Source organism: Saccopteryx leptura, chromosome 3, assembly GCF_036850995.1.
Source record: "Saccopteryx leptura isolate mSacLep1 chromosome 3, mSacLep1_pri_phased_curated, whole genome shotgun sequence".
Lineage (NCBI taxonomy): Eukaryota > Metazoa > Chordata > Mammalia > Chiroptera > Emballonuridae > Saccopteryx > Saccopteryx leptura.
The window spans coordinates 345,088,283-345,160,371 of record NC_089505.1 but is presented as its reverse complement, the minus strand read 5'-3'; the positions used below and the strand labels follow the sequence as shown (position 1 = coordinate 345,160,371).

At 36.6% G+C, this 72,089-nt stretch overlaps 1 protein-coding gene, 1 non-coding gene and 1 pseudogene across 2 annotated transcripts; 1 reads left to right on the top strand and 2 right to left on the bottom strand.

Annotated features, from left to right (window-relative positions):
• Positions 1-4,083: 4,083 nt before the first annotated feature.
• Positions 4,084-4,271, bottom strand: LOC136401756 (U2 spliceosomal RNA). Its single transcript, XR_010750752.1, has one exon. It is a non-coding gene; the product is annotated as a U2 spliceosomal RNA (small nuclear RNA).
• Positions 4,272-15,480: 11,209 nt separating this feature from the next.
• EIF3E (eukaryotic translation initiation factor 3 subunit E) lies at positions 15,481-67,935 on the top strand. The gene is made up of 13 exons (XM_066379353.1): positions 15,481-15,600; positions 23,754-23,868; positions 25,293-25,410; positions 28,577-28,619; positions 29,695-29,799; positions 34,876-35,001; positions 35,923-36,047; positions 45,783-45,909; positions 46,714-46,815; positions 48,018-48,127; positions 65,947-66,049; positions 66,532-66,666; positions 67,714-67,935. Exons 1-13 carry the CDS (start codon positions 15,511-15,513, stop codon positions 67,750-67,752), a joined length of 1,338 nt encoding a protein of 445 aa, XP_066235450.1. The 5' UTR covers positions 15,481-15,510; the 3' UTR covers positions 67,753-67,935.
• LOC136398099 (proteasome subunit alpha type-6 pseudogene) lies at positions 19,855-22,898 on the bottom strand (annotated as a pseudogene).
• Positions 67,936-72,089: the final 4,154 nt, after the last annotated feature.

Below are 72,089 nucleotides of genomic sequence, written 5' to 3'. Positions count from 1 at the left end.
CCAAAATGTATGAGGGTATAGAAAGAAATATACCCCATTCCTGACCTTGTAGAAGTCATAGTTTAGTGGGAGAGACAGACATATAAACAGATAACTATACACAGTGTGACAAAGGGTATTGCATAGGTGTGAACACTGTTCCTCTTCTTCCTAATTAACTCTTCTGCATTGGGCCTCTGCAGTCCCTGGAAAATCCTGTTTTCCTGTTTAGGTTCCAGACTTAAATTCTGCCTGGCTCCCTACACCATCTCAATATTTATTTTCTAATTTTTGGCGAGACTAGAAGAAACTTGACTTGCATAGATCTTAGCATTGGCTTGAGATACTAACTTAAAGTAACATGGAAAATTTATTTTAAAATGCCTTTCTTAAAAAGCCCATATTTTTTTCACATCAAAATTTTTAAGTAAGTGCTAAATAAGATTTTTAGCCAGATAATTGAAGCTGGTTGTCAACACACAAGAGAATGTGTTCAAATAATAACTGTTATTGTTAGAAATCTGGACTGCATTTCAGTATCACTGTATTTCTACTAGTATATTAACCAACCACGTTGGTCTGGTAATCAGGCAGTGAGTGTTTGCTTGGACTGCAGGAATTTTAAAGACGGATAACACAGACACAGAATATTATATAAAAGACACAGAGAATTAGAAGTATTTGAACAGATACCTAGATATTTTATGTTCTGAAATGGCTAGTTGTTTATATTAGCTTGTCCACTCTTGGACTCACCACAATTCTTTCAGATTCCTCTCAGATACTCCCAACTATTGGGAATTGCTGCCCTCCCCCAAAGAGAGGAGTAACCACATGCCAGGTCCTAGCATTGGGGACAGATGAGAAAGAGCAGTGATGATTCCCTCTGTCCACTATGCTTCACTTCACATATTACAAGGTCCCAGAATGAATAGAGTAGAATTAGCTGTCAATCCTAGCTGTATATGAGGTGATAAGTGAAGGAAGAAGGGGATTTAAGTCTTCTGAAGGCGCCTTCTCTCTGTGCGATTCTTTCATGAGGATGACAGCAGGACTGAGGCTTCTGGAAATTCTCACACAAGTGTGAGGTGGAGTTCCAATAACGTCCATCCAGAGCAAGACCATAAGGTCAGGAAAAAGTCACTTACTAAAGATATACACTCCAAGAAGCAATAATTATTTTGAAAAAAAAGAAAAAAACTTAGCAAACACTTCGATGTAAGGAGTGTCTGTGCTTTCTGTGTAATTAAAGCACTCCATTCATACCTCCTGCATATCTCTGTCATTGCACTTACTACACTGCAGTATAATTGGTTTGCATCTGTCCCTTCTGCCTCACTGGGAGTTTTCTTATGTGGGAACAGCATCTTAGTTATTTTCTTAACCTCAGAATATAACAGTGTCTGGCACAGAATAGGGAGGGAATAAATATGTGTTGAATAAAAAAAACTGGAAATATAACTAAAGAAGGCAGACATCCTAAAATGCAATAAACAGTTGGGGTGTGACACACAATATAGAGTACAGAGATGTGCTGTGGATTTGGGCACCTGAAACCTATATAATTATGCTAACCAGTGTCATCACAATAAATTATATTTAAAAATAAACAATAAACCTGACAGGTGGTGGTACAGTGGATAGAGCATTGACCTGGGACGCTGAGGACCCAGGTTCAAAACCCTGAGGTCACTTGGCTTGAGTGCTGGCTCATATGGCTTGAGCACAAGTCTCATCAGCTTGAGGGCAGGTTCACCAGCTTGAGCCCAAAGATTGATGGCTTGAGCCCAAAGTTGCTGGTTTGAGCCCAAAGTTGCTGGCTTGAGCAAGGAAGGGGTCACTGGTTCAGTTGGAGTCCCCTGGTCAAGGCACATATGAGAAGCAATCAATGAATAAGCAAAGTGACGCAACTAAGAGTTGATGCTTCTCATCTCTTTCTTCCCATATATCTGTCTGTCTCTCTCTTTCTCACTAAAAAAAAAAAAAAGAAAGAAAGATAAAGAAAAACAATAAAAAATGCAATAGGCATCTCCATGCAGAAATGTATATAAAAAGGACGATGGATTAAAAATAATGTTATTTAGTGTTATTTAGAAATACCTAAGTAATCTAATCAGACATGAGCAGTCTAAAAATCTATCTACTACAGTAGATTATTGCAAAATATGGATTAATTTCTTTCAAGAATGTGTAAGTCTGAATATGCGGGCTCTAGGAACATTTATTCATTTCTAGAGCATTTCTTGAGTTCTTGTTATATGCCAGGAACTAAGATAGGAATGATAGGAATTGGGTCTATAAACACAGATATTCATCGTCCTACTCAATATGTTTAGTCTAGTAGGAGGAAACATGTTTTCAAAAAATGGGTTCAAATATTACAGGCCCTGAGATAAGTGTGTTACCAGCAGAGAGAGGCCAGAGGGAGTGATTACTTCAGATATGCTCTGCTAATGGGAAACAAAGAATAGGGAAGATGATGTTTCATCTTGGTCTTAGAAGTGAAAAGGTGGTCAATGGGGTGGGAGGGGGCAGGGGGCATTTTAGACTGAAGAGCTGTTGGAGAACAAGTGAACAAGTGAGTTGGGTGACCTGTATGAGCAGCGCTTAGTGTGGAAGGGGCATAGGGTTCTGGAGAGAGAATGCTCTAAAGTACTTTACATAGTGTGTTAAGAACTTTTTGCTTTACACCATATGAAACAGGAAGTGCCAAGTACATTAGTTTGCAAGGGCAGCCATAATGAAGTATAACAAATCTGGTGGATTAAACAATAGAAATTTATTTTCTCATGATTCTGGAGGCTACAACTCCAAGATCAAGGTGTTTACAGAGCTGTTCCTTCCAAGGCCTCTCTTTTTGACTTATAGATGGCCATCTTCTTCTTGCGTCTTCACATGGCATTTCCTCTGTATGTGTTTGTGCCCTAATCGTCTCTTACTATTAGGACACCAATCATATTGAATTACAGCCCACGTGATGACCTCAGTCTAACTTAAATACCTCTTAAAAGACCCTATCTCCAAATATACTGCTCACAAAAATTAAGTGATATTTCAAAATGAATATGAAGTGATAAAATATTCTCTAATGTTTGGGAGCAGTATAGTTGCATTCTAAGTAAGGTACTAGGGTTTAAGAACTGCAACATATGAATTCTGCGGGTGGGGCACAATTCAACTCATAACAGGCTTAGATGTGCATTTAGATCACCCAGGCAGCAGGGTGGGGGACAGGGAGGCAGGAGCAGAACCTGGGACAGGGAGACCCTTTGGCAGACTACTACCGTTGTCTATGTGAGAAATGATGATCAGAGTATGAACCAGAAAGATGGAGGAGTGTACTGAAAGATGATGTTAAAACAGCTGCCATTACAGCTGGCCTGCAGGATAGAATTCAACCTCTTCAGCAGAGCCCACAGCACCCTTTACAATGAACCCTAATGCAGATTCATGTCTTGCTATTTGACATTACACATGCTACTGTCTAGGCACAGAAGCCTTCTCAGTCTCCTATGATACCACCCTTTTCTCAGGGCTGGGCTTGCTCTTCTCTCTGTGTGAAAGATTCTTTCCCCTTTTCTTAGGCAGCTGAACATCTATTCAGGTAAAGGTAGTTAGGTGTTGTTGCCTTCCCTGTGAAGCTCAAAATTTTTCCCATAGCAAGTCACTTGCTCCCTTAAACTCCTTAGAAGCACTATGTGCACAGACTCTCTTAGATTGGCTTATGATAATTTAACCCCCTCCCCCCACTCCTCGCTTTTTTTTTTTTTTAACTATCTGCTTGGGTCAACCTCAAGGGGAGAGCAAAGTAAAGAAGACTGGCATCACCTGGGATAGGGTGTGATGAGATTGGTCCCAGTGGCTGCACACAGGTCAGCGGACTCATGGCGGCAGTGCAGAAGGGATGCCTCATCTGCTCACTCATCCCAGGGACTCTTGAGTCTGGCTACTTCACTTCCAGCCCTGGCCCTGCTGTTGGAACCACTGCAAACTGCTTGACCTTCAGCGTGCATCGCTCACTCCATGAGGTGAGATGGTTTCAAAGGACTGGACACAAGTTATCTAGCTCGCGGGATCCTCTTTGTACTACTGGTTTTGTCCCCAAGGCGGTGAACCATTTCTGGAGGTACCACAATACTGGGTTGATGCCGCATGGACGGAACAAGCTCCTAATCCATCTCCCTGCTCCAAAAATCCTTTTACTACATGGTTCTCAGGTAGAGGATGTATCAGGTGTTAAACTGATAAGAACAGATGACTACTCAATCTTCGCCAAAAAGGTGAGAGGCACTGATTATTTTACTTTTTACATGCTTGCCACCCCCCACTGAACTGTATACTCCCTGTGGGCTGCAATTAATTTCCTTATTTATTTCTCCAGAACCTGAGATAGTGGTCAGCAAATGGACAGCATATAATAATACTCAATGAATGTATGAGAATCAAAGTCCTCACCTGATACCACAGTGATACTACCAGGTGAACCCTTGCCTGTCCTTCCAATGTAATCTCTCTTTTAAACTAAAACACTAGGAAGAGACTAAAGCAAAGAGTCAAATTTTCCACATGCAGGCTAAATCTCTCTTATAAAAAGAAACAAGATATTTTCACAAACCAGCAAGGAAAATTCCAGAGGAAAAGCCAGGCAAATCAGCAGAGTTTCCAATCTGTCACCACTTTAAACCATCTTGTAAATCACTTCTAGTTTAATTTTAAAAGACAAAACACCACTGTCTTCATGTCTTTTTCTTTTAAGAATTTAATGCGAGGCTTCCATTGCCTATCTGATCAAATCCAAGTTTTCCAGTCTGGTTTTGAAGACCTTCCACAGCCTGGCTTCATTTCATCTATACAATACACTGTCCAGGCAAGTATTGGACCTACCTTCCTGAAACGCAGATTGAATTATTTGATTTCATATTCACAGACACTTTAAGGCTCCTCACGATCTCAGATAAGTGTCAGATTCTTCGCATAGGCATTCTATTATTTGACACTGGTCTTTCTTTCCTGGTATATCCTCCTTGGTAGTCTTCAATCTTCAGCTAACTTCCCATGTTGACTTTCTCAAAAATTTCTTAAATTTTCCTAGTTTTGCATCTCTATAGTGTTCAAATTGTTCCTGAACCACCTGACCTATCCTCTTCCATATCTGTTGTAAGAGTCAGCAGTCCCAGTACAAAAAACATCCCCTCTACAAAGATTCCTCCATTTTTTTCTGCCTCCATTGAAAATCAACCTCTGTTTGAGGCCAGTCTGATTAGAACTCCATGTTCTTTTCATATCCCTTATCTATCTAATATTCTATCTTTTTATTACAGTTATTTTAACAACTTTTTTTATCATGTCTATTACCATACATACAATAGAGATGAGACCCCATATCTATGATTACATTTCACTGCCTCCCTTTCTTGTAAAATTCCTCAAAAGATCTGTTTATATATGTTGTTTCACTTCCTTTCCTCCCCTCTTTTAAGCTCACTCCAGACTTTCATCTACCACTCATTCAAACTGTTCTTAACAAAATCATCAGTAACCTGCATCTTTTCAAAGTCGAGAGGCAACAGTACTGTCATCACCTTGAACTACCCCATCTGACATAGTTCATTGCTTTTTGATGTTTGGACCACACTTCTCCTTTGGAATCCAGGATACCACTTTCTCTTGCCCCTCCTCTCCTCCATCAACTGGCCAGTCCTTCTCTAGCTTCCTTCCTTGGTCTGAACTATCCCAACCTCTACAAATTGAAGTGCCTAAAATTTAGCCCTGCTCCTCTCTTTTCCCAACACATTCACACTCTAAACTTGTCTAGTCCTATGGGCCTAAATTTCATTAATACATTGACATGATCTAGTTTCCTATCTCCAGTTCTTACCTTTATCTTGAATTCCAGATTCATATGCAACCAATATCTCCACTTAGATTTCCCATAGGCATCCTAAATACATGTCCAAAACGAAACTCTTGATTTCTCTCCTCTCTAACACATGCATCTACCCCCCTCTTCATCTTATCAAATGGCCTCTCAATTCTTCTACACCTTAGAATCATCTTTGACTCTTCTTTTTCTCATCTAATCCATTAGCAAATTTTTCTAGCTCTGAATTCAAAATATATTCAGAATTTCACTGCTGTCCAAAACTCTTTCACTACTACTGCTCTGGTCTGAGTCACTATCACCCTTGCCTGAATTAGCTCAATAGTCTATTAACTGATCTCTCTGGTAATGCTTGTCCCTCACCCCTTAATCACTCAAAGTGGTCTTTTTAAAACATAACTTTGATTATGTGACTTCTCTGCTCAAAACTGTCCAATAGGTTCCCACTTCATTCAGAATATAACCCAAAGTCCTTACCGTGGCCTACAAAACATCCTTTGACTTGGAATTATTAAGAACTAAAACATTTTTGAACTTTGCAATTGTAAATTGCAGCTGAAGAACATAATATAAACTTCAGAAAAATCACAACAGCTCATACTCAAACCATCTCGGTGACTGATGCAGTGTTAAGCCATGCAGAATTCACTGGAGCACCCAATGACATCATAAGAGACATTCAAACAGCAAACAGGAAAGGACCTGTCAGATAGTCACCGACTGCCTTCGTTCCAGCAAAAGAAACTTTTCTGGAGTCTTATATCCAGAAATCTTCTCAACTGACAGACTTACAGAATCAGAAACTGGCTTATAATTTGCTCTGATCATTCACTCTTTTTCCTTCTCTTTTCCTAGACATACCCCTTATTAACAACCTGATTGCCGTATAGTCCTCACTAGGGGGGCCATGTAGGAAACCCATGCGCAGCACTGCCTCCTCAAATGAGACTCAACACACTGAACTGATTATTCTCAGAACTGACTGATTGAATCAATGAAACCAGGAGCAATCTATCACCTTCTGGAATGTGAAACTTGGAAGGATCAAAATTATCTGACCCTGAATCTGGGCCATGATTCCCTCTCTGAACTCATCTTCTACCCTACTTCCCTTTGCTCACTGGGTTCTTGAATTTGTAGACTCCTTGCTATTCCTCAAGGATACCAAACACACTTTGCTTTGGCACCTTCATACTTAATGTTCCTTCACCTGGAATATTCCTCCTCTAGAAAGCAACAAGCTACCTCATTTTCTTTAGGTCTCTTTTCAAATTCTACCTTATCAGAGTGGCCTTCCCTGACCAGTTTATATAAAGTAATAATCTTTCCCCATCATTCTAACTTTTACTTTGCATATTGTTCTTCATAGCAGTTATCACCACATAACAAAGTATATATTTGTTGTTGTATTTTTATCTGTCTCCTTCCACTTGAATATAAGCTTCTGTAGAGATGATTTGCCTTCTTCACTGGTGAATTCCCCAGACCTAGACCACTGCCTAGCACATGATGAAGAATTCAATTTACATTGAATGAATAATTGTCATAGAAAGGTTCTGTGGCCAGGGACAAGCTCTGACTGATTATATATTCCCATTAATACCTATATTAGTATTTTTCATATGATAAAAGTTTAAAATAGTTGTCAAATTAAAATACATCTTATTTCCCTCTGCTTTTCAAAGATGTTCTCTGTTTCCTTTTTGGCAAGTTTCCATACTGCCACCTGCTCCTTTCCTTCCTCGGTCATAGCTCACTTTTATGGGAAACCTAAGTTCTTGCTACTTCTTTAGCTGCCTCTTTTCCTGTCTATATTTGATTACAACTTCAGTCTCTGGAATTCCAGGAAAATTCAGATTAAACTGTCGTTTCTCAGTCCTTAGAGGCTACAAAGACTACCCCACCACCACCACAGTTTAGCAGCCTACACGATCATGTATTCCTTGCTTCATGGGAACTCTGCCTTGCTTTCCCAACAGTAGTGTAAATGGTACAATGGCAGGGATCATATCATACTTCCAAGTCCTTGAAAACATCTAGTTTAAGGTTACGTGCACGGTGGGTAAAAACTACATCAGCTGATCTAGACTAGCATTTCCACTTGCATACTAAACATTACTGCCTCTTATATATCTAACAGGGATCTAACTCTGTCTCAAATAGAATTCCCCATATTGGCATCCATACATATTCCTTTGCCATTCTATCCCCATAGTGTAGTCACCAGTAGGTATACATTTTTTCTTCTTTTAAGATTTTATTTATTGATTTTGCGAGAGAGAGATAAAGTGGGGAGAGGAGGAGCAGGAAGCATCAAGTCATAGTAGTTGTTTCTCCTGTGTGCCTTGATTGGGCAAGCCCAGGATTTTGAATTGGCGACCTCAGCATTTCAGGTTGATGCTTTACCCACTGTGCCAACACAGGTCAGGCAGTAGGTATCCACTTTCTTAAGTCCAAATTCTAGGAATCATTTTTAAAATTAAAAATGTATTCTGAGGCCCTGGCTGGTTGGCTCAGTGGTAGAGCGTCGGCCTGGCGTGCAGAAGTCCCAGGTTCCATTCCCGGCCAGGGCACACAGGAGAAGCGCCCATTTGCTTCTCCACCCCTCCCCCTCTCCTTCCTCTCTGTCTCTCTCTTCTCCTCCCGCAGCGAGGCTCCAATGGAGCAAAGATGGCCCAGGCGCTGGGGATGGCTCCTTGTCCTCTGCCCCAGGCGCTAGAGTGGCCCTGGTCGCGGCAGAGTGACGCCCGGAGGGGCAGAGCATCGCCCCCTGGTGGGCGTGCCAGGTGGACCCAGGTCGGGCGCATGCGGGAGTCTGTCTGACTGTCTCTCCCCATTTCCAGCTTCAGAAAAATACAAAAAAAAAATGTATTCTGAGATAGTATATTCACATACAATGGTAAGAAACAATACCAGGAGATCCTTTTCCCCAGTGGTAACATCTTGCAAACTTACAGTCTGGCAGTTCCTCTAGCAATTAAACAGAGTTACTATATAACCCAGCAATTTCATGTCTGGGTATGTACCCAAGAGAATTAAAAACATATGTCTACATGAAAATGTGTACTTGAATGTTTACAGCAGTATTATTCAGAATAGCCAAAAGGTAGAAACAACCCAAATGTTTATCAGCAGATAAATGGGTAAACAATGGGGAGAGCGAGCAAAAGGAAGAGATGGAGAAAATGAAGTTATAGAGGTAATGAGTCCAGGTGTACTAGGGCTTTTTAGTCCATCTTGGGTGACCAATCATCCTCCTTTAGTGAAGACAGTCCTTCCCTTTATACGTTCTGTCCTTCCTTGAAAAGTGTCCTCCTACATGTCCTCCTTTTTGATATTGGAAGACTAATCTGTAAATGTCCATATTTGATGGATGCAGAGTTGATCCATTGCATGTGATGTGACGTATTTGTATTTGACATGATGATTCATCAAGGGTCAGTACAGTGTGGCTCTGAGACGCAGTTATGAGACACGTGCACTCTGCATGGGAACCCTTGAGAGAGTGTGTGATATACCGAGTGCACAAATGGCTTTGCGTACTTCTTACTGAAACAACACGGCACATACGACATTGTAGACTCACGATTCTTTCTTTCTCAGTGAATATTCAATCATAGACAGGTAAGCATAATTCACGTTTTATTAATTCATTATCTAATAATTTCCAAATACATATAAATTCTGAAAAATTAATATGACAGGAAAATGAACACATCAAAATTGATAAAAGATGAATGGAAATATTCAGCCATTTCAAAAATGAACATATTCTATGTGAAGAGTTCTTTATTCTTGTTCAATTTACATTGTGCTGCTCTTTCAACTAATGCAGTAGTTGAAAGAGTTTTTTCAATTGCTAATAATTTTTGGACAAGTGAGAAATCGAGACTGAATGTCGATATTCTAGCTGCAGCACTTGCCGTAAAACTCAATATGAAGGATATTTCTTGTTCAGATATGTCTAATATATTGTTACAAGATGATATTTGACAAAAAATATTCATTCAATGAATTTCTTATAATTATTAAAAAATAATAGGCATGAAAGCATAATTACAATATAAAATATTATAATGTTTTTATTATGCATTTATCATATTATAGTGTATTATTGTTGCAATGAATAAAATGTTTCTTGTATTTACGATATTGTTTTCTTCAATTTATTTGTGTCCTCCTTTTCATTGTAAAAAAGTCGGTCACCTTACCATCATTAGATATCTTTTTTACTCTGAGTGAGATAACAAGGCTTAGAGGATTTTGAGCATAACCTTTAAAAGTCACTCTGGCTGCTGTATGGAGAAGAAGCCGCAGGAGGGAAAAAGGGGAAGCAAGGTGATTAGTGAATAGACCATTCCAAAAATCAAAGCAAAAGATAATGATGGTGAATGTTGTAGTAATATAAGGTTATAGTAATTAAATATATAGAAATATAAAAATATAGAAGATATATAAAAGTAATTAAAATGATATTAAAATAATTATTAAAATTAAATAAAGTTAGGCCATTTGGATAGGAATTAATATAGTGGCTTGGGGCCATAACTCTGTACTGTGATAAACAGACTCTTACTTTCAAGCAGGGCCCAGTTAGTATGTGTGTGAAGTTATACATAGATAAGAAGTGACTTGGTGCCATAACTCTGTAATGTGATAAACAGACTCTGACTTTTAAGCAGGGCCCAGTTAGTATGTGTGTGAAGTCATACCTAGATAAGAAGTGGCTTGGTGTTAATGCAGACTGGTGCAGCCACTGTGGAAAACAATATGGAGATTCCTCAAAAAATTGAAAATCAAACTGCATTTTGACCCAGCTATCCCACTTTTAGGAATATACCCCAAGAACACCATAGAACGGCTCCAAAAGGAGAAATGCACCCCCATGTTTGTGGCAACATTGTTCAAAATAGCGAAGATCTGGAAACAGCCCAAGTGTCCGTCAGAGGACAAGTGGATTAAAAAGCTTTGGTATATCCAGCGAATTTTATCAAACATTCAAAGAAGACTTGGTTCCTATTCTACTCAAAGTCTTCCAAAAAATTGAAGAAGAAGCAATACTTCCAAACACATTTTATGAGGCCAACATAACCCTCATACCAAAACCAGGCAAGGATGGCACAAAAAAAGAAAACTACAGACCAATATCTCTAATGAATACAGATGCTAAAATACTAAACAAAATACTAGCAAATCGAATACAACAACATATTAAAAAATAATACATCATGATCAAGTGGGATTCATCCCAGAATCTCAAGGATGGTTCAACATACGTAAAACAGTTAACGTAATACACCATATCAACAAAACAAAGAACAAAAACCACATGATCTTATCAATAGATGCAGAAAAGGTTTTTGATAAAATACAACACAATTTTATGTTTAAGACTCTCAACAAAATGGGTATAGAAGGAAAATATCTCAACATGATAAAGGCTATATATGATAAACCATCAGCTAACATCCTATTAAATGGCACTAAACTGAAGTCTTTCCCCCTTAAATCAGGAACAAGACAGGGTTGTCCACTCTCTCCACTCTTATTTAATGTGGTACTAGAGGTTCTAGCCAGAGCAATCAGACAAGACAAAGAAATAAAAGGCATCCATATCGGAAAAGAAGAAGTAAAGGTATCACTTTTTGCAGATGATATGATCCTATACATCGAAAACCCCAAAGAATCCACAAAAAGACTACTAGAAACAATAAGCCAATACAGTAAGGTCGCAGGATACAAAATTAACATACAGAAGTCAATAGCCTTTCTATATGCCAACAATGAAACAATTGAGAACGAACTCAAAAGAATAATCCCCTTCACGATTGCAACAACAACAAAAAAATACTTAGGAATAAACATAACAAAGAATGTAAAGGACTTATATAATGAAAACTATAAACCATTGTTAAGGGAAATCGAAAAAGATATGAGATGGAAGAATATACCTTGTTCTTGGCTAGGAAGAATAAATATAATCAAGATGGCTATATTACCCAAAGCAATATACAAATTTAATGCAATTCCCATCAAACTTCCAATGACGTTTTTTAAAGAAATAGAGCAAAAAATCATCAGATTTATATGGAACTATAAAAAACCCCGAATAGCCAAAGCAATCCTAAAGAAAAAGAATGAAGCTGGAGGCATTACAATACCTGACTTCAAACTATATTATAGGGCCACGACAATCAAAACAGCATGGTATTGGCAGAAAAATAGACACTCAGACCAATGGAACAGAATAGAAAGTCCAGAAATAAAACCACATATATATAGTCAAATAATTTTTGATAAAGGGGCCAACAACACACAATGGAGAAAAGAAAGCCTCTTCAATAAATGGTGCTGGGAAAACTGGAAAGCCACATGCAAAAGAATGAAACTGGACTACAGTTTGTCCCCCTGTACTAAAATTAACTCAAAATGGATCAAAGATCTAAACATAAGACCTGAAACAATTAAGTACATAGAAGAAGACATAGGTACTCAACTCATGGACCTGGGTTTTAAAGAGCATTTTATGAATTTGACTCCACAGGCAAGAGAAGTGAAGGCAAAAATTAATGAATGGGACTACATCAGACTAAGAAGTTTTTGCTCAGCAAGAGAAACTGATAACAAAATAAACAAAAAGCCAACTAAATGGGAAATGATATTTTCAAACAATAGCTCAGATAAGGGCCTAATATCCAAAATATACAAAGAACTCATAAAACTCAACAACAAACAAACAATCCAATAAAAAAAATGGGAAGAGGATATGAACAGACACTTCTCCCAGGAAGAAATACAAATGGCCAACAGATATATGAAAAGATGCTCATCTTCTTTAGCTATTAGAGAAATGCAAATCAAAACGTCAATGAGATACCACCTCACACCTGTTCGATTAGCTGTTATTAGCAAGTCAGGTAATAGCAAATGTTGGAGAGGCTGTGGAGAAAAAGGAACCCTCATCCACTGTTGGTGGGAATGTAAAGTAGTACAACCATTATGGAAGAAAGTATGGTGGTTCCTCAAAAAACTGAAAATAGAACTACCTTATCACCCAGCAATCCCTCTACTGGGTATATACCCCCAAAACTCAGAAACATTGATACATAAAGACACATGCAGCCCCATGTTTATTGCAGCATTGTTCACAGTGGCCAGGACATGGAAACAACCAAAAAGCCCGTCAATAGATGACTGGATAAAGAAGATGTGGCACATATACACTATGGAATACTACTCAGCCATAAGAAATGATGACATCGGAACATTTACATTATTCCATATGTAGGTGGGACATAAAAGTGAAACTAAGAGACATTGATAAGAGTGTGGTGGTTGGGGGGGGGAGGGGGGAATGGGAGAGGGAAAGGGGAGGGGGAGGGGCACAAAGAAAAAAAAAAGCTTTGGTATATATATATATATATATATATATATATATATACACTATGGAATACTACTCAGCCATAAGAAATGATGACATTGGATCATTTACAGTAACATGGATGGATCTTGATAACATTATATGGAATGAAATAAGTAAATCAGAAAAAACTAAGAACTATATGAATCCATACATAGATGGGACATAAAAATGAGACTCAGAGACATGAACAAGAATGTGATGGTAATGGGGGTGTAGGGGTGGGAGGAGGGGGGGATGGGGTGAGGAAGGAGAGAGGGGTGGGGGAGGGGAGGGGCACAAAGAAATCCAGATAGAAGGTGACGGAGACAATTTGACTTTGGGTGAGGGGTATACAGCATAATCAAATGTCAAAATAATATGGAGATGTTTTCTCTCAACATATGTACCCTGATTTATCATTGTCACTGCATTAAATTTAATTTAAAAAAATAAACAAAAAAAAGAATATCTTAAAAAGCAGTTTGATGTAAACATTTCAATAGATTGACATAAAGGGAATTCCCTGCAAGGAAATCCCAAAAAGGTGGTTTAAGGTGATAATCCTGTAGATTGACACCTGTTAGAAGGCATTGGCCAGAAACGGTACTAAAGCTGAGGAGCCCCCTTAAGCTGTACCCAGGCACACCAGAAGGATTTGTGAGTCATAAATTGCCTGTATGATTATTGCAACTAATTTGAGTGTCAGTTGTGTCTTTCCTCTGGTGGACTTAACAGTAGCATCCTCATAGCCACCTCAAGAGTAGTCTCAAAGAGCCTGCCAGCTCTGCTAATAAGCAAGAGTGTCCCACTGCATGGGGAAGTCGAATCAGGGATGCCTGATTGACGTAGAGCTTGGGCTCTACTGGGACAGTTTGGACTAGGGATTAACTTTGGAGGTGGTTGGAACTGATTGGATCTGGATATACTTTAAAGGTTATAACCAAAGGATTTGTTCAATTCAATGAGGGTATAAGAGAAAAAGTCAAGAACAACTCCAAGGTTTTTGGATCTGAGCACCTGGACAGGTAGAATTGGTATTTGCTGGGCTGGAGGAGTGCAAAAGGAACAGGGTTTTTTTTTTTTGTTTTTTGTTTGTTTGTTTGTTTTTTGTTTTTTTTAGGGACAGGTTTTGATGAGCTAACTGGGAGAGCTTGTTTTTGGACATATTAATGTTGAGATGTTAAGTAGGCAGTTGAATACATGTGAGTCTATGGTTAATAATCTGTGTTGGGCTATAATTTGAGAGGCGTCAATGTGCAGATTTTATTTAAAGCCATTAGGTTGAACAATTTCACTTATGACCCTGGCCTAGATAGAGAAGAGGTAGGACCCCAAGGCACTTCAAAATGAAGAGGCCTTAAAGAGGAGAAGGAACTAGTCAAGGAGACTCTAGAGCACTTAGAATAAAAGCCACATTCCTTACCTTAATCATTACCTGACCCACTCTTACCTTCTTTAACCTCAGTTTTCAATCACACAGGATATTGTTTTTGAAACACACCAAGTCCTTTCCTGTTTCAGGGAGTTTGCTTTTACTGTGCTCTCACCATGTTTTCACCCAGGCTCTCCTTTCCGCCACCTCCTTCTCTTACCACAACTCTCAGGTAAACTGTTTCCCTATCTGAGATTTCTCTAACCACCTTAATTCCTGAGTTTTCTCTAACTACCCTAATTAAAAAGGCCCAACCCGGCATTCCCTCTAAGTTATGGCTCTTCTTATAATCTGAAATTATTTTATTTGTTCTCTATCTAGAAACAACTTAAACGCTTATAAAACGATTACTATATGCCGAAGAAAAGCTCATATTCCTCCTGCGTGTAACTTTCTGGAGAGCAGGAGCCTTATTATTTTCTCCTCTGCTGCATCACAATGCAATTTACATTGCCTCAGTACTCAAGTCTGAGTCTTCAATATTTAAATGGATCGCGGGACACAGACAGACTACGGAGCAGAAAAAACACGCCCACGGTTCCGTCTTATCACAAGAGTAGCCCAGAGTAAGAAATAGACCCGCGCATGCGTCGTTGTTCTTCGAGCGCTGTGGACTGAATCTCATCCCTTTCTCGGGGGTTAACCCCGTAAACTACGCACGCGCATTACGGGGCGGAGAGGTGGGAGGGGTAAAGCTGTGTGTTCGTTTGTCAGATCTACCAATAAAGTTTGAGGTGGGAGGGGCAAAGCTTGTGTTCGTTTGTCCGATCTACCAATAAAGTTTTAGTGAGCAAAGACTCTCCTTTTCTTGGCAAGATGGCGGAGTACGACTTGACTACTCGCATCGCGCACTTTTTGGATCGGCATCTTGTCTTTCCGTTGCTTGAGTTTCTCTCCGTAAAGGAGGTGAGCGGGCGTCTCCGTGCGGGCAGGTGGTAGGAGCGTGTGAGATGCGGGGTGAGGCCGCAGGGCGGCGGCCCAAGGCCTGTCTGGCTGACACACGTGCGGGGCGGCCGCGAGCTGGGTTCGGCCGGCAGTAGGGACCTGCTGCTAGTTGGGCGTCTCGGAGTTGGTCGGTCCCGCGGCACGGGCCCTGCGGAGGGGCGAGGCGACCAGGGGAAGTGCAGGGCAGAAGGCGGCCGGCGGGGCCGGGGCCGGGGCCGGGGTGGTCGCGACAGTTCCCGGCGGAAGTGGGAGTCGCTGCCGCCTCCGCTTCCCCTCCGACCGATTCTGAAAGCGAATGCGAGCGTTAGAGGCTTTTACATTGATTTCGGGAACCGTGGGAAGGGGGTGCTTGCCTTGCCGGGTCCTTACACTTAACGAACTCTCCAGCACTTAAATTGCCGTGAAGTTGTGAATCCTTTGCATTGAGTTTCTCTAGTCTCGACGAAGGTCGCCGCCTCTACAAGCGGAGCATGTTCTGTCGGATGGGGTCGGGCACCGCACCCACCGGACACAGCCGGACCCACACCCCGTTAACTTAAGCGTTGTTTCCAGTTACACATCCTTAGACTACTAGTGATTTGAATGGGCGGTTGACGTTGATTTTGCTGCTCAAGATACATTGAATAAGTATTACGCGCTTCTGGTACCATGGTTTTGAAAAAGTCTTGGTCCTAAACGTTTTGAAATACTGAGCTCAGGTAATTCTTCGAGTTTATTGGGAAGTCGATGCATCTGAATAATTGTAAGGTATATTGCTGTGACGAGGGGATTAGAATCTAGGCCAGAAAGAGAAACGAATTCTGTTTCCGGAAGCAGATCACAACATATGTCTACTTAGGGAGCTCGAGATTTATAAATACATGTGTGTTTCAACAGCAATAAGACAGAAGAGCCCTACAAATATTACTTTGTTCTGATAACTTTTCAAGGCTTCCAGTATATGGTTTATTAGACAGGTACAATCCTCAAATGTGTAGGCTCCTATTTTCCAACACATAGACAACTCTAAAGTTATTGATGTTAGGGAATACCAAGCTTATTTTCAAAACGTTCAAGAATGTCTGTTTCTAACTCCTTATTTTGAAAGGATATATTTTGCCTTGGTTTTTCTTCATATAGGATGTACTCACACTTATATTTTAGAGCTGAACCGGCCCTCTATTTTCTTTTCTGCATAAGTAAGGTTAATTCACTGCTAAAGGAATAAAGAGATAACCATATTTTGATATTCTTTGCCAGCCACTTGTAGAAATGCTGGTAACCTTCATACTTTTTATAATGTGTTCTTTATACCTTAGTTTTTCAAGACAGAGAAAAGGGAAAAATATGTCAATTATTATTTCATAGGGCAAAACAAAAACTGTAAGTGGCAGCTGAGAATCAAGGGACAATAACTGTCCAGTACATCCCTCCTTGGAGAGAGTGTTGGTGAGATGGCCATAATGCACCCTAGAAGAAGACAGTTGCTGGAGTATTTAGTTATCAATTACTAAGTATAGCGCTATTGTGGAAATGTGATAAATCCAAGGTAAAATCCAGGCATCTCATCACTAAAATCTTACCTGTTCTTTAGAGGAGCTAAAGGTCTATAAGTATAAGGCAAAAAGCAATGTGTTCAAGAAGTCCTGGCAGAGTGCTGTCTAAATAGGAGATTCAGCTCTGGCTTGACTCAGTGGACAGAGCGTGGGGCAGGGTATGGATGTCCCAGTTTGGATTCCCCATCAGGGCACACAGAGAAGTGACCATCTGCTTCTTTCCCCCTTTCTCTCCGCTTCTCTTCCTATTGCCCTCCCGCAGTCAGCACCGGCCCCTGACATGGATATGTGTGTGTGTGTGTGTGTGGGGGGTGGATCCTGGTTGGGGTGCAAGCGGGAATCTGTCTCACTATCTTCCCTCCTCACACTTAAAAAAATGAGATTCTGGTCAGTGGACAAAAAGGGCCTTGAGAAAAGGAGGCTTTGAGTTTTGAAGGTTAGGTAGTTAGGAGGGTCAGTGAGTATGATACATGGGGCAGTTTGAGGTATTTGAGAATATAAGCTCCATGAGAGCAGGAACTTTACTTTGTTCTTTACTGTGTTCTCAGTACATAAAGTAGGGTATGCTTGTTATTTTATTTATTTTTAATTAAGTGAGAGCAGGGGAGGCAGAGAGACAAGACTCTCACATGCTCCCTGACCTGGATTGAGCCACTGGGGAAGTGCCCAAGGGGGGATGCTCTGCCCATCTACTGGGTTGCTCTGTTATTTGGCAACCAAGCTATTTTTAGCACCTGAGGCAAGGCCAGGGAGCCATCCTGGGGTTGGGGAGGCAACTCTCCCTAATCATGCCATAGTGGGAGGGGGAGAGAAGGAGGAGAGGTGGAGAAACAGATGGTCGCTTCTCCTGTGTGCCCTGACTGGGAATCCAACCTGGAACTTCACACGCCAGGCTGATACTCCACCAGGAGCCAACTGGCCAGGACCTGGAATAAAGGTTTTTAATACTTATTTAATAAATGAGTAAGTGAATCCATATTTGTGTCTTGTTATTTATTCTTATGTGAAGCGGAAGGCCAGATAGTATTTAGGATTTTTGGCTCAGTCCTCCTACTTGGATTAGTATCCTGGCTGTCACTTAATACCTCTGTGCCCTTAAACAGTTTATTTTTCATCTTAACTATTTTTTCATGTGTAAAGTATTGGTACTACTGCTAATCTCATGGGGTTAGAAAAATGGCATGACATACTACATACTGCTCACAAAAATTAGGAAATCAGGGAATGTGCAGATACTCCAGTACTTTCAGCCTTTTGTATAGTGCATTTTCACCAATGAAGTAAAAGTTGGTTTGTATCTCATTTGCATAATCGAACTACTTTCTTTGACTTGTTTGCTTTTCTGATGTTCTCGTTTAATAAAAATATTAAATGCTTTTTTTTATTGCTTCCTATTCATTTTGAAATATCTCCTCTAATTTTTAGAGCAGTATATAAAGCACTTCTCCTTGTGGGACAGGGTAAGTCCGTATTCCTAAATGTTTTCCGTTCGGAGGTTTAGCTTGTCCTATACAGTAGGGGAGAGAGACAAATTGGGGGGAGTTAAGGAGTAAGGTAAATATTGAAAATGGTGACTGAGGAAACAGACCAAACACAAATACAAGGATTGGTAAGTGTGGAGAGTCCAACTGAGATTGGAAATGATATGTTTATAGAGCTAATGGTGGTCCTTCTCAGAGTGAGGGGAGCAGTGGAAGGCTATTGGAGTAGTGTAAAAATGTTTGGAGGTTGTTTTATAGATGAATACCATTAAGAGATTAATGAAAAGAATTTCTGACCAACAGGAAGTACAAACGTGATTGATAATACATTGCCTAGTTTTGAAACATTTTATAGTCATTGTCATCCTTAGCCAGAACATAGAAAGTAGATGACTTTTTTCTAGAGCTAGAGATTGACAATGAGTTTTTTTTGGAGAAAATGGATGGCCTCCTGATACTGCTAAAGAGAAAATCGTTGAAAGAGCCAAAAATGATAAAGTAATGTAGAAGGTGTGCTGAGGATAATGAAACATTAATGGTCTGATACAGGGGTCGGGAACCTGTGGCTCGTGAGCCAGATGTGGCTCTTTTGATGGCTCGCAGACAAATCTTTAATTAAAAAAAAAAAACCCGTTAAAAATATAAAACATTCTCATGTATTACAATCCATTCATTTCATGTTCATGGTGTGAGTGGCTGGAGCCAATCACAGCTGTCCTCGAGACAACACCAAATTTTTATTGGATAATGCATAATGTACACGGGTCATTATGGCTCTCAAGAAATTACATTTTAAAATATAGGGTGTTCATGGCTCTCTCAGCCAGAAAGGTTCCCAACCCCTGGGCTGATAGAACAGAGATGAATTTAAGTTGGAAGTCTTAGAGATAAGGTACTGGATGAAAGTTATAATTTGCAGGATAAAGGAATTTTAAGGCTTGGGTTTTTAAAGAATTATCACTATCAATTTAGGATTTGTGGAAGATGATAGCAGGAAGAGATGTCAAAAAAATATTTTTATTAGTTTTTTCCCCAATAGTACTATTTTTATTTATATAGAGTGCTAACCTCCTTCAGTGGCAGAAGTGGGAGAGATTCCTTTTGCAATCCAGGGGCCTCCATAATGTTGGTTTATTGTTGGCAAACACAAGGCAAGTGATGTCAGGATTTGGTAAACTAAAATGTTTAGCCTCATTCTCCTAGAGCAACAAGATGTCAATCTCTGCTTCTGGAAGAATCCTGAATTTAGGATTTTCAACTGTAACTACTCCAACTTCTACTTCTGAAGGTTTGAAATCTTTTGATAGAACAATAGGCAGGCATGTAATCGCAGTTTCCACTGTCTGTTCAGCTGTCATATCAAATTTCTTCTTTATTTTTTTTCCAAGAAAGCTGGTTGACTTGGTGTGTTTAACTTCTGTTGCAGTGGCTTTAAACCCTTAGTAGTATCCGGCAAGATCACACTTTTACACCTTCGGGCCTCGCTCTTCATCTCTAACAATTGATATCAGACAACTGAGAGGCCTCCTTTCAGCATTCTGTGTGCAGGCCTAAGAAATATCAGCAATTCTTGTATACAGCATGACGACAGGAATTTATAGCCATACTTGTATTTCCAATTAGCTGCCTTGGACTGTGCCTTTTGTACCCAGAATCTGCTGTCAGCTGTTACTCCTGTGCATCACACAGCCAGTGTTTTCGGTTATTGTGAATAAGTGAGTCACTGTTCTGGAATCTAGTAATTTGTCAGGTACTTTTTTTGTGTGACAATTGCTGCACAGTCTTTCCCCTTGACAGCTACTGATGTGCGACCACCCTGGTTAATAGCCTTAAAAGCATATTCTACTTGGTAGATCTGGTCCTGGGTGAAGAAATGGCAATGTGGTTCTCAAAACCAGCGCTGTTTGGTGCACCCACTGCTTCAGGAATGGTCTCTGGGCCCCGTAGCTCCCACACCAGGCATATAAGCCCCTCTGGAAGTTGTAGCCACCAAAGGTTTTTAATCTGACAAAAAGTAGGAGCTATTTTTAAGAGGTTTCTAGACCTGAGGTTGGGAAACTAGCCTGTGAACCATATACAACCCTCTGTTTTGTATGGTCTGTAAGCTAAAAATCACTTTTAACAAATGAACTTACACATTTTTCAGTTATGGGACACTAACTTTGTACCCCAATTAAGTGAAATCATTCCTGTCTGGAAAAGAATTCCATTCTTCTCCTTGGTAAATCTATATTATATACAAAAATTTCACTCCGTTGTCATTATTATTATTAATTATATTTTTATTTCAAAAAAGAATTGGGAAAATTTCTTTCTTTCTTACAGTATTTATATATAGTATCCTTTGATTTTTTTTCAGTTCACAAAGTCTGAAATATCTACTATCTGCCCTTTACAGAATAAATGAGTTTATGAGGCAAAATTTATAGAGAAGGTTATATAAAGATGCTAGTAATGTCTGATGGCAGAGTAGTAATACTTTGAATCTGCAGCTGAGAGAGAAAATAGAAATTAAAAGCTATTAATGGGTGGTGAGGAGAGGTGGCATGTTAGGAAAAGGATGTTTTCACCTAAGATTGAAGTTTCTATAAGACAGACAGAAAGGAAGCTTCCATTTTTTAAGTGAGAGAAGGGGAGACAGACTCCTGCATGCCCTCAACTGGGACCCACCTGGCAAGCCCCTTCAGGGCAATTCCCTGCCCATCTGAGGCCCGTTGCTTGGCAACTGAGCTATTTTTTTTTTAAGCACCAGAGCTGGAGGCTCCACAGAGCCATCCTCAGCACTGGGGGCCAGCTCCCTTGAACAACCACGCCATGGCTGAGGGAGGGGAAGAGGGGGCAAGGGGAGGCAGAGAGAAGCAGCTGGATGCTTCTCCTGTGTGCCCCTACGGGGAATGGAACCCAGGATCTCCACATGCCTGGCCAGTGCTCTACCACTGAGCAAACCAGCCAGGGGAAAGCTTCAATTTTTAAAGTATATTTTTTTATCATGTATAACATTCATGCAGAGAAGTACACAAATATAAATGCTTTTTTTCAGAGTGAGAACAATCCAGATCAGTAAATAAACATTACACGTATTCTAAAAACCTTTATTCTGACTATTAATTATTACTCACACTTCCCAAAAGTAAGCACAAATCTGATTCTGGAATAGTTTTGCTTGGGTTTGATTATATATAAGTGGAATTAAGCAGTCATGAGCATGTGCTGCTTTGTATGACATTATTATTATTGATTTTTAAAGAGGGGGGAAGGGAAAGAGACAGAGACATTGATTTGTTGTTTCACTTATTTATGCATTCATTGGTTCATTGATTCTGGTATGTGCCCTGATCTGGGATCAAACCCGCATCTTTGGCTTTCTGGGATGACATTCTAACCATCTGAGCTACTACTATCCGGCCAGGACATGACTTTTTTCATTCAACATTGTTTGTGAAGATCATCCAAGTTTTAGAATGGCAGTAGTTTGTTGATTTTCAATGCTGAATGTTAATCCATTTTGTGTGTATGTCATAGTTTATTCAAACTACTGTTGATAGACCTGGTTGTTAAAAATAGTGCTGCTATGAACATTATTGGAGATGTCATTTCTAGTACCTAGGAGCAGAATTGCTGGCTCAAAGTGTATGTTTAACTTCAAGAGATGAAAATAGCTTTCCAAAGTGGTTGTACAACTGCCATCAGAATAAATGTTTATTAGTCTGTATCTACACCAACACCGATATTGTTAGCCATTTGGTTAAATGTTTGTGAAGTGCCTGTTAATCTTTTAGTCATTTTCAATTGTTTTGTTTCTCTTACTGTTTTGTGAGAGGGTTTTTTTATGTGGTTTGGAAGATTGAGGGTTTGTGTGTGTGTGAGAGAGGTAGGAGGTGTAGTGAGATGGACTCCCACATGTGCCCTAACCAGGATCCACCTGGCAACTCTGGTCTGGGCAGATGCTGAAATCAACTGAGCTATTTTTAGCGCCTGAAGCTGATGCACTCAGACCAACCTAGCTATCCTCAATGGCTGGTCAGTGCTCAAACCAATTGAACCACTGGCTGCAGGAGGGGAAGAGGAAGAGAAAGAGTTGGGGGAAGGAGAGAGAAGCAGATGGTCTATTCTCTTGTGTGCTCTGACTGGAAATCAAACCTGGGACATTCATACCCGGGGCGCTGATGCTCTGCTGGGCCAATGGGCCAAAGCCGGAAGATTGAGTTTTGATCTCATGGCTATACCTTTTGGCCACCTTCATCTTTTCACGGTGTGAAATGTGGAATCTGTCTGCATTCTCCCCCCGCCCCCCCCCCCCCCGGCAAAATTAAATTACTAGTATAAAAACCTTTTGCTGAAGCCTTATGTGGATGACTGTATGATTAAACAATTATTTTGATTGCTTTCTTTCTCCCTGAATACTGTTGTATAGAATCCCTAAATATTGCTTATACACTTCATGTTTATAAGAGTTTGCTTATTTGGTTCCTGTACTATGGGCTAAATTATATTTCTTAAATTCTTTGTAAAGCAAAAACCTGATATAAAATGGTTGACTTAGAGACTGGATGCTAATTCTGTTTCAGTGGTATGGATGGGGAAGCATTATAAAGGATTGTAAGTAGTGAAAAAATATGTTGGAGTAAAGGAGAGACTATCTTAAGTGGACAGGGGTAGGCATCGTGTGGATGTCGAGATACTAAAATGGTAAGTGAATTTAAAGAGTTGATTTCTAATTACCTGGATGTGGAGAGGAGAGAACTATATGTGCTTACCAGTTGAGTTGGTATGCTTGTTTATTTAGGCAGTCTTGTTCTAGAAAGGATAAAAGGTGGCTTGTAGGGACATACAGAAAATAAGGTAATCAAAACCAGGTGAGAATGGCTCTGCTGTGTGCAGTTGCCTTCATTTTTAAATTATTAGGTAAGCAGAATATTCTTATATTTCTGTAGGTTGATTGCTTGCCTTCTTACGAGAGGGTGAATTAATAGTATGTAGTATTTTATTTAAAAATAGTGTTTCAGGAAGTATATTTGCAGGTAAACTAATCTTAGCATTAATTATTTTATTTGGAGGAACTCCAGTGTATTTATTAGAAAGTAATTTTCTCTTGCAGATATATAATGAAAAAGAATTATTACAAGGAAAATTGGATCTTCTTAGTGATACCAACATGGTAGACTTTGCTATGGATGTATACAAAAACCTTTATTCTGATGATATTCCTCATGGTAAGTTTTATCATTAGAACTGAAGCTTGTCTTTTGAATTGAGAATGTGTGAATTAAAATTTTGTGAGTTACAAAAGAGCTTTAGCCAAAAGTCTTAATAATTATTTAAAAGTTTTTTGGGGTTAAAGGTAATACTAAGGTTATATATAGGTCTTCTAAAGCATATTATTTTCTCACCATAAAAGGTGTGAAACTATTTAAAAACATGGTCATCAAATACATTTAGTTCATAGTATTTAGTTTATCGTATCATTAAAGGTGTACTTGTGAATCAGATTGTTACTTTAGAATTATCTGAGAAAGTTGTAGTCTTTTGATTTGCTAACTTTTTCAGTTAGCATCTTGTGTGCCTTAGATTTACTTTTCATCTTGAAGCATCTGGTTATAGTCGTGGTCTTCTAAAGTAGTCCCCAGGACCAGCATCATCAGCTTACCTGGGAGAGTGTGTTAGAAATGCAAATTCTCCTGCTGTACTCCAGATCTACTTAATCAGAAACTATTGGCTACGGCCCAGCACCCAGATTGGAGATCTATTGGTCCAGTGTTTTCCAAAATCATTTCTTTTATGCACATAGTATTTTGAAAGAATATAAGAACTCTTTCAGTAGGGAAATACAATTTACTTTGTTTAAATTGACATTTCTCAAAATTTGATCACAGATGCCCTTCTGTGTGTAAGAAACACTGTTCTAGTGTCTACTTGGTAATATATATAAAATGCAGAATTGTTACATTAAGTATACTCACCTTTTGACTTACTATAGTCCCCTGCAGTAACATTTGCTCTTTAAATTTTAGTTTGTGGGGGAAAAGTAAACTATTTCTTAATTAAACTTTAAAACATGCTAGCAGAGAAGGTTATGTGTGAGTTTCCTCTGAGTCCCCCTGATGAAGTAAAAAGAAACTGTAGAAATGGGTTTGAGAGATTACAGAATTACATTTATAGCAAAAAGATTACTGACTGGATTTAAATTCCGTTAAACTTGTTTGAAAACCTAGTAATAATGTGTAAACTCTTCTCAAACTCTGTTCAGAAACTCTGGGATAATATATTCACCTGAGAGAATTCAGTGCTAACAAATAGGAAAACATGGAAGTGAAGTCTCTGAAATGTAGAAATAGATTGTTGTTCCCTTGACTCACCTCCCACCTTCCCTCCCCCTCCCAGGCTGTATCTGTATATTCTCCAGGTTCCCTTAAGAGTAGGAGGAGGATTCCCTCTTCCTTAATGTGCCTTTACAGCGCTAGAAAGCAGACCTTGGATTGGATTTGGAGAAGTTACTGAGTTGGTGGTTACTGGCATATTAATCTATTAGGGTAAACACATATATGTTCAGTTTAAATGAAATGAAAAATTTCCAGAGACATCCTCCTGCAGAGCAGTCTGGTTTAACATTATAGCACTCCTTTGCATTTTTAATTAGCTTTGAGAGAAAAAAGAACCACAGTTGTTGCTCAACTGAAACAGCTTCAGGCAGAAACAGAACCAATTGTGAAGATGTTTGAGGATCCAGAAACTACAAGGCAAATGCAGTCAACCAGGTAACCTCTCCTTAAGTGGAATTAGAAATTCTCTTTTCTGGAATAATACAAATGTTCATTTAATCTTTAATTGATTTCTTAATGTATTGTTTTTCATTTATTCTTATTGTGTAGGGACCAGAAAGTCCTTAATAATAAATATTAATACAAAATATTTTTTAGAACTTCTTTACCATGTACCTAAATTTGAATATGTTGCATCAGTTCTTTCTCCTTATCCCCTCCTGTGGACATCTGGCAATGTCTGGAGACAGTTTTGGTTTTCATAACAGGAGGGGTTATAGCACTTAGCAAGGAGTAGCCAGGGATACTGTTAAGTGTCCTGCAGTACATCAGACTGTATCTCATCCCCCGAAAGAGAATGATGCAACCCGTAATATCAGCAGTCCTGCAGTTGAGAAAGGCTGGGCCTGGGCAGTACCTCGAGCACATGGGTTGCTAGCCTAAGGAAAACCTGAGCTGGCTTTATCAGTTTGCTACATTCTCCCTATCCTTCCCATCTGATGCCCAGCCCAAGGAGGCAGCCTGGAGCTGAAAAGGTTATTTTATTTCTAAATTCTCCTTCGCTAGAAATAGACTTATTGGTTGGTTTCCAAGGAAAGCTTGTTGCTGTACTCTGACTTAGTATGTATGACTTATTAAAGTCCTTTAAGTTATTAGAAATGTTTAAAAAATAAAATCTAAATCAGGTATTAACTGTTGTGGTAAATCTTAGCTATCAATATTTTCACTTGAGGAATTGAGGAAAATTTTGCCTGGTTTTACCTTTAGTTGTTAATGATTTGTGATCAAGCCTAATTTTAGAGAGGTTGACTCTGAATTTTACTTGTGATTTGGGAAAGTGTTACCAGATATTTAGTAAAGCAGCAAATATACTATTGTTACACCATGTTGTAATGTATCCTACTATTCCACACCATATTTTACTACATATATATGTGTGTGTGTGTATATACACATATGCAGAGATAGCTATATCTTATAAAACTATCATGTATAGTATGTCTATTTATATATAACTATGTATGTATCTATACATATATATATATATATAATACCAAATTACTTGTATATACTTACAGTGAGTAATTTTGGACCTTCAAGTCACATGTAAGTGACCACAAAAGGACAGCTGAAATAATACAGAAGTTAGGGTACAACAGAAAATTTAGAATTTAAATTCCAAATTTAGTCTAGTCACTAAACACTGGAAAGTAATGGGAATAAGATATGAATAAGGTGAATACGAATTTGTTCACCAGATATTAGAAAGAGAGAATTCTTTGTGGCTTAATAGACACTAAATTGCAGGTGAAGGAAAGGAGAGCATTGTGCGTTAAAAACGTGTAACTGACTTAAACATTTCAGCTCTTTTGAAAGTAATAAACTCTCCCTGCCAACTCTAGATTTTTAAATTTCATTGACCATAACAGTGTTGTGCTTTCAAAGTTTCCCAGAAACACACTGTCAGCCAGAGAGCGGGGAGGGGTGTAGGAGTGTAATGCAGTTATTCTCTATGATCGCAGCAAATGTAGAGAGCAGGGAGAGGTGTAGGAGTGTAATGCAGTTATTCTCTATGATCGCAGCAAGTGTAGAGAGCAGGGAGGGGTGTAGGAGTGTAATGCAGTTATTCTCTATGATCGCAGCAAGTGTAGAGAGCAGGGAGGGGTGTAGGAGTGTAATGCAGTTATTCTCTATGATCGCAGCAAGTGTAGAGAGCAGGGAGGGGTGTAGGAGTGTAATGCAGTTATTCTCTATGATCGCAGCAAGTGTAGAGAGCAGGGAGGGGTGTAGGAGTGTAATGCAGTTATTCTCTGATCACAGCAAGTGTAGAGAGCAGGGAAGGGTGTGAGGAGTGTAATGCAGTTATTCTCTATGATCGCAGCAAGTGTTAAGTGTTTTGATATCTTTTTCATGTTGAAATTTCGTGCACATTTCATATTTTTATTATTATATGCCCACGTTAATTTTAGTGATAAGATATCCACCCCTCATTAAATCTTCAAGTAAAATTATGCTCCTGACAGACAAGCCATAGCATACCTTCTTGCAAGAAGCATTAAAAAATGCTTATATTTTTAAAAATACCTACAAGGTAAACAGTTGTACTCATCTATGACTTTTCCTTGGTGTCTTTGTCACCATTTTATCATTCTGCTAACATACCAAATTATGCAAAGCTAGATTGGGTTATTTGACACTGGTATGGATAACCATTAAGATGTGTAGCATACATATAAGTTAAGCATGATTTATTAACCTTGTACATTTGCTAAATCACAGTCCTTGTGAAAAATAATAAGTAGAGAGGAGGACTAAGACTATATATAAGATTAATTCCTGCTAGTTTATATAATAGATAGATTTCACTCTTTGTTCTATAAGAATATATTAACAGAAATGTTTCCTCAAAAGAGCAAATACAGATTTACAGTGGGGTTATGTCCTGATAAACCCATGGTAAGTTGAAAGTCAAAAATGGCATTTAATACACTTAACCTACCCAACATCATAGCATAGCATAGCTTATGTTAATCATTCTCAGCATTTTCATTAGCCTACCTTTGTGCAAAATTATCTAACACAGTAAATATACCTTAGAATGTCAGTTTATCCTGTGATCACATGGCTGACCAGGGGCTGTGGCTTACTGCTGCTCCCCAGCATTGTGACAAGAGTTATCACACCACATATTGCCAGGCCAGGAAAAGATCAAAATTCAAAATTTGAAGTGCATACTGTTTTCACCCCAATGCGAAGCTGAAAATTCAGAAGTCAAACCATCTTAAGTCTGGGGCCATATGTATCGGTTTCAATAGGTTACCACCTACCGGTAAGTAGGCTATTCACCTCACTATAAAAATAGAATGTTCTGGTTTTATTATCAAAAAATGTTACCTTAAATGTAGTGAATAAGAAGACATGATTTTCAATTAGGACTGCAAAATTCTGAAATCATTTTTAAAGTTTGCGATTCTCCTTGAGTTTATATTCCTTGTTCAAAACGTGTAATATTCTGTTTGTTTTATTCTGGAAGTCTTATTTTACTTCTGGTGTTTAGGTATTAAGATATTTAAATATGTGGCTTTATGTGGGTAGTTAGAAATTGGATATGCTTTTTTTCGTGAACTATAAAATGCAATGATTTTTGTTTTTTATTGGTAAGGGATGGTCGGATGCTGTTTGACTACCTGGCAGACAAGCATGGTGTAAGTGGCGTCTTTAAAATTTTTATTGTTGTCAAGTATAAGGGTAATAAAAGATTAGAGCTGTATAGATAGGTTCCTGGCTCAATAAGAATATAATTTCCAGATTTACTTATTAATAATAACTAGTATGTTTTTGAAACTATAGATTTTAGAAATTGTTGAAGATAGGAAAATAATATACTTTAAGTAACAAATTCTTCAAACTTTGGATTTTACCGGTATTTTTCCAGAATAATCAGTGTTTTATATTTCTGATGGATTAACAAGTTAGCAAAGAGAGAACTAAATTTAAAATAGCAATGTCTTGAGTAATAAAATTAACTAGTACTTTGGCTGCCTTGTGAAATAGAGTAGCTCTAACATTATCAAGGCCTTCATAAATCCCTAAATTAACAAATAAAGGAATGTTTCAGGCTTTTCTAGCCATCTCTATTGCTTTTCCCTTGTGTCAACGCAAAGCCTGAGGCTTTGTATGCAATCACTCCTGAAACTGCATTCAAGCTTTATCTCTCATTTAATAAATATAGTAACAGGAAGCGTGCTGACCACTGTGCCAGTCATTTTTGTGGTTTCCATGTAGAATGTCTAGTGGATTTGCTAATGATCTAGTCCTGAGCCCTCTTAGCTTTCTTCACTTTTGCTTGCCTCGGCTCTAAAATTTGGCATGAGTTTTTGGGCCAGTGTTTACAGAGAACAGTTTACTGTACATATTGTGCAGAGTCACAAAACCTTACAAAATGCCTGTATTTGGTAGTTGTCTAAGCTCAATCACCAGCTAAAAGACTCACACATTAAACCTGCAGCAGCAATTCAAGTTTGTATCAATTGTAACAAAATAGGTCTCATTACAATTCATAATTCTTTGAGGCCAGAACTATAAATGTTTAACAAATTCACCAATTCCTAATTTATGTTTTAAGGGTTATGTGGTTCTCTGATCATGGTATTTATTTTTGATGGCAACTTTTAAGATTCTTTGAAAGAATTGACTTCTGAGTGCTTAAATTTAAAGGAGTAAATTTTTAAAACTTAAAATTAAAAAATAAAACTTCAGGTTTTTTTGTTTATTTTTCAGTTTAGGCAAGAATATTTAGATACACTCTACAGGTATGCAAAATTCCAGTATGAATGTGGGAATTACTCTGGAGCAGCAGAATATCTTTACTTCTTTAGAGTACTGGTAAGTAAATGTTTTTCTTTTTTCTCTCTTTTGCAGGCTTTCCTTGGATTCTCAAAACGTGTCTATAGATTTGGGTTGGTTTGTTAAATTTTCAACAGTCATTGGTAAAAGAAAAAAAAGCTTTCCCCAACAACAACAAAAGTATTGGAGCCTCAAAATTTGGAGGGAAAATGAACTTGTCCTTGAAATTCCCAAAAGTGGGAACCACTGATTTGTTACTTTATGTGTAATTGTATTTTAGCATTAGCAGAATTCTGTTATGAGTGTATTAGTTACAGTATTACTATACAGCACAGTGAGTGACACATTGTCAGTGCTTAATAAATATTTATTGAATAAATCAGTTATTCCTGTATAATTTAGTTCATTAGCCATTATACTGGTTAATGAAACCAAAATTTAATTTTTAATGCTATATGTATCCTTAAACTTGTTCTAAACAACTGTGGAAATAATTGAAAAGATTTTATGCTTGAACAACTTTTTAAATTTATTTTTGTAATCAGCTATTAGAATATAAAGCTCAATGGTTTTTCATTATGCAGGGAGTAGATTAATTTAAATGGTACTACGTGTTTAGAGCAAATTTCTGATCACAACTTGCCCTGTTTGATATATTAATTTGTCTGTTTGACAAGTTCCTAGATTCAGTGCTTTTGTTAGGGAAGAAGAATTGTGTGAGGCTAAAGAAAAAATTACACCTTCAAATTGACAGATTTTTTTTCTCACTCTGCCATCTCTTTAGGTAATTGTATTCATAAATGCCTGTTAGAGTTGTCAAAATGCCCTGGTTTTAACTAACCTCTCATTTGAGAAATACTAATTTGTTACTCACTTTGAATTAATGAGAAAATACTTAAATGTCTGATTTTCCTAGTTAATGCTAGAAATTGGGAAATGATTTCTTAAGACAGGGACTTATGTCTTTTAACCTTGGAAGAGTTTGTTCCTTTTTGTCTGTTGGCTAGTGCCTTTTTTCTTTTAGCCCACATGCCATAAAGAAAAGGCTTGTAGCTGCTATTTTGGTTGTTTTCTTGGAAATTGAATTTTCTTTATTGGGGGGTTGGGATTGGAGTTTTAATTCACATATTTCTACACTTAGAGAAATTCTTAGCAATCTTTTTTAAGTACCTTTCTCTAAAGAAATAAAGATTTTTCAGTTTATTTCCAAGAGTGATTTAAAATAAGAATATTTTTCTCTTGCTTCCATTTGTAAGCAAATTTTTAATTTACAGAGTAGCTGTGGTAAGCTTGCAAGTGCATTGAAGGTAATCAGTGATGCTAAACTTGTAGTGACTTATCAGAAAATTCCATCACTTTTACTTTGAATATTATGAAGGATTTAGGAGAGCAAAAGTTGATTACTTTGGAAATGTAAACAGCTTAAACCAGGATTGTAAAATCAGAAGCCTGATATGATTACAGGTACATGAAAAGAGCTGGTTATTCATATCATTTGTTAATGCTGGGAGTGAATTTTGAGAATGAAGATTTAGTGTCATGTTCGAGTTCTCGCACAGTAAATTTATTGTTGCTGGGCAGTGAGTGAATGTGCCATTTTGCTAAGACATGGAAACTTAAGGTAACTGCTGGAAATCCAGATATTGAAACTCTTCTAGCATATCCACCCTTGAAAGCAGGTTAGTATGAAGAGCCAACTGTAATGACATGGACTTGAGCCAGAGTAGTATGCGTGAACCTTTTGGGGATTAAAAAACTTGCTGCGCTGCTACAAAAAGCTATTATGCTAACATGTAACGAATTCTAGTTTTAATAGTAGTATATTTATGTAGTATAGTTTTATAATTAAGTCCAAAAATTTCTCTCTGTGATAGGTATATACTTAAAGGTTTAGGTAGTTTTTATGTTTGTTTGTTTTTTAAATATGAAGATACAAATTAGTTCCCAATCTTAAAAAAATCCTGAGTTAGTTTTAAGCTTTTACATTGCCTAACATATCTTGTGCGGAACTCAGATGACATGTGGTTAAGTGGTTGATTACCATGATCTGAACACAAAATTAGTATTTTGCATTAAGAGCAGTCAACATACAGTCATTAGATAGAGCTTAGAAATTATATGCAATTCATTTTTAAATTTTTGACTCATCTTGTGCCACAAAACATTTAAGGTAGATGCAACTTGGTTATCACCTTTTAGCATGTTGATAGACGCTAACAAAACTAAGTTTTAATACTTTTTCTTTTGATTGTGATAGGTACTTCTGTAAAATCTCTATTTATTTGTTCAAAATTGTATTACTAGCAAAGATAAAAAGTAAGTCATGTTTGGATTTGGGATGAATACCATCCATATTATACTTACTTTTTTTTTGGCAATAGCCTTTTTTTCATTTCTAAATTCTTTTCTGGTGATTGGTTATTCTTTTAAATCTATGGTTAGGGAAACATAAGCTATGAAAGAACCATTGTAACTATGATCTGAGATTAGAATTTGACTCTCCAAGTGACCTATTGTAGGTCAGTGTTGTATAAATTAAAGCTGTGTGACCCTAGAATCTACCTTTATTTTAAAAAGATTTGGTGGCTTTTAGAATACATCAAGGAATGTTTCGTTGTACCCTATTAATAGGTGAATTTCTTTGATTTATAGTCTAAGAAATGCATTAATTTGAAATGACATAGTGAAGCAGATTTCTTAGAAATTTTTTAACATTTGTTTTAAAAGTTTTTAACACTGTAATTTAATTATTTTGTTAAAATCTGCCCTCATTGTGGCCTTTGGTCTGGTTCCAAAATATATCCCCTCCCTTCATCTAGCAGCTATTTGAAATAAAAGTGATTTTAAGAAACTAGGACTATTAGTGATCATTTCTTTTGTAGGTTTTTTTTTTATTTTTCACTCAGAAGTGAAAATTTATCGACTGTTAAGTGTATGCCATTTGATTCAAGTTACATTTCCTTGACTCACAGAGCTTGAATAATGCTGACTTTTGGAAGCTTAAGGATATTGACCAAAGTTTTGGATCTGATTTACCCAGTTTGATAATTTCAGTATAAAAGTTGTCTATTTCATACTGATTTTTAGATACATATATAGCTTATCACATTTTGAAATTGGAGTATGTCTTGAATTGATTGTGGTTTGGATTTAATAAACATAAAATAATTGTTCTTAAAGTTGATGGTATCTTAGATTCAATAAAATATTTTAATACTCAGGTTTCTGAGTATAATAATTTAATGTTTGTAAAGATCAAGTATTTTATTCTTTATAACCTGAACAATGATTTTATGGATATTTATAAATTAAGTTTTTAATTCCAGTGAGTTTTGACAAATGCATAAACCCATGCAACTACGATCAAGTCAAGATCAAGAATAGCTCTTTTACCTCAGAAAGACCCCTGTGCCTTTGTGATCCCTGTGTCCTGCCTTGTCTCCGTTTATCCAGTGCTCTGCTCTTATTCCTTATATTAGCTTTGCCTGTGCTAGAGTTTCATATAGGTAGAACGATACATGTAAGCTTGTGCCTGGCTTATTTGGACAAGTAGATATTTGAGATTCATTCATGTTCTTGTATCAGGAGTTTGTTTCTTTTATTGCTGAGTAGTATTCTATTCTGTGAATGTGCTACAATTTGATTATATATTCAGCTTTTGATGAATATTTGGATTATTTTGTTTTTGTCTATTATAAATAAAATTGTCATGAATATTCATAAAATAAGAACCAGTGGTTTCATGGATATGTACCCAAATTTAATTTACAAATTAAGTCTGTTATTTGTATGCTCTTAGAATTTGCTAAATACTGTTCATGACATTTGAGTTAGTCACTGCTGTCAAAGGAAGAACCTTAGTATAAGCAGTCTGAATTACATACTGCTGTCACTTCATGGTATTCTGATCTCTTTCTATCTCACTGTCACTAGATAATCCATTTCCAGGGTTTTTATTATCTATCAAATGATGTTGTAATCCCCGTATGGGTATTATGTAGTTAGCTTGTACAGCAGCTGAGGTGGGTGCTATTACTCTCCCCGTTTTATAGATGAGGAAGCTCAAGTTCAGATGGCTCAGCTCTTTTACTAAGGGGTAGAGCTGGAAATATCGGTGGTTGGATATCCAGTCCTGCTCATACAGTTTTATTTAACATGTAATTATATTATACTAATACTATTTTATAATTACACTACCGTGTAAGTGTTTCAGTGAAAAAATAAATTGAAAATTTTAACTTGGGGCATAGAAATGTACTCTTCCTCCAGTACCCTCACTTCCTTCTGCTGCTTCAGCAAGGCTGATCAGTGCAGTCCTTCTGTCCAGTCGTCTTGCCCTTTCGAGTGTCCTGTACTCGTTTTTGTTATTTAGCACAGTCTTTATAGGTGTTATGGCTGTGTGACCTTCTTCCATCAGTGGCGAGAAGTAAGTTAGGCCTTGGTCCTCCTTTGTAGGTTAAGGCTGCAGTATCAAATTTATAGCTTTCATGATTTGAAGTATAATTTTGGGCTAATTATACAGTCCATACATCAGTTCCTCCTCTGTAAAACGGAGGTAAAATATTATTTACCTTCTAGGGCTTTTTTGGAATAATATGAGAAAGCAAACATTTATTGCTCAGTACATACTCCTTTGATAATAATTGTTACTTATCAGTGGACCTTTATTTTATCTCTCCATAACCCCTTTCATTTGTGTCATGGAATTCTTTTGGTCTGGAAATAATTTCTCAAAATTGTAAGTTACACCCAAATCTTGATTTTCCACTTCTTCACTCCAGTGATTTTAGCAGCAAATTGCCTCTGAATGTAATCGTTTCTAAAGTTTTAAGTACCTAAATGTGATCAGTTGTGTATAAATTATCTGAAATGGCTTACACAAATACACTGGTGCTGTATCCTAGTTTTAAGTTATTCTTTATTTTCTGATCTAGGCTAAATATTAAAGACTTGACTGTTTTTAGGATATTAAGTTAAATGAAAGCTGTTTGAATAATTTTAAGCAGTGTGATTTAGTAAAGGCTTAAATACTTGGAGTTTTTGGTTGAGAACCACCAGTCTTTTAGTAGGCTAGGTGGTTATATTGGGTATAATTAATTATGATATCTTAAACAGGTTCCAGCAACAGATAGAAATGCTTTGAGCTCACTCTGGGGAAAACTGGCCTCTGAAATTTTAATGCAGAATTGGGATGCAGCCATGGAAGACCTTACGCGGTTAAAAGAGACCATAGATAATAATGTAAGTTAAACATTTTTAGGGGGATTCTCTGGAATTTCTATGTGTTCTTTCTCTACACTATCTGATAAGGAAAACTATGTCTACTTAGAAAAAGATACAAAGAAGAGAAACTAAACTAAAATGTTTAGATTAATCTTTATTTGATATGACATAAAAATCATAGTGTGTTCATGGGTTGACTAGTTTTACTGAATTTCGTTTGTCTCAGAAAATAATTCAGCTTTATTATTTTTTTATTAATTCAATTTCTTTAATAGTTCCAGACCTATTCATATTATTTCTTGTGTTTTAGCAGATTATGTCTTTGAAATAAATATTTCATTTCATTTAGGTTTTCAAAGTTGTTGGCATAGAATTGGTTTTTTGTGTGTGTGTGTGTTGTTGTTTTTTAATTTTAATTTGTGTTTACATGGATTCAAGTGTCCTACTCAGTATAACGCCCTCACCCTCCAACCACCTGTCCCCCATTACACTCTCTTTGCCCTTCTCGCCCTTCCCTGTAGGATTTGCTCTTTAAGTTCTTTTTTATCTGTATCAGTGCAACTGTCACAATGCTGTTACTGTCCCCTACTATAGAAAGTCCTATCAGAGGATGACAGTTTTCAACTGTAATGTCTAATAAAACTTATTTTGGAATGTGTAGTTCATTTCTTGCTTTTAAAATGTTTTCTGAAATGAGTTTAATTTATAGTTTGTACAAATGGTATAGTAGACCTTACTGACTGTCTGAAAACAAGGAAATTGGGAAATGTTGATCGCGCAGAGTAGAGGTCCAGGGGATTAGACTTTGATCAGAATGACCCTAGTGCATGCCTTTGAAGATTCTGTTTTTAACTAAAATTCTGAGATGAGCAGTGTTTGTTACCTTACCTTGTTCTCATATATTAATATTTTCTATGTGTACATTTTTTAACCCTTTAGTCTGTGAGTTCTCCCCTCCAGTCTCTTCAGCAGCGAACATGGCTTATTCACTGGTCCCTGTTTGTTTTCTTCAACCACCCCAAAGGGCGTGATAATATAATTGATCTCTTCCTTTACCAGCCACAGTAAGTTAATTTTACTATATAATTTTGGTTTTAATTATATGAAATTATATAGGTATTTTAAAACTTAAAAATGTACTTCTCGTTAACATATGAATTTATTGCCATTTGTTTTCTTCATCTGTTAATTGAAAAAGCTTATATGTGGGGAGACCACTTTTTAACTTATATAAATGTCTAACCATTATGTTATATACCTGAGACTAATAAAATATAATATTGAATGTCAACTGTAATTGAAAAAATGAAAACTTTATAAAGGGTAAAAAAAAAAAGAAAAAGCTTATCTATTACTCTGGAGGAAATTATTTGATAAAAATATACTCTAAACCCTCAAAAGTGCTTTTTAAATTTGGTCCCTGGGCCAGCAGCATAAATATCATGCAGAAAGAATCTTAGGTCTTCCCCTAGAAGCACTAAGCAGAAGCTGCATTTTAACAAGGTCCTAGGTGATCCATCTATGCATTAAAACTTTCAAATTAAGGCTCTAGGCCATATTATTTGTAAGTAATATATACATCTTAGGAAAATTCCTTTTATATCATCTTTGCTTGATCATCCAGCTTTTGGTGGTAAGAAATTTTACTGCTTTTTTTTAAGCTAAAAATCATTTTTAAATATACTATATATTCTTCCAATTGAGATCAATGCCTCTGAATCTTCTGCCCATTATTTCTTATTTAGTTGGAACAACAGAAAGCAGATTTGCTTTATGAAAATACTTAAGATATTTGAGGATAATTTTTTGTAATCTCTCCTTCTTCCTTCATGCTAAATATCTGGTTTTATAGAGCAACAGTTTTTCAGATTCTTTATAGAACAACAGTTTTTCAGATTTTAGAGAGAAAGATATCGACTTGTTCCACTTTATTTATGCATTCATTGATTGATTCTTGTATGTGCCCTGACTGATCATCACCCTCAACCTTGGCATATCCATAGCCTTCTTAAAATCTGGATCTTTAAAATTAAAACTGTATTCTAGAATTATTAGAGCTAAGCGTTATAGATTACAATGGCAGTATTTTTGCCTGCATTCCAGTGTTAAATTCCATACGGTTTTCATTCAGTCAGTTGTGAAGAATATGAAGAAAACCTAGCCTCAGACATAAATAGTAGTTGGAAAAGACAGGTGTTTTTAAACAGCCTTTTCAGGTCATTGTGAATATTCTTTCTAATAATGAACCAAAACTCTACAAGTAGTAGTTTCGTAAAGGTTACTGTAATGTGAAATCTGAAATCACATTCATTTTTGGTTTCTAAGTGATACTATTATTCTCAAATATACTGCACACTTCAAGTGGCTCTTTTATCCATGCATGACATGCATTGTTTTTTTTAGAAAATACTATTTCAGTGAGTTATACAGATGTTCCAGATATGTTGACATTATATAATACCAAAAAATCACATTCATTAATATCACTACTAATCCTATTAGAAGAGGCTTTAAGGTATTGAAAAATAGTCAAGCTCTAGGTGACATACACAAATTTTCCAAAATTCTACTATTTTTTTAAAGCTCTAATTTTATCACATCTTTTATTTGAAAGGTAGGCTCACTTCATTTTCTAGAATGTATCTTCCAAATACCCAAATATAAATAGATTTGGTGGGAAAAGCAGCTAGTTCAGTTTGCAACTAACTCAGTCATACAAGTGCTTTTCAAATTAAGAACCATGGCACTAAAGTATATAGCAGAAGAGCTTTGTATATACTTTCCATTTAGTCATACAGAATAGTTAAGATTAGTATGCAAAGATTTGAATTTTTAAAAATGAATACTTTGTACTGCCTAATAAAGGACATTTAATTGAAAAATTTTTTTAACAGTAAAAGTGTATCAGTGAAAAATGACTGAATATTTCTATAGTATGATGGCACTATATTTGTGCTAAGGTTACCAGAAGATTTTATTTGTTTGTTTGTTTATAAATCACTGATTTTTAGTAACTTTACTAAGTGCTGCAGCAATCAACATAAATCAGTTTTTGAGCATTTTTATCCACCCAGAAGAGCCCTCATGCCTACAAAACTATTTATTGTTTTTATAACAGAAACAACCTGTTAGAAAAATATGGAAAACTACCCAGTAGTAGTATCACAGCTTTCAGTTTCCACCAAAATACTGTGCTTACTGTTTTTACTTGTCATAAGGTCAGGTTACCGTTCTATTTTCTTCCTCATTAGTAATGTCTTCATGGCTTATTTTGATTTTTGTGTGATTCTATCAATAGCTTTATTCATATGAGAATACACCCAGTTGGTTTGACAGATCATAGTTTCATGCATTTTCCTGGATTGCCTGTTCTTTAAGTAGAGTAGTCACATAGCTTGTAATTTGCATTTGTATGTCTACAGTCATGTCTTTTAAATTGAATTTATTGGGGTGACATTGGCTAACAAAACTATACAGGTTTTAGGTGTACAATTCTATAATTCATCATCTGTATATTATATTTTGTGTTTGCCACCCAATTAGTTTGTTTTTCAGTTGTCTCTGATAGAAATTTAATAAGTGTCATATTCTTCCAGTAATACAATTTAATGTGGTTCAGAGTTAAATTGGTAATTTATGTAAATTGTGATTACAGGGTGGTTTTTTTTAATATAAAAGTACATTGGAGATAAATTATACTTTTTTCCTTGAAGTGAAAGTTTAGATACAGGTGCAGGTTAAAGTCTCTTTCATCATATATATTACCATTTCTGCCATAATTTATTCTGAATCTAAAATGGAGATGATTTACACATTTGAAAAATGTTGACCTTTTACGTGTAACATAATATGTAAGATAAGGTATCAGGTGTAAGATAGAGCAGTGTTCGTAGGCTATTAGAGATGAGGCTTGGCCACCAAATACAGATGTTTTTAGGGGAAAGAATGCATTTGTAATGCAATGCCTTAGTTACTCTCCAGTTAAAAAAAATGATTTCAAGTTCAGTTAGCACAAGAGTGTTTGTTTTCTAAATAAATTCAAGTTATATTAGATAGTATCCAGAATTTATCCTGACTGACCTCTCTCCCTTTTTTTCCCTTGTATAAATATTTTCTAACTTTTCCTGATTCTTTTGATGCAGGTATTTTACCTGCTCTAGCTCAGGATGACCTCGAAGGTTCCCATCTAAAAATTCTTTCTCTGAAGTTCTACGAAGTGTTCTCCCTTTTTTGTTCTTTTAACTTGTCTTTCATGAAATGCCCTTTTCTTCTTTGTACCTATCCAAATCTGCCTGTTCTTTAAACTTCAGTTCAGGTTTACTTTCTTCATGAGATCCTGTATATTACATCTACCATATATTTGGCATTTAATTATGTAAAGCTTTTAAAATAAAAATTTGTAATTGCCCTACCCTGTCTGCCAATGAAATTATGTGTATTTGAGAATTTTTATTCTTTATATTCTTATATCCTGCACATGATACATAAATACTTAAATATTTTTTGGGGGGGCATATATTGTCTTATCCTTTGATTATTAAATCTTCTGGCTTGTAATTAGGAAAGTGTAGAAAAACTTCCATAAAATTGTACAGTTGGAGCTATAGAGAAGAAATAAACTAAAAAAATTGTCTGACCTATCATATTATAACTTCAGAGCACAGTAAATACTGCAGTTTTTATTTGAAAGAAAAAATAATAAAATTAGATTTCAAAAATAGGGTCATTATAACCTCTATTCTTACATGGTTTGTGACCCAAACAAATAATTCCAAAATAGTATAGGAGCATATTTAAGTATGTTCTAAATACACTGTAGGTGTAAAGCTATCAGTGAGACCTGGTGAAGTTAGAAGAGCCCAATGAAGACGAAAAATGATCTGGCCTTTAAATTCAGATGACAGTGAAGAAAAGAGATGATAAAGAGAATTAGAACAAAAGAGCACAGTGGCCATATGTAGGCTATTTGCCACATGATTTGCTTGTATTTGAACTAAATATATAGTTAATGATCCTATCAGAATGTGAACTGAGATAACTCCACAGAATCACCCTTGATCCTCACTTTTTCTATGTATATACATAAATGCGTGCATACATACATACATGGGAAAGATCACTTTTGCCATAGAAGGTAAGGAGTCCCTGCTATGTTTAGAAGTCAGAAGTCATGTTAATGCTGTATCCAGGGGTCTGCAAACCATGGACCATGAACTAATAAATCTGGCCTACTGCCTTTTTTCTTATGGCTTGCAATTTAAGAGTGGCTTTTACATTTTAAATAGCCGGGGGAAATGCAAAGAATATTTTGTGATGTGAAAATTACATGAAATTAAAGTTTTAGTGTCTATAAATTTTTATTGGAACATGGTCACATTCATTATTCTATATGTAGTGGTCATACCTTATTCATGGGCAGTATGTTCCAAGACCCCCTAGTGAATACCTGAAATCATAGGTAGTATTGAACTCCATATATGACTCTGTGTTTCCCTATATATACATACCTATGATAGAGTTTAATTTATAAATTCGGTAAAGTCAGATTAATAACGATAATAAAACAGTTATAACAATATATGTAATAAAAGTTATGTGAATGCCTTTGGGTCCATTATTAAGTTAAACGGGTTACTTAACACAAGCACTGCAGTTCCACAATAGTGGATCTGGTAACTGAGATGACTACTAGTTGGCTAATGGGCAGGTAGTGTTTACATACAGTGGTAGGCAAGAGTAGGCTTACAGTTGTGAGTAATGAAGCAATTCTGGTATTATTAATATTATTAATCGTGTTTTTAGATGAACAACTGTAAGCCTTTTGCCCATCCCTGTATACAGTGTGGGCTTGCTGGACAAAGAGATGACTCACTTTCTGAATAGGAGAGAGCATGGCAGCATGAGCTTTCATCACGCTACTTAGAACAGTGTGCAATTTCAAACTTACAAGTTGTTTATTTCTGAAATTTTTTATTTAATACTTTTGGATGTGGTTGACCACAGGTAACTGGAATGTTCAAACCAAAATCACAGCTAAGGGGGGGGACTATTGTATTTTTGGCAGCTTTTGAACTACTATATATATGGCAGGGTTGAGGTGTTGTGACAGAGACCACTCTCCTTGCCTCACATTGCTACTTTGTGCACTCACCATGAATCCCAGTGATGCTGGTTCAAATGCAATTTATCACCATACCGCAACGTTTTGCTCTTTTTATTACCAGTGCATACACATGTCAAAAGAACTAGAGAATAGTGGACTTCAAATGTGCTTTTAAGGCACAGTGGGGTGGGAATTAAGTTTTGAATCAAATTAGAAAGCAAAGCATTGAATTTACACTATAGGCATGCTAAAAAAATACAGTATACATCCACATTACCAGACTGTAAGCACTCAGTATAGTATTCCCACTAATAGCAAAGCAACTGTTGGAAAAATCAGGAAATTTGAAACTATTTTATCAGTGGAATTTCCTCACCAAAAAAAAAATTATGAAATTGAGGCTACAGCAAAATTAAATTAGAAAAAAATTTGTTGATTTGGAAAAAGGAAGGGAAGGGGAAGGAGGGGGCAAAGGGGGGGTGCATTAACTCAGTCCACTAAGTTGTTCCATTTAGTTGTATATTTATTGATTGCTTCTCATACGTGCCCTGATTGGGGATTGAACCTGTGACCTCAGCATGCTGGGAAAATGTTTTACCCACTGAGCCACCCAGCAGGGCAAAAATAAGTTTCTGAGTGGCTCTTTTGTTAGCCAAGTATGGAAAGACATTTACCAGTGGTGATTTTGTTTTCACGTCAGTTGCAGCAGTCGAAATGTGTCTAGAAATAATAAACTTGTTTAAAACTATTAGCCTTTGGTGAGAACAGTTTTAGGGTTAAAGATATTGGGAGCAACATCAACAGTCAATAAAAACCAACATAGATGATTTTTAGGGGTTTTCCTGGGCTCTTGATAAGACGATAGATGCTCCCAGTATGGCTTGTTTATTTATTTGAGGAATCTGGGGGATTTGAAGTGACTGAAGACTATGTCTGTGGAACAATTACAGGTGAAAATATCTTCAAAGTTGAGAAGGACAGCCTGAAGCGGAATCTGCTAAGTTTTGCTAAAACTTTTTGTTGGTAAATATGGAGGAGAAAAAGGTTAATTGGACAAATTGACAAAGTTTGTGAAAAAGTGAGGTGTTCAGAGCTTATGGTTATTGATTGTATTATATGTCACCGTTACTTTGTGGAAGATACTTGAATTTACGGTGTATTATTGAACCAAATAATCTCACTCCACAGTGAGCTTATTTGCTCTTGTGGAGTTAACTGTTAACAGTCCATGAACTTTTGTAAGAAATAGAAATAGACTGTACTGAATTTTCCTACACCACAGTAGGATGGCTTCGCAATGACAAAGTTTAATTGTAATGTTTTTGAACTTGAGGTGAGATTGGAATTTTACCGAACAAGAAACAATGCCCTCAACAACTGTCGTGTCCTGAATGGCTCTGGAAATTAACTTTTGCTGTAGCTTAAATAATGTTTCTTTATTAAAATTAAACCAAAAATTAACAAAGTGAAATAGTACATATATGCAAAACTTAAACTGCAGTAGTTATTTTGATGACAACTAACAGAGTATGGATCACAAGTGATGTCAGCCGCTTTATATCTGTTTTGTTCTTTCAAAAGTTAAAAGAAAATGAGACCTTCATTTCCCCATGGATTTGCAGAAGATATATTTTTTGAGCTCAAAATAAAGACATTTTTAGACTATCATAATTACAAAGGAAATTTCCATATTTCAAAATTATTTAATTGTGCAGTTGGATTGGAAGTGATTCATCTGCATTATAATGATAGGTTAAAAGGCAGTATCAAAAGAAGCATTTAGTAGAATTTTATAAATTCTTGCCAGATGACAAATATGCTAAATTAAAGTCATTTTTGTCGATTGATATCAGTAGTTCGTGGTACTGGTGTGCAGAAAAAACATTTTTAAAAATTAAATGTGTAAAATCTTATAGATCAGGATTATGAGAAAAACATTTGCAATAATTTTTAATGATAGGACTCCCTAAATTTTGAACCCAATTAAATAAAGTTATCCCCAATAAAGAAATTTAATTCTTCTCATTAGATCTGTATTAAAAATTTTGCTATAAACCTGTTAAATTTTTTACTTTTATCAGTAAAGTATTTTAGGAATTTATTTTCTTTTTATATAACTACCTCATAATGTTCCCAGTTTTGCCTCTTGGTGTGCAAACCCTAAAGTCTTCATTATCTGGCCCTTTACATACATTTTGCTAATTCTGCCATACACTCACAGAATAAGAGATGATTTCTCAAGGAATTCATCCCCAAAAATGAAGATCTGTGTGATGCAGTGATACAAAGTTAGGATAAGTAAATAAATGTTTAACATCATATTCAATGAACTTAGTGGTTTTTTATTTTATATGAATAAATTTATAAATGAGTTTCATAAATACCTACTAAAATTGCCTACTTCAAAATTGATATTAAGAAAAACAAGTGTGTTTTTCTGAACTTAATATGTGAGCTCTCTGGCAAGAGTATAGACAAATAATTGTTCTGAACCAATAGAGTAGTATTAAAATTTTTTGCCTGAATCTCAGGCTTAATTTTTCAGATATAAGACTTTTAACTGATTTGTTTAGTTATTTTTCCTAGAAATTGTTTTATTCTTGAAAAAGTGTTGATTCTTTTTATACCCTGTCTTGTTTAGAGGGAAGTTTGGGGGGGGCACCGAGTTGGACTAGGTATTGTATTGAGTTGTCAGATTCTAGGGTCCTCTAAAGAATTCAAACAATATTTTATGGGGAACCTACCATAATGAAATATAATGATTTATTAATATCATAGTCTGGGGCAACTTCGAAGATGAGGTATCTGAGCTTGACCTTGAAAGATGGCTTGAATTTAGGTTTCAGAGGTTTGTATTTAGGAGAGCCATCATGTGGAGTGAGCTGTAAGTCAGGAAAGCAGGAAGCAGTCAGTGATGGTAGGATGGGGGATGGAGTTGGATGGGTACTTTTGGGCTTGACTATGCAGCTAAGAGAAATGTGCTTACGAACAAATATTTCCACGCTTGTCTTGTGTTGGGCATTGTGGTGCTCTTTAAGGAAACCTGAGCAGGAGAAATAAAGGGTAAACACCATATGACAGAAGGTGGCCCTCATCAGAAGAGTATGATTTGCTAAATAGTAGCCAAGGCCAAGTTGACATTTGTGTAAAATCTAGTCCTTCTTTTCTAATTCCGTGCGCTACCAATTTGACCGGAGCCCTGTAAAACTGTAACAGTGTCTTTCTCGTAGTTTCCAGTCTTTAATTTCCTGAATACTTTTAATTTGTGTGTCTGATTTTTTTATTATGATGTGATTTGCCTATAGGCGTTCTTTACACATTTGTTTTAATAGGTGAATGACTAAAAGTCATAATTTAGCAGTCTTTTATTATTTTTAAGATTTTATTCATTGATTTTACAGAGAGAAGAACAAGAAGTATCACTTCATTTGTTCATTGATTGCTTGTCACATGAGCTTTGACCGGGAAAGCCCAGGCCTTCCAGGCCGTGGCCTCAGCATTCCAGATTGATGCTGTAGCCACTGGGCCACCACAGGGCAGGCTTCGCAGCCTGTGGCTATGAGCCAGTGGTTCTCAAAGTGTGCGCCCTATGGTATTCCAGAGAAATATGTGCCTGTTAGAGACCAAAAAACCAACAGGGTTTTTGGAGTTTAGATTTTTGGGGGACAGAGGTGTGGGGAATTGGCTGTAAGCTGACAGTCTGCCCAATCCCCCACCTCACTTGCCTGATAAGTTTGCAAAAGGCTGTTAAGCTGTGGTGCTGGATTGTTTACACTACCCCCCATGTTCCCCGGAAAGACTGGAGGCAAGTTTCTTCTATCCTTTGGTGTAAATTTAAGATGATATGTATGGTGGGAGTTTTCTGCACTCAACACAATTAAGAGTAAAAAGAGAGGAATTCTTCAATGTATTGATGAGGAAATGAGAGTTTGCCTTTCAAATTACCTATATACCCAAACATTGAAGAAATAGCTAGGACACATCAGGCTCATGTTTCTCATAACACAAGAATGAAAAAGCGTAGCACATTTGCTCCGGGACCTGCCAAATTCACTAAATCTTACTAAGACTGTATCTGTATATATAAAATGGTAACTTTTTGTCATTTTTTTTATTTTTTAACCCTTCTTTTTTATGAATTTTAAAAAGCATAACAAAAAATGTAACAAAAATGTTTTTTAATGTCAGAATAAATTTAATTTTGTCATATTTATTTTGTTTCATTACCATAAAAGCACGCTTGGACTTTATATATTTTTTCTTTAATATTTTACTTAATTATTATAATGTATTTCTCAGAAATTTGAATATAGTGGACCTATAATTATTTGTAGGATTTTAACTGCACCCTGACTTCAAAAAGCTTGAGAACCACTGCTTTAGGCTGATGGCACCTATAAGGGTCTTGCAAAAATCCTTTTACTGAACAATAATGGATTACTTACCTTTTAAGCAAGTCTCACTTCACATTGGATAATAATCAGCTGGCATTCTCATCATTTAGACTTCTGTTTATTTCCTTGGAGGAGATGGCCTTTATAGTGGTATTCATTCTTAAAGGTGTGCAATCTTGGGTTACTTAAACGATGCAATGTAATAGGCTGTTGGAGTATTTTCCTTAAATCACATGTAATAATAGGTCTAGAAAAACTGGATAAGTTCTTAATATTATATTGCCTTTATATTTTTACCTTAGATATCTTAATGCAATTCAGACAATGTGTCCACATATTCTTCGCTATTTGACCACAGCAGTCATAACAAACAAAGATGTTCGAAAACGCCGGCAGGTGCTAAAAGATCTAGTCAAAGTTATTCAACAGGTAAAAACCAAAATATTTATTGATTTGTTTTTTTTGTAAACATGCCTGAACTTTGGGTTTAACCTTTTTTACTCAAGTACTACTGTTACTTCTCAAGGTAAAGATGTTTTAAAAATAGGAGGAAAGCATACCTGAAGAGAGAAGAGCTCAAGAGCCCAAATGGACATTTACAAACTTTATGTTAGATGTGATATGAATGAATACTGTCCTCTGATAGGTGGATGCTTAATATACATTGGATATTAGTGTTGCTGTTATTGCAAAGAGTGAAGGAGATCTGGAGCCTAAAACTGTTTGTTAGCAGATCACTACCTACATAATTCCAGAATAGTGACTTTTACATAGACTACAATAGTAGTAGTTTCCAAGTTGTGTAAAAGCTGCAGCCCTACTGGTTCATTTAGTGAGTTTCTCAGTAATAATTGTGGGTTAGAAAAGAATCTAAATATTTGTTTGATAAAAGAATAAATTAAATTCAAAAAGGCAATTCCATTCAGTAGGGTATAAATACCAATACACTTGGGTAAGTTCATCACTGTTCAGGGATACTTTTGCAGTAGAGGAATTTGAAAGCTTTTTGGAATGGTTCTAGGATAAGAATTTAGAGAACGTGGTCTGGAAGGCATTAAAAGCTTAAAGTGTGGCATGGAATCGGGATATGAACAATTGCTTTGAGAAGATAAATACTAGGTGATTTTCTAAAAATTAATGTTAAGGGAGGAGAAAATAGAAAAATTGGGTATTCTAGGGACACCATACTAAACAGTGTTGAACTAGACCCAATTTGACCTTTGACTTTTACAGGAGTCTTACACATATAAAGACCCAATTACAGAGTTTGTTGAATGTTTATATGTTAACTTTGACTTCGATGGGGCTCAGAAAAAGCTGAGGGAATGTGAATCTGTAAGTATGAATTTTTACTTATAATAACATTCTTAAATTTTTGTATAAGAGTTAACTTTGCAGTGTTTTGTTAAAGTAATTATATCAGAAATGTATATTAAACTTAAAGTGGCATATTTTTTAGAAATGTGTTGAGGTGAAGACATTTTTAATGTTCTTCTTGCCATGTGTATATATATCTCTTTAGTTAGGACAGTTTGTTAAACATCGGGTATATTATAAATTCACACATACACCCATAATTCCATGTCTTATCCTGAATGAATAAATATGTAAAATATTTCATATCTTTGGGCAAGTTTGTTTGGAATTTCTAATTACAACTGTGATTCCTAATTTGCTTTATAGATGGGCCGATTTTTAGAATTTTTTATAATTGTATGATAATTAACATTTGCTATAACCAGTCAGGCAAAAAGTGTGATTTTTATAACTACGATGTCTTTCTACTCTTGGTTAGTAGAAAATAAATACTTTCAGAGCAACTGAAAGAGTTATAATTAGAGTATTTTGAATAAATTGGTTTTCAAGTTTTAAACAAATTAAACTAAGTATTTACCTGTTAAATGCATTTACCAAATCCACAAGTTACTAGTTGTTTTATTTTTGAACCCACATTAGCATAAAAATGGGCCAAATTCGTTGAAAAATCTAAGATTTTATTTCTCTAAGAAAGAAAATGATATAAATTTACCTTCCAAGGCAATTTTCAAACATTGAATAAAATTTAAATTATAATTCAATGTAATATGTGTTAATGTAGTTATCAATATTATTAATATTTCATGTGACATTAAATATTTGTGTATATCTTTTAGACATTGCAGTTCTTAGGTCTTATTTTTGTATATAATTTTATTTAGAAAATTAAATTTAATGGGGTGACATTGATCAATAAGAGTACATCGGTTTCAGGTGAATATCTCCATAGCATTTGAACTTTTGACTGTATACCTATCACCCCAAGTCAAATCATTTTCCATTACTTTAAATTTGTATGTCTTTTCTTACAGCATTTATTTACTTGTTTCAGTTGTAAGTGGCTTCAGTGTACTGTGCTAGAAAGTGTTGTGGTGTAGAACCTGTGATATAGATGAGGAGAATTCTAATGAATGGTATAATGTAAGGAACACAAAGTTTTTGAGTCAAGTTAAAATAGCTCTCAGTACCATTAATATTTTTTATATATTTTATACATTTAGGTGCTTGTGAATGACTTCTTCTTGGTGGCTTGTCTTGAGGATTTTATTGAAAATGCTCGTCTCTTCATATTTGAGACTTTTTGTCGCATCCACCAGTGTATCAGCATTAAGTAAGAACATCCTGATTTGATTTATATTTTCTGCTTTTAAATTCCTGGACATTTCCATTTATTGTAAAGTTACACTTAATATGATTCCATTTAATTGGATTTTATTTTATTTCCTTTTGCTTTAGAAGAAAAATAAAGCAGTCTGATAGAGATTTATTAAAAATTCTAACTTTTGTTTGAATTCTGGATTGCTGCAGACTCAAAAATACTTTCTTTAGCTTCCATGTGTGCCACGATGTGGTTTTTGAAACTGATAACTTCAAGGCAATATTGTGATTGTCAATTACTTTTTAAAAGAGGACTATTATATTGTTAGTAGGAAGAAAAGAGACATATCTAGTTTTAGAATGGTTTTCAACAGGAGTTCAAATAAGGATTTAGCCATTAGTAAATTAAAAATACTGTTGAAAGACCACATTTGGTAATCATTTTAGTTAATTGAGTTTGTTTTATTTGATTATATATTTGAATTCTTATATAGTTAAATCCAATGAAATCTTAAAATGTTGAAACATGGAAAAATTATGGGGAATTTTAGTTGAAATATTCTCTATTGTGTGAGAAAAGTATTGGGGGGAAATGTGAAACTTACATAACCTATTAGAAACTAATTTACATATTAGAATTTGAAAAATAACCAATGCCTTTTGGCCACAGATGAAGTCAAACAGTAAATACTCAATAAATATTTAAAAACTTGCTACTTTAATGTTTGCCTCTTAGGAATTGTGTATAAACCAAAAAACTTGCTACTTTAATGTTTGTCTCTTAGGAATTGTGTGTAGACCATAGTTTTTCTTTATTTGCTAAGGCATCCATACTTTCTTGCCTAATTTTAGTGGGTTGTCATTGAAGTGGCCATTTAGAACTAGAAGTATATAGTGTGATTGATTATGGGGCTTTTCGTATGGGAATTGAAGCCGTGACTTAAGTTTTTTAGTACTTTACTAGAGCTCGCAGACCTATAATTTTAAAAAAATCTGATTCTCTCATATTCTAATATATTGTGGTTGTGAAATAGAAAGATGTATCATACCTGTATGTGGGACTTGGTTGTTAATAGATAGATATTTGAATGCTAGCATTGTTTTTTTTCCCCAAGATTTATAACTGGGTTTGTGAAAGAGGGATGCTAATATTTTTTGTTCCCTTGTCTCATTTTTCCCATTTTTCATTAGAATTTGGCCACTTGGGTTTTTGTTTTTTGTGTTTTTTGATAGAGAGTGCCAGACAGACAGGAAGGGAGAGAAATGAGAAGCATCAGCTCGTAGTTGTGGCACCTTAGTTGTATATTGATTGCTTCACATATGTCCCTTGACTGGAGTGCTCTATTCAAGTCATTGACCTCTTGCTCAAGCCAGCAACCTTGGACTTCAAGCCAGTGACCTTTGGGCTCAGGCTGGATGAGCCTGTGATCAAGCCGGTGACCTGGGGGTTTCGAACCTGGGACTTCTGTGGCCCAGGTCAATGCATTATCCACTGCGCCACTATCAGTCAGGCATCTGCTTTTTATCTCTTAACACCTAGCACACTAACTTTGTACACTATAGATGCTCATATTTGTTGACTTAATGTATTTCCTTTATATTAGTGAGTTCATATTTTTGTGCATGATGATGCTTTGTCACTTTTGTGTATTCTCTTGAGGGTAACATGAGGAAGGCGTGTTACTGTTTTAGTTCTTTTTATTAACTCTGGGACCTTGAATTCATTATTTTGCTGTTTGGGATTCAGTTTATTATCTTTACTAGTAAAGTATTTGTCTTATCTACTCAAAAGAAATATACACCTCAAATAAAGTAATATAGAGGAACTGCCTCTATAAACTCTTAAGTGATGTATCATTACCTAAGAAATTTTTAAACTTGTATCCATGAATTTTTATTTTTTATTTCTTAAAAAAATTTTTTTAATTACTATTGGCATGCAATATTATTAGTTTCAGTTGTATGGCATAATGATTAGACATTTATATAACTTACAGATTTATCACTCTGACAAGTCTAGTCCCCATCTGATGCTATACAGTTATTGATATTACTGACTATTCCCTGTGCCGTACTTGACATTCCCGTGTCTATTTTATAATTACCAAGTTGCACTTCTTAATTCCTCACCTTTTTCACTCATTCTCTCAACCTCCCTCCCATTTGATGATCACCGATTTGTTCTTTATGTCTTATTTTTGAGTTTTATTTTATAAATACAGAGTCCTTGAAGCTACCTCAAACTTTCTGGAACAGATTTTCTAAATATGCTATTCTATGACTTGTAGTGGTTGTAGCTTAAGAGTGATTGTTCAAAGCACATCCAGGATTGAGAACCATTGCATGAGGATGCAGTTTTTTGGGTAACATAATTACAACCTGCTAGAGCAGTGATTTTCAATGGTGTGCTAGAAGAATTTTTAAAACATGCAATACTTGACTATTTAGTCAGGGGCACTGATTTCTCTCCCCTTAAGTTGTCAAATAAAAGGACAACAACCAACACAATAGCCATCTGTTGTGAATGAATCGAAATTATTTTGATAAATAAAATGCCTATTATTTTTCCTGTCAAATCGGCAAGAAATTTTTTGGTGGGCTGCATAATTTTAGCGATCAGTTTATACATGCCATGAGATGAAAAAGGTAGAAAATCGCTGTGCTAGAAGAATGGAGTGAAAAACCAGTGGTTTAATGTCTTTAGTACAGGGGATCTTTGGGTCACAACAGTCTTGACATGTTTCGAGTTTACAAAGCTCACTCCCATGAAAACTTAAAAAAACTGAGATGTGAGTGTTTTGGCTTATGCCGTTAGCATCCTCCTCACAGACTGTGTGGGCGAACTAGATTGGTTGTGTGCAGCGGAAGAACACATAGTACAGTGTACAGTATAGGATATTTATGTCTTTTTCCTTTTTCTGTGGCTTAGTTGTGTTTTTATGTTCTAGATTATGATTTTACAACTGTGTTAGGATACGTAAGTGACTTTGGCTAGGGTTTGTTGTTTTTTTTTAACAGGGACAGAGAGAGTGTCAGAGGGATAGATAGGGACAGACAGACAGGAACAGAGAGAGATGAGAAGCATCAATCATCAGTTTTTCATTGCGACACCTTAGTTGTTCATTGATTTTGCTTTCTTATATGTGCCTTGACCGCGGGCCTTCAGCAGACCGAGTAACCCTTTGCTCAAGCCAGCGACCTTCCGTCCAAGCTGGTGAGCTTTTTTTTTCTTTTTTTGCTCAAGCCAGATGAGCCCACACTCAAGCTGGTGACCTCAGGGTCTCGAACCTGGGTCCTCTATATCCCAGTTCGATGCTCTATCCACTGCACCACCGCCTGGTCAGGTGGGTGTGTTTTGACTTACACCAAAATTGGTTACATTGCTGTTGTAGGAATGGAACTGTGTCATAACCCGAGGACCCCCTGTATATAATGAATTAAGAAGGTAGGGGCAGAGCAGCAAGTGTAGCTTCATGTGAAAAAAATATTATCCTTAGAGAAACAATGAGATCTCAGGTTGAAAGGTTCAAGAAAGAGTGAGGAGGCATTCATTCAGTAGCACTCAGTCCTGAAGGTAAGCCTCTTGACTTGTTTAATGGGTTAGGAATACAGCTGAAAATAATGTTGATAGCATTTAAGTTGGGCTTTTATAAATAAGGCAGACACCAAACTCCTAGGTAATGATCAGTTGAGCTAGTGTTTACCTTTAATTAAACAATACATTAAAAAAATTATTGCTCTCTAATCCAGAGGTTTTTAAACCTAGTTTTATGTCAAAATCATCTGAAGAATTTTATCAACTATAAAAGAATAGATTTTCTGTCTTCACGTAAAACTGAAATCAAAATCTCTGGGATCAGGGCTTGAGAATCTAGGTTTAAAGCTAAGCTTCCCAGGTGATTCTTTTGCATCCAGCCTTGGGAACCATTGCTCTAAATTAATGATTTGTAGTCTTAACCACACATAGAGATCAAGTAGGAAGTTTCAAAAAAAAAAGAAAAATAATGGATCACTGAACCCAAACTCTAAAAATGAAAACATTCTTTTAGGGAAGATCTTGGCATCTGCTTTTTCAAAACCTCGTTTTTTGCGGTACTTTTTTTATTTTTCCTTTGTACTTTTCTGAACTTGGAAACGGAGGCAGTCAGACAGACTCCCGCATGTGCCTGACTGGGATCCACCGAGCATGCCCATTAGGGGACAATGCTCTGCCCATCTGGGGCTTTGCTCTGCCGCAACCAGAGCCATTCTAGCGCCTGAGGCAGAGGCCATAGAGCCATCCTCAGCGCCTGGGCCAACTTTGCTCCAGTGGAGCCTCGCTGCGGGAGGGGAAGAGAGAGACAGAGAGGAAGGAGAGGGGGAGGGGTGGAGGAACAGATGGGCGCTTCTCCTGTGTGCCCTGGCCGGGAATCGAACCCGGGACTCCTGCACGCCAGGCCAACGCTCTACCACTGAGCCAACCGGCCAGGGCTGTGGTACTTTTTATTTTGGGATCATTAGAGATTCAGAGGCAGTTGTAAGAAGTAGAGATCCCCTGTGTTCTTCACAGTTTCCCCTAATGATAACATCTTACAAACCAGTATCACAACCGTTATATTAGTAGTGATACATTCAGATACAGAACATTTCTGTCACCATAAGGATCCCTTAGGTTGCTCTTTTATGGCCATACCACCACCCCAGTGCCACCTCTTCTTCACCTTTGGCAGCTACTCCTCTGTTACCCATTTCTGTTATTTTGTCTTTTCAGGAATGTGCAAATTTATGAAGAGGATAAATATACTATGTGTAATGCTGATGATTTAATTAGTTAATGTAACTAGCGCAGTTTTTCAAAAAGAAATATTTCAAATGTGAATGAACAGCTCTTCTAGCCAGGCATTGGGTAGATAAGACAGTAGGGAGCATACCCCGAGAGCTTAAAATCCAAAGGGAAAAAAAGATATTAAAGATAAAATTATAAACTATGGTAGATGTTTAAAAAAGTACAGTGTAATTAAAATGAAATGGACATAATTTCTATTTTGGAAAATCAGAGAAGTATTTGGAATAAAGAAGTTTCAGTGAACCCTAGTAACTGTAAATGGATTCTCTTTAAGTCCCAAAGTAGACTTATTTCAACACTATACTAATTATGACAAATAACTCCATTCATGAGTTTATGTTGGCCTATCACTGCCTCTAATTTGGTTATTTGATATTTGGGGTTTTTTTTAGCAGCAAAGAAGAGAAAGATTTGTTTCTGGCCTCCCTTCTTCTCCCAATGGACAAATTTCAAAAGCTGAATAGACTAGTGTTGTAAAACCCATAGTTGTTTATTAAACAACTCCTTCCTTTATGCTTTGGAACATTGGGTAGGTTTCCTGACTAAATGGCTGTGGGCATATGTGATAGTCATATCTTTATTAAAATGCATATTAAGAATGTTTTTATCAGTTTGTATACAACTCTATAGATTTGTAGGATAAGTTACTAATTTGTTTACCATAAAGTATGCAACATCTGTCAAAAAAGATTACTGTGGTGGGATTTAATTTAGTATAGCTGGATAGTTTATCAGATATGGTGTGTGTCTGAAATTTAAAAGCTGTTCTAGAATAATTCTTGGACCCGTTTTCAATTGTAGATAAAAACAAAGTATGGAAGTAATATTTTGAATGTGTATGATAAACATGTAGAGAATACATTAATGTAATTTCTCTATGGGGGTTAGTTTTGGCTTTTCACGAAAATACTGTATTTGTCAATTGCTCTTGCATATAAGTTATGAGGTCATTGTACTTTGCTTATTTTATTAACATTTTTTATCATAATTTTTTCTTAAAGTACCTATTACCACATAGCTTTTTATATTCATAATTATACTTTTCCATATTGGAGAGAAATAGAAAGGTGCACTTCAGATGCAGATAAAATAGTTTCAAAAGCCATTATTTCATTTCTTTGTTAACTATAAAATAATACTCTTATTTTTTACTGACATTTTAGAAAATTTAGTGAAAAATCTTAAATTACCCCACAACATTTGTCATTTCTCAGTTTTTTCCTGTTTTCTTTCTCCTAATCTTACAGTTAAACACAGTGTACATTTAACGGTTATTCTTTAATTAGTTGCCATAGCATAAGGCTGTAGTACTTTGGATATGCTGCATAGTGGCAACAGTCTTCTGAGAAATGCAGGCCAGAAGTGTCCTCGCTTTATGCTAAGGCCAATACATTGTGCTTATCGAATAAAATTTGAAAAGCCAGGTTATTTAAAGATATAATTAATAAACATGTGAAATACTAGAACCCAGATCCTTGTCTGTTAAATACATGGGCGTGGGGAGACTGTGGGAAGGGAGACTGTCTAAAAGATTAGCCATTGTAAACCTGATGGAAAATCTACCTAGAGTTGATGAAAACCTAATTGGTTCTTTAGTTTTAGTTTCATAAATCTTATGTTCTTAGGTGGGACCACTGGTCTTAATTACTGCCCAGAACAAGAAAAGCATCTTGTTTTGTGCTAGAGGCATGAACATGTTTAATTAATGAGATTGAACAAAGGCTGAAGTACTTATTTTTACTATGTCTGTTGAAATAGCACTTCGGATTCGTGTTCCCCTCCTCCCCCCAAGAATAATTTACATTGCTTTGTAGTCAAAGTTATTAATCTTTTATAGTGCTAGATTTTGTTTTATTTAAAAGTTCTGTCTTACAATATGTTTATATACTACTTGCCTATGTTTTCTTCTAGGACCTTTATGACTTTCTTTTCCCTCTCCCTCTCCCCCTCTCCCCCTCCCCTTCTCCCTTCCCCTCTCCCTCCCTCTCTCCCCTCATCCCTCTTCCTCTCCTCCCCCATCCCTCTCCCCCTCTCCCTCCCTTTTTAGGTGAGAGGAGGGGAAATAGTGAGGGAAACTCACATATACATTCTACCAGGATCTGTCTGGCAACCCCATCTGGGGCTGATGCCTGTATACCAAGCTCTTTTTAGTGCCTAAGGTTGATGTGCTCCAACATAGCTATTCTTTTCACCTGGGGCCATGCTCAAACCAATTGAGCCACTGGCTGCAGGAGAGGAAGGGGGAGGGTGGAGGAAGAAGCAGGTGGTTGCTTTTCCTCTGTGCCCTGACTGGGGATAGAACCTGGGACATCCATATGCTCTATCCACTGAGCCACTTGCTAAGGCCGGCTTTCTTTCTTTGATGTAAAGCCATCTAGGTTTTTTTTTTGGGAATAGACAGTAAGACCATTTATCTTTTTTCCCTAAACGGCTAGCCAGCATGACTTACTGAAAAACTATCTTTTCTCCCACTGGTCTGAAAAGCTATTCATCACATTTTAAATTCTCATTTGTATATAGGACCTTTTCTGAACTCTTTAATCTTTTATAATTGTTTGTTGACTCTAAAACCAGCACCAGATTTTTTCTAATAAGCTAGATTTGTAATGTGTTTTAGTATTCTGTATTTGTTTTACCTGGAGTTGATAATTGCTGTTTTCCCCCCCACTTTTGTTTTTCTTAATGTCTTTATTATTAATTCTACTTTATACTCTACCAGTTTATAAATCTCTTCTCAAGATTATTTTATCAGTTTTATCTTCCTGAAAACTATGTGGACTTGTCGATCTCTGTCCTGGAGAGTTTTTGTCTCCCTTCGTCATGTATTTGTCCTGGAGATTCCTGGGCCTGTCTGCGTTAGGGAGCTCCTGTGTCCTGGACATTATTGTGTCTTCCTCTTTCTTGGTTTACTATCATATTTTGGTATAGCATATCCTTCAATAACTTTATAAGGAAGAGTGCTTTAGAGGTAAAATTTTTCATGTCCAGAAATGTCTATTTTATGCTAATACTTTAATAATGTATTGCAAGGTATGGTACTCTAGGTTGAAAACTACTTTATTCCAGAATTTTGGAGACATTGTTCTGTTGCAGCTATTTTAAACTCTTTTATCTCATGGCACACATAAACTAATACTAAAATTCTGCAGCACTCCAGAAAAAAAAAATACTATATTTTTTTGCATATCTGACAAAAAAAAGTTAAAATTTTCATTTATTGACACTGGATGGCTATTATGTTGGCTGTTATTTTTTTATTTGACAGTATAACGGAAAAGAAGACAGTGCCCCTAATTGAATATACAACTCACAAAAATTAGGGGATATTTTAAAATGAATATGAAGCAATTAAAAAAAGCATTTGACTTTTTTATTAAACAAGAACATCAGAAAAGCAAATGACAAGTCAGAAAAAGCTGTTTGATTATGCAAATGAGATGCAAACTCAGTTATTGTGATTGAGTAGCAAGTGACATATTGGTGGGGGTGAACAGAAGCATGTCAAACTGGACGAGAGTGCACACATGGACTGTTCATTAGGGTGTATGGTCACCCAAGACTGCCAGAACACACTAACAGCGTTGGGGCATGGACAGGATCAGACTGTCCAGCAGTTCTTGTGGGATCCTCTGCCACTCTTGCTCCAGGAAAACTTGCAGCTCAAGAAGCATTGTGGGAGGCATTGAACGGTTTGCCAGACATCTCCCCAGTGCATCCCAAGCATGTTCAATGGAATTCAAGTTTAGAGAACATGGACGCCAGTCCATGTGTTCGATTCCTGCCTCCTGAAGCATGTTGTTGACGAGATGAGCACGGTGGGGCCTTGCATTATCATCCATGAAAAGAAAGTTGTTTCCAACTGCTTCAGCACAGGGTACCACTATAGGGTGCAGGACCTCATCTCGATATCTGACAGCAGTCAGTGATCCATTTCTGATGACGTGGAGGTTGGTAGGACCCCCAATTCTGAAGCCAGCCCACACCATGATTCCACCACCACCAAAGGAGTCCCTTTCTCGCGTGAAACGTGGATTCTCACGTGTTCCTCGTTCACACCAAATCAGGACATGATGATTATCAGGCTGCAGACTGAACTGTGACTCATCAGAGAAGAGGACTGTTGACCACTCATTATGGGTCCGCTCATCAGCCCACCTTCTATGGGTTCTACAGTGTTCAGCAGATAACGGAATGCATACCATTGGTCATCGGGCATGCAGTCTAACACGATGGAGTTGATTTCGTATGGTCTGGGTGCATATCTGTCGTCCACTGCAGTTGGGTTGTCCCCAACCCGCGGGCTGCAGACCGGTACCAGTCCGTGGGCCATTTGGTACCGGTCCACAGAGAAAAAATAAGTAACTTACATTATTTCCATTTTATTTATATTTAAGTCTGAACGATGTTTTATTTTTTAAAAATGACCAGATTTCCTCTGTTACATTCGTCTAAGACTCACTCTTGACGCTCGTCTTGGTCACATGATACATTTATCCGTCCCACCCTAAAGGCCGGTCCATGAAAATATTTTCTGACATTAAACTGGTCCCTGGCCCAAAAAAGGTTGGGGACCACTGGTCTACTGGCAGCAAGAAACTGTCTGCGCAGCTCTGTTGCATTGCTGCACTGTTCCTTTCTGCCAATAAGGTCAAGTGTAGCGGTCATCTCTTGCTGTTGTGGCATATGGGTGACCCTTCCCTCGTCTTTTTTGTGTTGGGCCAGTCTCTTGAAAGCAATTCCACAGTCTACTAATCACGCTTTGGGATGTTCTAAGTGTTGTTGCCACTGTCATCTGTGTTTAATCAGCTTCAAGACGCCCTATGGCTCTCCAGGCTTCGCATTTGGGCCAATCGTGTGGCAGGGGCGTTGCAAAGGCTGAGAAATTGCAGGATGTGCACTTTCAAGATCAGGGAACCTGCAGGTACTCCAGTACTCTCAGCCTTTTGTACAGTGCATTTTCACCAATGAAATAAAAGTTGGTTTTGCATCCATTTGCATAATCAAAGTTTTCTTTGACTTGTCCTTGCATTTCTGATGTTCTTGTTTCACACACAAAAAAAAATGAAGTGCTTTTTTTTCTATCTCTTAATATTCATTTTGTAATATTCCCTAATTTCTGTGAGCAGTACATTACATCCCATGACTTATTTTATAACTGAAAGTATATATCTTTTGACCCATTTCTCCCAACCCACAACCCCACCTTTGGCAACTACCATCTGTTCTCTGTATCTGTGAGCTTTGCGGGGGTTTTTTTGTTTGTTTGTTTCTATTAGATTCACGTATAAGTGAGATCATATGCTACTTTTTTTTTCCTGTTTGACTTATTTCATGTGGCATAATATGTTCAAGATCCATCCATGTTGCAATTGGAATGATTTTATTGTTTTATTGCTGAACTATAATTATGTGTGTGTGTGTGAGTATCTATCTCATATTTTCTTCATACACTCATCTTTCTGTGAGCACTTAGGTTGCTTGTCTTGGTTATTGTATAGTGCTACAGTGAACATGGGTGTGTGTTTATTTTTCCATGTTAGTGTTTTTGTTTCTGCAGAATTGTTGGATCATATGGTAGTTCAATTTTTTAGTTTTTTAAGGAATCTCCATACTGTTTTCCATAGTGGTTGCACCAATTTCACTTTCCACCAAGAGTGCATAGGATTTCCTTTTATCCCAATTCTTGTGAACACTTATTTCTTATCTTTTTGATAATAGCCATTCTAACAGGTGTGAGGTACTATCTTGTAGTTTTGATTGACATTTATTTCGTTGATGATTAGTGATGTTGAGCACCTTTTCTTCTTTCTTCTAGCTGTATGTCTGTCTTTGAAAAAATATCTGTTCAAATCCTGTGCCCGGTTTTTTTGTTTGTTTGTTTGTTTGTTTTGCCAAAGAAGAATAATGATGTGGAAATGTTCTCAACATGTTAAATGACAAAAGTAATGAAACAGTGGAGGCCGAGAGCATCCCCAGGCCTGACTTAAGCTGTGCCCGTTTTTAATCAGATCATTTGCTTGTGTTAACTTCTTAGTTATATGATTTGTAATATTTTTCTTCTCCCATTTGGGTTGTCTTTTCTCTGCTGCAGCTCTATATTCTGTTTCATTGTATCTGTTTTTAGTGGCAATTTGATATGTTTTGATGACTATAGCTTTATAATATAGTCTGAAATCGGGGAGCATGATGCCTTTAACTTCGTTCGTCTTAGGATTGTTTTGAAAGTTTGGGGTCTTTTATTCTGTATGTATTTATTTAACGTATTCACTATCATGTTGTATTGCTTGAGGAGAGAGCTAGTCAACTAAAGGATGTATGTATAAGTGATTTACACAAAATAATTTACATGTCTACTTAACTGCCAATAGATGAGGTTGAGATTTTTAATGTAATATAATTTGAAAATTATTTTTGTATTTGAAATCCAGATTGAATTAGATATTAGATATGTTTCTCGGAAATTCTGCATTTTAATACGTCTTGTAGTTATTGATAGGATTATTTTAAAAAACAAGATAAGCATTGTGTAGAATAGCTTAATACAACTTTTTATAAGCTTTACTAGGATACTGCATTTTTATTTTTAAATCTTAACAGTTTCTGCATAAAATCAGAATGTAAGAGAATTTGAGGATTTTTTCCCTATTATTTAATTTCTTTTACTGTATGCATTTTTCTGTTACCTAAGAAACTGCTCTATTGCCACACTCTTTAATTCATTCTCATAGTGATTGGTAGCCTAGATAATCTGAAATACCACTACTAACTTATTAGTAATTTTGGGACCTTATTTTAAGTTTTCTTTGACTTGAGTCAATGAGTAAAGGCTCAAGAAACAATGCAAAACACTTAAGTCCCCAAAGTTGGATTAAGGGTCAGAGCACATAGACATTTATGGTTGCCAAATTGCCCCAGCATGTTGAAATACGAGATTTAGAATATGGATGTAAAGAAAGAGAAGGGATGGAAAATTCTAAGTGGAGTTATACAGAATAGAATTTTCTTTATCTTAAAATTCAATGTTCAATATTTCCTTAGATAAGCTGTTCCTAAACCTCCAGACTAGAACTGGTAAACCCTTTGCATTTCACATACCTCCTTCCAGTTCTTCATTACACTTAAAATAGTTTGTATATTTGAAGGATTACATGATTGTTCCCCTACTCCGCAACCCCCAGCTTAAACTTTATAGAGGTGAGGAACACATTACATTTTGTCACTAGCATCTAACAAAGTTCGTATTTTGTTGAATAAATAACAGAGAAGGAAGAGAAATGGTTTGGCTGGCGTATGGTATTTATGAAGAATAATGGGAGGTTTGATAGTTAGATTATAGTTAAACTGTAGATAACCATGAATGAGAATATTAGAAGTTTGCATTTTATTCTTTTGGTAGAAGGAGTATTAAAGTTTTGAAAGGTATTAGAATAAACTGGTTAATTGGGTTTTAGGACTTACAACAATGTAAAATAGGATTAAGGAGAAACTCAAGAGGTAGATTAGTTGGAAAACCAGTAAACAGTAATGGATTCTGAACTAGGGTAGTGATTAGAGTAGGAACCAACCAGTAAATACTTATTCATTGCCTCTTGTGTACTGGACATTGTACTAATTGCTAACTGTATAGCAGTGGACAAGGAAGCCATGCTGCATGCTCTTGGGTTACATACATATACAGTCTATCATGAAAGCAAATACTCAACAAAACAGCTACAGCTGTTATGAATGCTATGAAAAAATGGGGGCTATGAAAGCATCAGACATATGTTGTGTTTGGGAGAGGTGTCTTGGAAGGCTTGTGAGAGTGCTGGTTTTAGGTAGAGAAAAAGGTGGAAGAAGTCAGAAGGCACAGCAAAAGCAAAGGCCCTAAGGTGGTTTAAAACATGGCATATTTAATGAACGGGAGGGTTTAGTATGGATGGTGGAGAGGAAAGTTGATAAAGATGAGAGTAGACTGGTAAGGAACTTGCCTAAGAGGCAGTGGTTAAAGAGATCATTGAAAGGACTTTTCAACTGGATATGCACAGCAAGAAGAGAAATTCGATAACCTATGATTCAAAGCTGAATGTTCCATTATAATTTTAGTTACATAAAACAGCCTTCATAAACAGGTCTTATATGACAGTATTTTATAATGTTCATAATGCCAACTACTCATAATTAGTCAGTTATTGGGAATAATGTTTCTTTATTATTATTTTTTTTTTGCAAGAGAATGAGAGGGGGGAGAAGCATCAACTCATTCCACTTAGTTGTGCCATTGATTGCTTCTCATATGTGTCCTGACCTGGGCTCGAACTGGTCACCTTGGCGCTCTGGGACTGTCCACTACTATGCCAGTGGCCAGAGCCAAGTTTTTAAAATACAGAATATAAAGATCTAGATCTGAATTTTAATGTATTTAGTGCAAATTGTTTTATTTGTGCTTTTCAGAGTAAAATGGCCTTGGACTCACTTAAAGATTTGTATTGATATTTTGGGGGATGTAGGAGGCATACAAAAGATAAACTGGTATTAGAGGTGATAAAAATGGGTATGTTTCAGGAAATCTGTTCTTTACCTTTGGAGTAGAAGCTTCAGGTAAAAGTGTCAGACACTGGCTTACCTTAACAATGCAAAAGTGAGTGAAATGTGCATATCTCTAAAATAACTCAGGAACCAGCAGGAAGCACAGGGATTTTATTGGGAAACCACTGGAAACAACAGATGCAGGAATTTTTCCTAGTCAGTTTAAAAATGCCTGCTTGTTTAAGTAAAAGGACATACTTCCCTGTTTTCATTCATTCATTCATTATTTATTTTTAAATTCCCAATTTTTTGTAGCTTAAATAAAATGAGGTTTAAAGAACCATGATTGTAAAGCCAGTAGTCGCAGCCACCATCAGAGCTGTCTGGCCCATGCAGGGTTGCATTTGATTCAGACAGACGGTAATGAAACCAAAGAGCCAAGAACTGGTGGGCCATTACCTTTAATCCTAGCTCGCACACAGTGGGCAAGAAAATACACACAGTGGGAAAACACTTCCCTTTCCATTCAGGGCTCCCAAAGCCACTGACTTATCCGAGTATTCCTAGAGTCAAAGGTTTATACCTCACCAACCTTATTCACCTCTGTTCCCCATCTCCTTCTCTCTGCACAAACTGGCCTCTCCTTCAGCACTCTGCTGTCTTGGCTGCTTCTCCTCTCCTCCACGTGGCCTTTCTCTGCTCTCCTCTAGCATGGGCTCCTCTGCCCCATTTTATACTGTAGAAATCAAAACCTTTAATCCATATAAAAACAAGGAAGTCTCTGATACAAAGTCACTTATCTGAGGCATAATGGGATTCCTCATGCGAGTGCACCACCCCCTATCATGCAACAGTCAAGGGTGTGGGGAAAAACTTAGTCTTAAAACTAAGCCTTGGCCCTGGCTGATTGGCTCAGTGGTAGAGCGTCGGCCTGGCGTGCAGGGGTCCTGGGTTCGATTCCCAGCCGGGGCACACAGAAGCGCCCATCTGCTTCTCCACCCCTCCCTCTTTCCTTCCTCTCTGTCTCTCTCTTCCCCTCCCGCAGCCAAGGTTCCATTGGAGCTGAGGGTGGCTCTATGGCCTCTGCCTCAGGCGCTAGAATGGCTCTGGTTGCAACAGAGGCCCCAGATGGGCAGAGAGCATCGCCCCCTTGTGGGCGTGCCGGGTGGATTCCCGGTTGGGCACATGCGGGAGTCTGTCTGACTGCCTCCCCGTTTCCAACTTCAGAAAAATACACACACAAAAAAAGAAAAGTAAGCCTTAGGCTATAACAACCCTGCCTGCTTACAGCCTGTCCCCCACACCCAATGCAAACTGTAAGCGAGCAAACATATATCATATTTACAAACTTATTTGACTAACAATATATAGTAAACTGAAATCTGCCCATGAAATTGAAGTAATAGTCATAGATTAATTATTTATGTTTGCTGAGAATGTGTACTTAAAAAATTGGTCATGAAAACAAAATTTTGACATATCAAAACCCTTTTTATCCAATATACAAAATAGGGAAGTCTCTGATACAAAGCCCACCCCACATCAAAAAGGGTGGGAAAGGCTTAGTCCTAAAACCAAGCCCCAGGCTACAAGGATCCTGCCTGCCCACAGCCCGCCCCCAACACACATTAATATAATTATGCCCATTTGAAGCATAAGGGCAACTAATATCATTACCTGGGAGACGGACTTCCACGGGGGCAGCGCCATCTTTAACAAAGTGAGCATAATATATTTTATCTGCCCAACAACATATAAATCAGGGAATTTAATGGTTGAGTTGGCTCATACTTACTATAATGTTTTTAATTCCAAGCATATTTTAAGGATACATTTTTAATGATTATGTCTTCTAAGGTTTAGTTTATAATTTAATTTGTAATTTTATTGATAGCCTAACTTAACTTTGACATTCTGAATGAAATTCTATTAATTCTTTGTTAATAAATTTATAAAATGGGGGTAGCACAGTGTTAGGCAAATGAGTTTGTAAAATTTAAATTTGGGGGGAGTTTGTCCACTTTTATTGTTAAAAAATGGTGCTGGGCAGCTAAAGATGTGTGCTTGCCTTCAGAGAAGGGCCCTTGATTGCAAATTATGGATTACATTCCTGCTTGGGAGGGGCCATTGTTTTGCTGATGTTTGCTGGAGGGAGGGGTCTTTGTGGGCCCAGGCAGTTTTACAGAGAGAGCAGAGAGAACATAGAGTGCTGAAGTAGAAGCCAGTTTGTTCAGAGAGAGATGTGCAGATGGGGAACCTGAGCTGAGGGCCTTGCGAGCTCCACTGAGACTGGTGGGGCCTTTGATTCCAGGAGAAACCAGAGAACATTCTCCTGGTTTTGGAAACAGAGAATGTGTCAGCCCTGAATGAAAGGGAAGCAGTTTCCCTGTGTGTTTGCTCCTCACCCGATGCGAGACTTTAATAAACGGAATGGCCCACTGTAAAGCCAGAAGCCACGGCCAGGGCCACTATCACAGCAGCCCGGCTCACGCAGGTTCGCATTGGATTCGGACAGTCGGTAAAGAAACAACGGAGCCACAAACTGGTGGGCCATAGTTTTTATTTCTAGCTTGCACCTGGCAGGCAAGTAAAAACACACACTGAGCTCCAAAACCCACTCACATTCAGTGCTCACAAAGCCACTGACTTAACCAAGTTTCCTAGAATCAAAGGTTTCTAGCTCACCAACCTTATTCTCCTCAGTTCCCCATCTCCTTCCTTATCCCAGATACAAACTCTACACAAACTGGCATCTCACTCAGCACTCTGCCATCTTAGCTGCTTCTCCTGGCCTACTCCACGTGACCTCCTTCTGCTCTCTGCTCTGCTCTCTCCTCTAATGATAATCTCAGGAGCCAAGAGGGTAAACTCCTGTCCTGCCCCCATTTTATAGTGTAGATTCATAATCTTTAATCCAATATACAAAATAGGGAAGTCTCTACTACAAAGTCATTTCTCTGAGGCATGATTGGATTGTACCGCCCCACATCAAAAAGGGTAGGAAAGGCTTAATCCCAAAACCAAGCCCCAGGCTACAAGGATTCTGCCTGCCTTTAGAGACACACATTAATATCACCTGGGCGACGGCCTTCTTGTGGGCAGTGCCGTCTTTAACAAAGTGAGCATAATACATTTTATCTGCCCAACCCACCATTTATTGGCTCCACTGTTTCTTTACTGTCTGCCTAAATCCAATGAGAACCTACATGGCCACGAAAGTGACGCCCACAGGCCCTACGCACAGATTATTTTAGTTACAGAAAGGTATTTTTTATTAACTAGGTTAGTTATGTTTAGGTTGGGAGCTCTAGAATTACATAATTGTATGATTGCCAATATCTTGAATTTTTATATTTTAAAATTGAGAATGCTGTCAGATCAGGGATTTTCATGTATAATAAAGAATGATTTTGTTAGTGATATTCTAATTCTTTTCATCAAACCAGTAATAATATTACAAGGCCTGGCAAATTCAATCAATATCTTCAGTGAAAACAAGTGAAAGAGGGACAGTTAATGTTGTGTTTGAACACCCATATATGTATGTTTGTATACTGTATGCTCTTAAATACTATACATGCAAAAATACTCTGCCATCAGCCAACTGACTTACCTACTACCAAAGTGGTGCTTGCATTTAATTCTCTTAAATTAAGCCTAAAATGGCCTCTTTTTCAACCTGATCATAAAGTGAAAAAATAAAATGCATGTTGGTTGGTACCAGACTTTGGATCAGGTTCTTGGTGTCTGTCACCTTCCTCTCTTCTTCCCTTCTTTATGCTGTGTGTGTATGCACTTGGGCATGCCAGTTTTCTCTGAAATTCAGTGACCATTGAGGTTATATGATACACAGGCAGACCCTAGGTTACGAACAAGGTCGGATCTATAGGTTTGTTCCTAAGTTGAATGTGTATGTAAGCTGGAGCATTTACCTGTTATGTAACTCCGATGTTTGTCCTAGCATAGTATTTCTTTTATACCTTTCTGTCCATATAAATACTTAAACATTTTCAGACCTACAGTCTATGTTGTTTGTAACCTGGACTGCCTGTACAATTTTAGGTAATGCTCTCAGAATTTACAACACAAACATACACAGCAGCCTAAGTTTTAGTTATGTTTTTCAGTATATGATACTCCTTGTAGTAGGTTTAATATATATAATCATTATACGTTATAAAACATTTTCTCCCTTAGATTATTACTAGTTGAGCATCTGCAAGTCTAAGGAACTTTTCTAGAGGCTAGAAAGATTTCTGTAAATGCAGAATATGGGCCCTCCTCAAGAAATCTTACATTCTGGTTAGTGAAATGGTATAGGTAGAGCACAGTACAAGATAATCACAAAAAATGTGAACAATGCAGCTATTAAGAGTCATATCATTTAAGAGAAGGTAACCAATAAACACCTAAAAAATCTACAGTGTGGGTCAAAGACTATGTACTTGAAACTTAAGTTTTTAGACTCAGTTAATGTTGTGTTTTACTTTTTCCATTAGTATGTTGGCAGATAAACTGAACATGACTCCAGAAGAAGCTGAAAGGTGGATTGTAAATTTGATTAGAAATGCAAGACTGGATGCCAAGATTGATTCTAAATTAGTGAGTATTGTGTTAACTGTTCTGTATACTACAATAGATATCGGTTGCTGGTTATTTTATACTTTTTCTGAATATTTATTAGGACACTTTATTAAGAATTTGTTTTGTTTTAATGCATAATAGTTCTTTGAAGGCAACAGCAACCTCCTAATTTTTGTTACTGGGTAAATATAGCAATCTCTCTATAGTGCATAAAAATATACAAGAGCCTGACCTGTGGTGGTGCAGTGGATAAGTTGTCGACTTGGAGCACTGAGGTTGCTGGTTCGAAACCTTTGGCTTACCTGGTTAAGGCACATATGAGAAGCAACTATGAGTTGATGCTTCCTGCTCCTCTCCCCCTCTCCTCTCTCTCTAAAATCTATAAATCTTAAAAAAACCAAGTATACAATAGTCATGTACTGTTGTCATGTCATGCTTGTGACATCTGGGAAACCTGGTCATGAACATTACAGGATCAATTTCCCTGTGTCTTATTTTAGGGTCATGTGGTTATGGGTAACAATGCAGTATCACCCTATCAACAAGTGATTGAAAAGACCAAAAGCCTTTCTTTTAGAAGTCAGATGTTGGCGATGAATATTGAGAAGAAACTTAATCAGAACAGTAGGTCAGAGGTAAGAATCACACATTTTCAATTCTGTATGGGATTTAGCAATAATATAATGTAATTATTACATGGACTTAATTTGAGAACATACTAATATCAGTTGTTTCTGATTTCGAATTTCTGTTGGGTGTGAAAATTTTGTTTAAGAAATTATAAACGAAGAGAATTTTTCTTAGATGGGATTATATACATTCGTCAGGGAAGCTGAAAAAATTAAGTGTTCCTAGTTTATTATAACTTCCTTTTCCTTTTACTCTGTGTGTGACTTCATTAATTCATTTTCTCAGAGTTTTCAACACATCATTTTGATACTGGCAGATGATAACATATGTAGCTCTGTTTCAAGTGCTTTAAATTTGTATTTTTCTTTTAAATATAAAGGAACACTTCTGGAAAATGTTGATCTTATTATCTATTAGTGCTAATTTTTAAAAATTTGATTTTATCAGGTACATTTATTTAACTGTAAAAAAATTCCTCTTTTGATAGAAATCCTACATATTTGACATTAAAAGAACTTGCATGGCTTTGTCATTTTGCAATCCCAAACCACTTATAATGCTGTTTAGCCATTGTGTTTATGTGTAACTAGAGGATGGGAGGGTTTTTAGGAAGCAGCTGTGAAACATTCAAGGACCTCATTCATCCTTGGTTGGAATTTAGCAACAGGTTTGTGTCCTTAGAATAGTTTTTCAGTTTTAAAAGAGAAGGATGAATTAGGAAATTATTATCTATGCCTATTCCAACCTAGTCTAGAATAAATGAGCTTGAAATATTTACTTTTATATAATGGTTTTTGTATGCTTTAGGATCAATTCATATTGATTTTTGGTATAATATTTGTGATATTGTCGTTGTTATACTTTATAATTGGTCAAAATTATAAGATAGTATTTTGATGTGTGGAACATCTGACATTTAGTAGTAGTTACACAGGTTAAAATGTCAGAGCATTGTTTGGCAGGAATAGTGCTAAAAAGAATGCTTGTATTATTTTTTCTAAGATTTTTTCGGAAAGTACTTTCTTTTTAACCCTGTCTTTTGTATATTTTAGGCTCCTAACTGGGCAACTCAAGACTCTGGCTTCTACTGAAGAACTGCAAAAAAAGAGACCAAAAAACAAACAAAACAAAAAAAACTATAAAGGAAAGGTGAAATAAAAACCATTATATAAAGGGTTACATACATTTTTGAAACAATATATTGAGTATAGATTTTGATGAATTTGAATAAAATTGGCTGTTTCATTATCTGGTGAACTTCCTTGTGTATACAAGTGTGTGTGTGTTTTAAATTTATTTTGAAATAATTAAAGACTCAGGAAGTTGCAGAACTGGTACACAAAAGGCCCATGTATTGTTTTTATTTTATTTTTACTTTTTTAGAGAGAGAGAGAGACAGAGACAGGAAGGTAGAGAGATGAGAAGCATTAACTTTTTTCAGCACTTTAGTTGTTCATTTATTGCTTTCTCATATGCTCCTCAACGGGGGGGGGGGGGGGGGGGGGGGCTCCAGTGAATGGGGCCATGCATATCTATGATCCCGTACTCAAGCTGGTGACCCTGTGCTCAAGCTGGCGACTTCACGGTTTCAAACCTGGGTCCTCAGTGTCCCAGGTTGACACACTATCCACTGTGCCACCGCCTGGTCAGGCACTTTTAGAGAGACAGGAAGAGGATGGGGGAGAGAGAAACATTCATTTGTCATTCCACTTAGTATGCGTTCAATGGTCACTCCCCATGTGAGCCCTGGTGCACTGACCGGGAATCGAACCTGCAACCAAGGTATTTCAGGACAAGGCTCTAGCCCCTTGGTCAGCTAACTGTGGCTCACGAGCCACATGCGACTATGGCCACTTGAGTGTGGCTCTTCCACAAAATACCACGTGCAGGCACTACCTCAATAAGAAATGTACCTACCTATATAATTTTAAGCTTAAAAATATGTGGCTCTCAAAAGAAATTTCAGTCATTGTACTGTTGAGATTTGACTCTTGACTAATGAGTTTACTGACCAGTGCTCTAACTGATTGAGCTACCTGGCCAGGGCACCTTCACTTTTTATCTTAAGATGTTATATAGCTCAACTAAGTCACATTAATAGCAAAGATTTCTTGGTGATTACACAGACAGCAGTTAAAAGCAAGTCCAACAGTTATTTAATGGGCCTTAGAGAACTAGTAAAAACCCCAGAGAAGAATGATCGGAGGCTAATATTAATCACTGTGTGTTAGGCATTTTCACGTCTATATTTAATACTGAGGAATCCACAGTTGAGTACCTAGAAAAACTGAAATTTTGGTGCTAATATCTGTATATTGAGAAGAAACAGATGGTTTCTGAGATCATATCAAACAAATGTTGAGGCAAAGAATTGGGAACACTTTTCCAGTTATATTGCACTGCCCCTCCTTATATCATCATTACTTTATGAGTCTTTTTTAGGCTAAATTTAGAGTGGGATAAGGGATATATGTTTACTAAGTTGTAAATAAGGGTCTTGATCCATAATAATATTCAAGTCTCTGCACCATTATCTTCAAATGGAGTAAAGGGTATTATATTATTTTCCTGCCAGTATAACCATTGGATATAAGTGGCCCCACCAAAAAAACAAACAAAAAACAAAATAAAGCTGTAACATAACAAAACTTTGATGACTATTTATGATTTTTTCTATTTATTCTCTGCTCCTTAGGGTTATCCATTATACATAACTAATGTTCACTTTTTCTACCACTCTTTGCTTTTCACATAATGCTGCCCTTTGAAATTGAAAGATAATGCCACTATGAATTACTAGTATCAATCAGAAAAAGTCTATATAAAACTAATGGCCATTTTTGTACGTTACCAACATTTGTTCATCATTAAGAGGCCTTTCTGAAGTTTGCATAAAAACACATTACTTGGTTCTGGATTTAACCTTAAGTTTTGATAACAGGTAAAGTCTCAAACTGTTCCAGTAAATGTTGAGAGCATAAATTATGTACTGATTAGTTTTCTTTTTTGTGCTTTATATTTTTGTTTTCATTCAATAAATAGACCCTCCTATGTGTCAGCAGCTTTTTATAGGCTGTGCGAATGCATCAAAGAACAAGAGTTCTTGAACTGAACATTAAAGAGTTGTTTTTTTAAAAAAAGTTTTTATGCATTTATAAGCATTTGTGTTTATGCATTTTACAATAGGAAGTATACCAAAGAGTATATATATATTCAATTAAAGTAAAACCAATAATCCATTACCTTATATTTTCTACCAGCCCCTCAACTTAAGAAATACAATGGTTGGGCCTAGTAATTTTGAAGAGCTTGTGTACTTCTCACTAATCATATTTTCCTCTTTACTCCTGGAAGTAACCACTACCATAATTTTTGTATTCTTTTATTTGTATTTATTGTTTTATTCTAAATATATATTCCAAATGGAAATGTTTCGTTTTGCATGTTTTTGGCATGTATTTAGTTGAAATCGTACCTGATGCTCTTGTCTTGCTTTTCTCAACGCTGACATTCATCACATTGATTTGTTCATGATGGTGTATTTGGCTGTAGTTCATCCTTTTTCACTGCTTTGTAGTATTATTGTCTGATTATACCATAGTTCATTGAAGTGTTCATGAACAAAGAGTGTTACCATTTTCTTGCTTATCTGGAGTTTTTAGAACCAGCCTCATGATCATGTGATTACTTTTATTATGATTACAAACATGTATGGGTTTATTTCTATCATTTTATTATGAGCTTTCTACTTTTCCAATTTAGTTTTCCACCTTCTTATGGTTCCATTTTCTTCTACTACTAGTTAGATAGATAACCATTCTCCTTTTATTTTTATAGAGCTCACCCTAGAAAATTCAATATGTATGTTTTTAAGTTTTAAGATTTATCTGCCCCCAATAATATGAGGAAGGCTTTTACTGCAGTTATCTTCCCTTATAATTATTTTTGTTCATGTTCTGTCCTTTTTATTGTAACCTCAAATTTTGGCATTTTATACAGTAATGTTTTTCTTCACTTTTTTGTAATTAGACTTTTTTCTTTTAGGATTTCCTTTCCATTGGTGTTCTACAGTTTCACTATGATGTGTCATAATTGTAATTTTTCTTTCTTTTTTTTCCAATATTAGTGTAATTTTTTTTTTCCTTTATATTGCTTGGGATTCACTGGATCTCCTGACTGAAAATGGCTTTTGTCTCACATCAATTTTAGAAAATTATCCCTTTGGATATTTCTTCTTTTGGTCCTCCAGTTTTTCAAATCCTTACTGCAGAGAAACCTCTATCTGTGTCCTATTTTCTTATTTGTGCTGCATTGCTTTGGGGGTAATTTTTTCAGCTCTGTCTTCTAGTTCATTAATGATCTCTTCAGCTGTGTCTAATTTGCTGTTATTCATCCATTGACTTTCTTATTTTAATGATTTTAAATCTTTGATAGTCTCTTGTGCTATTATATTTTCAGGATCCACTGTATCCTTTAAAATTGCTTTATATTTTGTGTTTTGAATCTCTCTACATCATTCTTGCCCAAATTATCATTCATCATTTGATGTATACAATTGCTTCTGCATTATTCTCCTTTTAACTATTGACTCCTTATTCTCACCTGTTTTTCATATAACAAGAGTTCTAGTAATCTTTCAAATTTAATCATTTTTTCTCTCCTAATTTAAACTCCTTCAGTGGCTCTCTATTACCAACTTGGCATCAGCCTCATTTTATGCCAACCCTAAGCCCAATAGCCTCTTCTCAGTCCTTTAAAGCAGTGGCCTCAAGCTATTTTGACTTTGTCAGAGTAATAACAATGTTTTGCATCACGACTCAATACTATGAAAATTGAGATACTTATTTTTTAAGTAATGTTGATTATCTCATCAGTTGGCATCAGTCCACATTTTAAAAGATTTGTTCTGAAGAGCAACAATCCATCCTCTGCTTTGAGGTTTGCAGTGCTGTTCCCACTACCTAAAAACCCCCTTCCCATGTATACATGTATTTCTAGTCTTTTATTTACCCTCCAGAACTGAACTCAGATATAAAGGAAAACTTGACATTTCCTTTTTGAAGGAAAATTATTTGACCTCCAGACTAAGCTAAATTCCTCTGTTACAGGGTCAGTTTCATTTGTATTATTTATCCCACTTATAATTACATTATTAATTTTCTAATTAGTTGCTTAATTTCCTAGACTCAGTTTTGTTTATGAATGATATATTATTGAATCCCTAATGCCTTGTTCATATTAGACCTTGAGTAAATTATTGAATGAATCCTCAGAATGGTATAATAGGAAAAATGTAGACTTGAAAGGGAAAAGGTTGATAAGTAAATGTACTAGTCCAAAAACTTTAAATTTTCATTCTATTATCAGCCAATACTGAACAAAATTATGTATTTCTTTTTCTCTGATTCCCTAATCTGTCTAATGGAAA

Coding starts and splice junctions, on each gene's coding strand:
- EIF3E (XM_066379353.1), top strand. CDS start 15,511: ATGGCGGAGTACGACTTGACTACTCGCATCGCGCACTTTTTGGATCGG. Junction 23,869..25,292: donor TTCTGATGATATTCCTCATG/GTAAGTTTTATC, acceptor ATTTTTAATTAG/CTTTGAGAGAAAAAAGAACC. Junction 45,910..46,713: donor TAGTCAAAGTTATTCAACAG/GTAAAAACCAAA, acceptor TGACTTTTACAG/GAGTCTTACACATATAAAGA.